Source organism: Gossypium hirsutum, chromosome D02, assembly GCF_007990345.1.
Source record: "Gossypium hirsutum isolate 1008001.06 chromosome D02, Gossypium_hirsutum_v2.1, whole genome shotgun sequence".
Classification (NCBI taxonomy): domain Eukaryota; kingdom Viridiplantae; phylum Streptophyta; class Magnoliopsida; order Malvales; family Malvaceae; genus Gossypium; species Gossypium hirsutum.
In genome coordinates, this window is record NC_053438.1 from 25,592,243 (window position 1) to 25,653,190 (window position 60,948).

General features: G+C 32.7%; 1 long non-coding RNA gene and 1 other non-coding gene across 2 annotated transcripts; both read right to left on the minus strand.

Annotated features, from left to right (window-relative positions):
• Window positions 1-37,725: 37,725 nt before the first annotated feature.
• LOC121214928 (small nucleolar RNA R71) lies at window positions 37,726-37,831 on the minus strand. Its single transcript, XR_005910665.1, has one exon. It is a non-coding gene; the product is annotated as a small nucleolar RNA R71 (small nucleolar RNA).
• A 6,795-nt stretch (window positions 37,832-44,626) lies between these two features.
• LOC107908380 (uncharacterized) lies at window positions 44,627-45,775 on the minus strand. Its single transcript, XR_001687002.2, has 3 exons — window positions 45,609-45,775; window positions 45,338-45,416; window positions 44,627-44,995 (listed from the first exon to the last, which is right to left on the minus strand). It is a non-coding gene; the product is annotated as an uncharacterized lncRNA (long non-coding RNA).
• Window positions 45,776-60,948: the final 15,173 nt, after the last annotated feature.

The following is a 60,948-nucleotide window of genomic DNA, read 5'->3' on the forward strand; positions in this document are numbered from 1 at the left end:
TTCGTTCTTGAGGTTGTTGAGTTTGTTTTTCTGGAACAACTACCTCGTCTTGAATAGGGAATTGTTCAACATTGTCTTATTGAGGTTCTGGATTCACTTCTTGATCAATGATAGGTATGAGGACCTGAACATCGTAAAAAGTGATAGCAGAAATTGAGTTAGAATCCAATTCCTCTTCAAAAGCAATGTCTCTAAACTTATTTCCGCATCCAAACTCAACATCATTAAAAAAAAGGTTGAAGTTCATGTCTCAAAAATATTCTTAATTGTGGGATCATAAAACTCATTGCCCCTAGATCGTTCAGAATAACCAATAAAGTAGTTGCTCATTATTTTGGAGTCCAATTTATTTTCATGTGGCCTATAGGGTCTTGCTTCAGCTAGACATCCTTAAATGTGAAAGTGGTTTAGGTTAGGATTTCGACCTGCCCAAAGCTCATAAGGTGTTTTTGCAACTGTTTTGGTGGGTATTCTATTCAGAATGTAACCTGTTGTCTTTAGAGGCATTGGCCAAATGAGCACTTTTAGATTTATTATTTTTCAACCTTTCTTCCTTTTGCACCCAATGAGAAATGAGCTCATTTAAAGTCTATTTCTTCTTTTGACAGTTGTAACTAATTTTAAATTGGTCAAACTGTGAAGGAAGCGATACCAAAACCATAAGACCAAACAATTCATTAGAAAGCTCGATCTTAAGTGCCTTAAGTCTTGAAGCAATATGAAACATCTCCATAATGTACTCCCTCATGTTTCCTTGACCCTTATATTTCATAAACATCAAATAAGTCAGAAGTGATGTCATCTCAACCTTATCATTTTTAGCAAAACGTTTCTCAATTTCATCAAGGAAACCCCTAGCTTGAGTAATCTCTTCAGATTCTATGCCCCTAAAGGCTTCTGGAATGCTGTACTTCAAGATCATTAGACTCATGCAATTTGAACGATCCCACCTCTCAAAATCTCTTTTAGCATCAGGGGTGCTTTCCGCAGTGAGAGGTGCATGTTGTTCTTCCCTTAGTGCAAGGTCTATGTCCATACAGCCAAGCACTATAAGTGCTTTTTCCATTCATTGAAATTAGTCTCATTAAGCATGGGTATATAATTTATATTGGCAGATATTGTGGTAGCAGAAGATGAACTAGCTAAATATATAACAAAATAGATACAAACAAGCTCACATGGATATTCATAAGTAAATAATAAATTTAAAATAGTGGTTCCCATCTCAAGATACGAAACACTACATTAATATCAAGTCTTTTGACAATAGTATTAACAATAAGCAATACTCTTGTTGTAGCAATCAAGCATTGATAATAAATTAAGTCAAATAATGAATTAATCTTTGGACTAACTTATTGCTTACATAAAGTACCTTATAATTGTCACACATTTATCACCACAGATGTCCTTGAAGTTCTACTAAATATTAACTTACCTTTGGGTCAATTAATAAATGCATGAATCACAAAAACATATAATTATCTTGATATTTTAAATAAACTAATCTACGTAAAAGAGGTCACTTTGGTAGCATTTTGTTTCAATTAATCTATTAAAATATTAGACATCTTTAATTAAATCCCAAAGCAAAATTTGAATTTATTTATTTCAAAATATTTCAAATTTAAACTAAAATAATTTGAATAAAGGTAAATCTCATATCAAGATATCAGACACTCCATTAATATTTCATTTTTGCACAAAAGATTAACTTGTAAGTGATATCTTAATGTAGTAACCAAACATTGACAATAAAAAATATGTCGAAAAATAAATATTCCTTTGGGCCGATTTATTACTCACATGTAAAACCGAATAATTTTCACATGTTTATTACCTCAGTTGCACATGTAGTATTATGAATCTTCCTTTGGGTTGATCAATATTAATGTAGCTTAAGTTACATGCATACAACCTTTTATATTTTAAAACAAAATAAATTCAATAACAAAAGTCACTTTGATAACTTATTATTTCAATTAAGTTATTTTAAAAAATATATAAATATACCAATATTCAAATTTAAAAATTTCCATAACAGTCAAAGGTCAAAACTAATTTTTTTATCACGCTATAGTTTCCCAAATAACCCAAAATAAAGTTGTCAAATTTAAAAATTCCTTAATCTTTGACTGATTTTTTTTCCAAAACCATATACGTCAAACCAAACATAAATAATGTAGTGATTCAAAACCAAAGCCAAATACAAGCACATGTACTCATAGTTTTGGCATAGACAAAAAACCAAAGCAATTCACACATATAAGTGTATTCAAAATCAAATATAAAACCTTACCCTGCATATACCATGTAAATAAAAAAATTATATTTATGATTAAATAGAGATTCACATGAATATTTGAAAAATATTTTCAAGCCAATAAATTTCTAAAATAAAATCGTAATAGTTTGCATATCCCACAATTCATACAATAAACAATATCATCACAATTTAACCAAATATCTGAAACCATAAGATGACAAAACCTAATATTATAGAACTAAACTTAAAACGAAATTCTTTAAATATATATTATAGTTCACATCAATTTGCATCAAAACAATATCCATCAAACCAATTCGATCAAAGTTGATAACCATACTGTTAAAACCAATCTTAATTCATGCAAAATAAAATTATGCATTATTCACTTAAATTCATTGATATGTATATGCATTTAATAAAAAATATTACGGACTTACTTTGGGTCTACATATAACTAAAAAACTTAGCATATGATCATACAATAACAAGATCAATTCCATTTCCATAATTAACTTAGCATAAAACTGGTCCCGTAACATACCCCAATATTTCAACTTTTATTCTTTTGGTGTAAAATTATGTGAAATTGTTTCCTTAAGCTTAAACGTGGGGGTTTATTCAAGGATTGTGAAGCAAGGAACAAGGCACTCAAAATTAATTAAGTCGAAAAATTGTTAACCTACCATGAATTCAAGGATAAGCCGATAGAAGTATTATAACAAATAGATGCTTAAAGAACCCCACCAAAAAAAAATTAATATTAAAAAAATCATCATAAAGTGCCAACAAAAAATAAACAAGCAAACAATTTTTTTGGGATTCTTTAAAATCAAAGTTGACTCCATCCATTCGAAAAACACCAAAATTAAAAATTGAAAAACCAAACTTTAAAAATTTAACATAAATACAAAAGATTTAATGTGTATGATCAAAAACACTGAATTCAAATATCAAATCCATAAAATCTAAAGAAAAAATCAATTCGAAAAATAAAAACAAGATCTATTATAAACTTAAAATTGTAAAACAAGACCTATCATGTCAAATCACTAAAAACAAATCAAGAACAAAACTAGATTCGAAAGCATACCTGAATTCATCGATTTCTTGAATTCTATAGACCTTTGGGTTTTGATATTCCAAATTAGAACACAAGAAATTCAGAGAATATTTGCTTTCTCTTTCCTAAAGATGGAATATTAGAAAAGTTATGTTGTGTGTAATTTGGGAACCATAACCCAAATATATAACTTTTGGACACTAACCTAATTTCCAATCAACCCATCATTAATTAAAAATTAGTTGCTAGAGTATCTACACATATATAAGCTATACTTCATTTAATAATTAGAGCTCAATAAACCTTAACTAAATTAGATCACTTTTAATTTGGACTAACCAATTATGATAGTAAATAATAACATGTAATTACCCTTATTATACATGTGATGTCCATATTTTCTAACACTCACGTCTAGGCTTTCGACTAATGATGCTATTCACCAAACCAAATTTTGAAAGGAAGAACAAGAAAGCAAAGGAAAAGAGTGGAAAGAAACTAGGAAAGAAAATTTTAAAACATTTTTTTTTTAGTTTTTGGCATTTTAAGGAAACAAGAGAATTAGGTTGCCTGATGGCTAAGAACTGTCGATCCAATGATGTTATTTCATTGGAGCCTCTATAACGCCCCAAATTTTTTGATAGAAAAAACGGTATTATTTTAGAAACTGTAATAATGAGTTTTCTAGAAAATTCGAAATTGAGTTCTATAAAGGGAATTTTAAAAGGAATTATAAGGATTTATTATTTGAAACAAATGAAGTAAATTTTAGAACTGAAAAAGTGATGAAATGATTAAATCACAAAATTTAAAAAGTTTGAGGACGAAAAGTGTAATTTGACTAAAATGTGAAAAGTGAGTTAGTATTGATTAATATGCATAATAATAACTTGAAAAATGTATTAGTATGATGAGAATTACAATCAGGCTTAATCCAAAAGATTTAGAAGTATAAGAACTAAATTAAAAAATTTTCATTTTTGTCAAAAAATGGGTAAAAGTGTAATTTTCACCATTTGTGGGTTTATATTAAATGATATATTTGAATTATGATTTTTGAATTGGAGAAGTGCTTATTGTTGTAGAGAAATTGTACAAAGAGATAAAATGGGGTAAAATGATAATTTTTTCATACAATAGTATTTTGATAATTTCTCAAGTATTTTATGATAAAAATATTATTTTGATAAGACAATTGATATTTGAGATTATTATGGACCTTTGGATGTGAACATGATAGTGAGATGTGTAATACCCAATTTTAGCCCGGGCTCACATATGGAAACATAATTTTTGAGGATATGCAATCTTAGATATGATATGCAATCCTAGATATGATATATGCAATCTTAGATATGATATACAATCTTAGATATGATATATAATCTTAGATATGATATGCAATCTTAGAATATATGATTTTGTAATCTTAGAGATTTAATTTGTAGATACCCTTTAATCTCAGCCGTTGATGTAACTGATCTGTACCGTTGGATTTGGGCAGGCTCAACTATAAATAGAGGCCTCTCCCTTCATTGAAAAAAAAGAGAAAATGGGAAGAGGAATAAAAAAGAGAACGATTGTCAGTTTTTTTAAAGGTGGCTTACTATTTTTTTTCTTTCGATTATTTTTTTTTACTTATTTATGATTTTAAAAAAGGGGAGAAGGTGATACCACTGCGAATTTTATTTATTTTATTTAGCCCCTCCGCCTTTTAATTTTTTTGTAATTAAGTTTTTTTTTATTTTTCTTAATTTACCCTTTTATTTATTTTTATTTCAATTGGGTCTAAGTTGAACGGCGTCGTTTTAGAGGAGAAGGGAAAATTTCCCTTCCAGCCCCTCTATGTAATTCGCGCGTTCAAATTAATCCTTTTACTTTTATTTATTTGCGGATTTACCCCAATTTTTTTTATTGCAATTCAATTTAGTTTTTCTTTTCTTTTTTTGTTCTTTTCATTTATTTTATTAATTAATAACGTAATCATTTTTTTATTTTTATTTTTTTAAAATCTATACATGTATATTTTATACACATATTTTTAACTTATATTTTTCTCACATTTATATATGTATATATATGTATATTTATTTTTTTAAAAATTAATTTTGATAATGTACTCACTATTTAATTTTTTTATCCATGTATATTCCTTTTATATGTACATGTATATATATTTTTTAAAACGAATATTTTCTTATATTTTTTTAATGAATATTTTCATATTTATATGTATATATTTACGTTTTTTTAATGATTAAATACTCACTTTTTATTTTTTAAAATATACCTATTTTTTATTATTTTATATATGTACGTATAATTATATTTTTTCTTTATTTGCATAAGTATATTATGTATTGTATTTATATATAAATTCTATAACCCAAAATTTTATTTGTAAATTATATGTATATTTTTAATCTTCATAATTTTCATGTGTATATTATACGTCTTTTGATCCTTATTTATTTGTTTGCTATCCCATCCATTGTATAATTGTGTTTACATTTAATATTTTGCATGTCATGGATTACCTTTTTTTTATTTCGTTTATTCATTTGCTTATATTATTTTTATGTCGATGATGTATTTATTATTGTTATTATTATTATAGCATTTGTATGTATAAAATCACGTTACATCATTTTTTACTCAAATTTAAAGATAGAAATTTTTTAAAATTGAGATAATGTTCGTATTTAGGATTTTCAAGGGAATTGAGCCATAACGTATTGGGTTCCGATTTTCTTCGTTAAATCCGACAATCGAGCATTTCTCTTCAATCAAAAAAAAAACTCATTATTGGGAATTCAACACGTTGTGTCCTAACGTATTGGATGTGACGCATTGATTTCTCGAAATGAAGATTTTTTTTTAAAAAATCATGAAGGAAATATTCCGAGTTTGAGATTCTAAAGGAATTGTGCCCTAACGTATTGGGTGTGATTTCTTAAATCTTGGATAAGTGGATGTTCTTTTAAAGTAAAGGAAATATTTCGAGTTTGGGATTCTAAAGGGATGTGCCCTAACGTATTGGGTGTGATTTCTTAAATCTTGGATGAGTGGATGTTCTTTTAAAGTTTTATTGTATAAATATTCTGACCTAATTCATTTTGGGGGAAATTAGAATGTTGTGCCCTAACGTATTGGGTGTTGCATTTTTGCTTCTCTGAATTGAAAAGGGTCTTAATATGCAACGTTTTAAGTTTTTAAAGATTATATTTTTAAAATTTTCGACCTTAATACATTAATTAATTAACTAGGTACCAATTTTTGGGCGTAATGAGGGTGCTAATCCTTTCTCATACGTAACCGACTTCCGAACCCATTTTTCTAAAATTCGTAGACCAAAGTCGTTTTAGGTGACCCAATCACACCTTAATAAAAGATTAGTGGCGACTCCCAATTTTCATTTTTTAAAGTCGGCAACCTAAAATTTTTTGTTTTCAAAAAAATGGTTTCGACAGCTTGGCGACTCCGTTGGTGAAATTTTTTTAAAAAAAGAAGAGAGTCGAGCCACAAAGTTGAGTAATTTTTGTCTTACGGTCGAGAAAAATATTTTTTTAAAAAAAATCATAACATCCTTTCGCATTCATTATCTTATTCCTTAAATATTGTTTGCATTATGCATTTCATGAGTTGAACATTTTTACCCTTTTAAGTGGGAGTGAGAAGCTATGCCTTCGTGAGGTTTTCACCTCCGTGTAGGGTAGTGGATTGCTTCCGGGAGACATCCGTACCTATGTTTTCGTGAGATTTTCATCTCCGTGCAGCCATAGGGAAATGTATTCCCCTGAACCGAACTCGATCCATATGAGCCTATAAGGGGTGAGGATGGAGGAATCTGCTGGTTCGGGTACCTTTACCCTAGAAGCCAAAACTTCATATAATGAACCTTAGGAATCCACCCTAGGTAGAACTATATTGAACCCTAGTAGACATCCGATTAGGTGTTTTACTGTTTCTTGATTATATTTTATATTATTATATGACACTGACCTTTTGTGTTTTACTTTGTTTGCATGACATGACATGGCATTTCATTTCATCATAAAAGGCGTCAGTTCAGATTCGGTTGCTAGATAGAAAGCTTGACATGGAAAAAGGGTTTCTTGATAAAGTGGAGGATAATGCGGCTGTCCGAACTTGGTCTGAAACAACACAGCAAGAAAAGGGTGATAGCCTGGCCGATGGGTATGTATCGGAATTATGGGATTTTACTCGCATCAGTGTAACTCAAAACAATTTGCAAGAGTTGAAAGAAATTTGGAATCAATGGAATAATGAGGCTAGGTAGTTATTTTACGACAATTATGGGGACTTGCCTTATTTGCTTGATGTGAAGGTAGACAAACATTTGTTTCGAGCCCTCGTCCAGTTTTGGAATCCTGCTTACAGTTGCTTCACGTTTGGGAATGTCGATTTGGTACCTACGATAGAAAAATATGTGGCTTTACTCCGATATTCAAAGTTTCAAGTGGATAGAGTTTACTCGAGAGCGGTAAATGTACCAACCTTTTCAAAGAAGCTGATAGGTATAACAGGGATGAGTGAGCAGTGGGTCGCTGCACGAGTTAAGCAAAAGGGGGATAGCAAGTGCATTCCTTGGAGAGGCTTGAAAGATGCAATCCTCACACACCTAGATGTCAGGAAAAGGTTAGATGTTTTTGCTTTAAGTATATATGGCTTGGTTGTTTTCCCTAAAGCCTTGGGGTATGTGGATGAAACGGTCACTGATTTATTCGACCGGCTCGATAAGAAAGTTACACCGATTCCAGCAATTTTGGCAGAAACTTTCAGGCCATTGAGTGCATGCCGGAGGACAGGTGAAGGTAGATTTATTGGATGTGCACAGCTTCTACTCACGTGGTTTCACAGTCACTTTTGGAAGGTGGATAAAGTGTCGTATCGGGTTTTCTCTGAAAATTATTCGCCACTAAAGGAGATAGTCGCTACACCGAGGAGAGACAACATTTCGAAGGAGAAGTGGATAGCAATTCTTCAAAATCTTCGAGAAGAGGACATTGAGTGGAGAGCTCCTTGGTTACTTCTAGATGAGATCCTGTATAGGTGTGGTGATTTTGATTGGGTTCCTTTGCTAGGGGTTTGGGGAGCTACTGGATACACCCTATTATTGGTACTAAGGCAATATAGGTCAAGGCAATTTATACCTGCGACCTAAGGGATAGCTGATTGTGAATTTTCGTACATGGATGATGGTTATAGAAAGAAGATTCAAGAGATGGCTAGTGCGTGGAAACAAACTCGCCGAATGAAGAGGCTAGCTGTGGGTCCAATGACAACTCCTGAGTATCATCAATGGTGGTCTAGAAGGATTAATGATAATAGACCTAAGTTAAATGAGGAAGAAGGCCAGTCAATAGAAGAGCATTTGCGAGTCATTCCTTCTGAGTTGGAAATTATAAAACAAGATTTTGAAAGGAGAAATGCAGAGTTGGAGAAAAAGATAGAGCAAATGGAGGCGGAAAAGATGAACTTAAGATTGGATATAGATGTTTAGAAGCTTGAAAATGAAAAGTTAAAGAAAAAGAAAAGCAAGGCTGAGGATGAGCTGGGTAGTCTGAAGACGAATTATAAAAAAATACATTTGTCAATGAGAACTGCTGGGCTGGGAAAGATGTCAGAACAGTGGCGAGTAGAAATCCAAGAAGAAAAGGACAAAGCTGATAAGTGGGAACAGAGATTTCAAGAGATACAAAGGCGAAATGAGGCTTTAGAAAGGAGTTTGTCAGAAAGCCAGAAGGAAAAGGGTGAGTTAAAGGATAGGATGATTGTATTGGAAAGATCTCTTCATCAGTATCGAAGCCGAAATTCTATGATAGAGTTAAAAGCTAGCTTGAGCAAGATTGAAGAAATGGAGAAAAGAATTGAAGAGTTACAGATGGAGCTGCAAAATGGTGAGATCCAGATTAAGTACTTGAAAGCAAACGAGAGTCATAGTAATGAACAGCTTCACCATTTTCAGAATCAAGTTAGAAGCAGAGATCATCTTATCGAGAAAGCTGTAGTCCAGATTCGAGAAGTAGCTGACCATATACAGACTTTAGCAGTACAAGCTGACATGCTGAGTGTGAAATATGAATTAGAGTCAGATCGGGGGCAAGAATTAGCTCTGTTACTTAGAAAGATTAGAGTTCTAGGTACTAGGGCAAAGTTGTACTTGTAATTCATTTTATGTAAAGGAATTTAATTTCTAGTAAAGTTTTCTTATATGGAATTGAATTCAAATTTACTCCTTTTCTGCATTCATTTCATGCATTGCATTGTTTCATATGCATTAATAAATACATTAAGGGATTCTAATTAATCTAAATCACTGCTAAGCTAATCTGGATACCAACCAACCTACCAAGCACCACTATGGTACTCGATCAAAAATCAAGGATATGGATCAAAGAATGGAAAGATTAGAACAAACCCAAAAGGAAATGCATGAGTTGCTTCAAAAGCAAGTGAATGAGCAGCAAAAGATGATAGACAAAATGATGGAGTCTCAAGGGAGTATGATGGCTCAGTTAACTCAGTGGTTCAATAAAGGGACTGATAAAGGAAAAGGCTCTATGCTCAATATTGAAGAAGGAGACAATGAGGGACTTGTCTATCCTCCGGACTTTACACCCCAACAAGTTGAGATATACCCGCGTAGGTCATCTGTTACCATTAATCCTCCGGGTGACGCTGCAACGCAAATGAATTTCCAGGCAGGATCAAGCTCTAACCCCGAAGCCAACTTTGTTAATCCTGCTATCCCTGATTTCAATGAGACGGCTGGAAAAGAGAAAATGAATGATGAATTGCCAAAACAGCTAGAGGAAAAGTACAAATGGCTGGAGGAAAAACTTAGAGCAATGGAAAGTACTGAGAGCTACCATGGAATTGATGCTAAAGAATTGAGCTTGATTCCGGATTTAGTGCTCCCTTACAAATTCAAAATGCCAGAGTTTGAGAAATATAATGGAACCAGTAGCCCCGAAGCTCATATTACCATGTTCTGCAGACGAATGACCGGTTATGTCAATAATGACCAACTCTTGATTCATTACTTCCAGGATAGCCTTGCAGGGGCAGCATCCAAGTGGTACAATCGATTGAACCGTACCCAGATTAATTCATGGAGATATCTGGCACAGGCGTTTATAAAGCAGTACAGCCATGTGACTGACATGGTACTTGATAGAATTACTCTTCAAAATATGGAGAAGAAGCCTGGTGAAAGTTTTAGGCAATACGCACAGAGATGGAGGGAGATTGCTGTCCAAGTTCAGCCATCTCTTTTAGAAAGAGAGATGATGATGCTTTTCGTTAATACATTGAAGGCCCCATTCATCACACATATTTTAGGGAGTGCAACAAAAAGATTTTTTGACATAATCATGAATGGTGAAATGATTGAAAGTGCCATAAGGAGCGGAAAGATTGATGTTGGAGGAAATAACAGAAGGCAAGCCTCAAAAGAAAAGGGAAATGAGGTGAACAGCGTGAATACGTACGGCAAATCGATTGCTAATCAACAGGGTTCATCAAGATAAGAATTAGGTGTGAAGCCAGGCACTAAAAAGCTCCAGTTCACGCCAATTCCAATGTCATACAAGGAGCTGTATCAAAGCTTATTCGATGCGCATGTTGTTTCTCCTTTGCATGTGAAGCCTCCACAGCCCCCGTATCCCAAATGGTATGATGCAAGTGCACAATGTGATTATTATGCAGGAATTATGGGGCATTCTATAGAAAATTGCATTACCTTCAAAAAGCTAGTTGAAAAATTCATCAACATGGGTATTGTCAAAATAGATGGCTCATCTAGTACCCAGTCACGATTGAATGCAATATATGAAGGGGTGTCGAGAAGTGTTCACGATGAAACAATTGAAGAAGAGACCTTGTAAGATTTTCGCCTTTATAGACTTGGGAGTGTTTTAAATAATTAAACTGGAGAAGAAACCCCTGTAGTGTTTAGAGATTACTCAGAGTAATGTTCAAAACACACTTGTTACCTTCAGCCTAGAGGCAATAAGAATTCCTTTATGAAATAGGCTCATGTCTGAACGTCGTTATTCTAATAAAATACATCTTTGCATTCATTTTTTTAAGTAATATTCTTTTCGAATAATTATACTTTCATTCTTTCGGATCTTCTTCCATATTATTCTTTTATTCATCCATAATTGTACAAATGATTATTCATACATTCTTTTGTATATTCTTTGGTATTTACTGTGGGTCCCTAGATATCAATGACATGAGTGATGCTGTTACGGACTCAGAAGTTCCTTTTGAGTGGGATTTGTGTTTAGAGGGATCTCATGACTTTAAAGATGACACAGATTGTAGCCTATTTTCAGACTTGCTGAGGATGGTAGAACAGGAATGAAATCTTACTTCATGAGGGGACAATAGAGATTGTGACTTTAAGATATCGTGCAAAACCGAAGAAATGAAGCATGACCTTGTTGAGTTACTTCAAAGAGTTCAAAGATGTCTTCATATGGTCATATCAGGATATGCTTGAGTAAGCACCGACATTGTAATCGGAACAACAATACGATATCAAGAATTTACAGTATGTTCAAGATTAACATCATGAACGATGCATTTAGAATTCTTTGTTGGGGCAATGCCTTCTCCTTTGGCTCATCACGGTTTAGCCTGTCGAAGTCAAGTTGCCATTTCTCCGTTGTTGGATTTCATCCTAATTGAAGAGGAAGATCCAAAGTTTTCATCATAGTTAAATTTTGCCCCAAAAGGCTCTATGAAAGAAATCTGATTACAAAGAAGATCTTACATTGGTTCTGATCGAAAGGGATAACGAGGACTTGTCTAATCCTATGAGTTCAGATTAAAAAAAACAAAAAATAAAACAAAAAATAAAAGTGAAAGAAAAAAGAAAAGAAAATGGAGAGGCCAAAGTGAAAACCCGCAAAGGGCACTTTGAGACCAAAGGGGATTTGAGTTGAAAACCCGAAAAGGGTGGCTCAAATATTGATCAGAATGGGGCACGAGGTGATTAGAGCAACTCAAAGTTTAACCAGATTGGGGCATGTGGTGATCTTGTTATACCTGAATTATCAGGAAAAGGTAGGAAACATCTTGGGGCATTGGCAGAGTACTGTGGATCCCCTAAACACATGTCAAACTCAGAAGGATCTTTAAAAAGTTTGTACAGAGAAGTTCAAGCTGCGATATCTGGGGCACCCAATATTCATACTGAATTTTTTATTCTTGGAATATTTCATTCTTTTCCAAGATACACATTCCCAATCAATTTCTTTGCTATCCTTGTTTACTATTTTTGATAATCTATTCCTTTCGAGCTATGCTCAGAACCAATTGTATTCTCATCCATTGTTATACCCTTTTTGCAAGAATAATGATTAATGGACTAATAAAACTTTCACGAAGGAAGTTTTGCATATTACTCTAGAAGTTTCTAAATAATACAGAAGCCTGAAACAGGACTATTGTTTAGAACGCACCAAGTTTAAAGGTTGGAAATCTGAGAAGGAAGAGTCTAAATGAAGACTATCTCTTTGGATTTTGTTGTCAAAAACATTGATCAAACAAAATGACAGGATGTCAGATGGGTGACAAAGTTTAAATCACCAAACAATAAGAAGGGGTTTCCTTGGAGAAGAGAATCCTTCATTTGTGCGTGATCATTTGATATGACACCCTAGGAATGGTGTAGGAAACCAAAGAGTTTCGTGTTCTGTATCTTCGAATTGTGATAGCAGAGGATTGAGAAAAGGCCAGATATTTTTACCCTTGGGTCACAATAGAAGAAATAGGGTACAAATTTTGCATCCCAATGGATTAAACTTGGAGGTTCACAGTGGGGGGCAGCCTGGCTAAATGTTTCTTCAGAAAAGCCAGTGAAGCAAGAAGGCGTTGTAGCACGTCAGTCACAAAGCCTTAATAAACTTCGAGTAATGACAACCTAAGAGGGATCATTCTCAGAAAAATAAATTTCACATTCATGCAAAATTTACACATGTCTAGTTAGGAGCATTTGGTGCATTTTGATCATGCCATCCTAATCATTAGGCATAGTTAGGTTCATTATACAGGTCATGTGCCACCGAGAACAGATCAGTGAAAGAGCAGATCTTGCCTTCTTGCATTGACAGTGGATCAGATCGAAGACGACGAATCTTATCTTTCCAAGATAGTGGGAAGCAGATTTAAGCCACCAAGCCTTTTCTCCCTCAGCAGCAGCGGAAAAGGTTGAAGATTGTAGATCTTATCTCCCTAAGCAGTAGTGGAGCAGATCGAAGATGGCGGATCTTATCTTTCCAAGATAGTGGGAAGCAGATTTAAGCCACCAAGCCTTGTCTCCCTCAGGAGTAGCGGAGAAGGTTGAAGATTGTAGATCTTATCTCCCTAAGCAGTAGTGGAGCAGATCGAAGACGGCGAATCTTATCTTTCCAAGATAGTGGGAAGCAGATTTAAGCCACCAAGCCTTGTCTCCCTCAGCAGCAGTGGAGAAGGTTGAAGATTGTAGATCCTATCTCCCTGAAGTTGCAGTGGAGTGGATTAAAACCTTAGATCTTATCTCTCTAAAGTTGCAGAGAGCAGATCGCATCTAGTCTTATCTCCTTGAAGTTGCAGTGGAGCAGACTAAGTAAGCAAGTCTTATCCTCCTCAAGTTGCAGTGGGGCAGACTGAAGATGGCAAGTCTTATCTCCCTGAAGTTGCAGTGGAGCAGATTAAAGCCAATAATCCTATCTCCCTGAAATTGCAGTGGAGCGGATTAAAACCTTAGATCTTATCTCTCTGAAGTTACAGAGAGCAGATCGCATCAAATCTTATCTCCCTGAAGTTGCAGTGGAGCAGACTAAGTAAGTAAGTCTTATCCTCCTCAAGTTGCAGTGGGGCAGAATGAAGATGGCAAGTCTTATCTCCCTGAAGTTGCAGTGGAGCAGATTAAAGCCAATAATCCTATCTCCCTGAAGTTGCAGTGGAGCGGATTAAAACCTTAGATCTTATCTCTCTGAAGTTGTAGAGAGCAGATCGCATCAAATCTTATCTCCCTGAAGTTGCAGTGGAGCAGACTAAGTAAGCAAGTCTTATCCTCCTAAAGTTACAGTGGGGCAGACTGAAGATCGCAAGTCTTATCTCCCTGAAGTTGTAGTGGAATAGATTAAAGCCGATAATCCTATCTCCCTGAAGTTGCAGTGGAGCGGATTAAAACCTTAGATCTTATCTCTCTGAAGTTGCAGAGAGCAGATCGCATCTAGTCTTATCTCTCTGAAGTTGCAGTGAAGCAGACTAAATAAGCAAGTCTTATTGTCCTGAAGTTGCAGTGAGGCAGACTAAAGATGACACTAATTCCTATACTTTTGAAGATGTTTCATGTTCCAGCAAGACCGAGCAAAATTGGGCATTTTTAAAGTCTTTGCTCCGTTCCTGTTACACGACAACGAGCAAAGAGGGGCAGCTGTAATACCCAATTTTAGCCCGGGCTCACATATGGAAACATAATTTTTGAGGATATGCAATCTTAGATATGATATGCAATCCTAGATATGATATGCAATCTTAGATATGATATATGCAATCTTAGATATGATATGCAATCTTAGATATGATATATAATCTTAGATATGATATGCAATCTTAGAATATATGATTTTGTAATCTTAGAGATTTAATTTGTAGATACCCTTTAATCTCAGCTGTTGATGTAACTGATCTGTACCATTGGATTTGGGGAGGCTCAACTATAAATAGAGGCCTCTCCCTTCATTGAAAAAAAGGAGAAAATGGGAAGAGGAATAAAAAAGAGAACGATTGGCAGTTTTTTTAAAGGTGGCTTACTATTTTTTTCTTTCGATTATTTTTTTTACTTATTTATGATTTTAAAAAAGGGGAAAAGGTGATACCACTGCGAATTTTATTTATTTTATTTAGCCCCTCCGCCTTTTAATGTTTTTGTAATTAAGTTTTTTTATTTTTCTTAATTTACCCTTTTATTTATTTTTATTTCAATTGGGTCTAAGTTGAACGGCGTCGTTTTAGAGGATAAGGGAAAATTTCCCTTCCAGCCCCTCTATGTAATTCGCGCGTTCAAATTAATCCTTTTACTTTTATTTATTTGCAGATTTACCCCAGTTTTTTTATTGCAATTCAATTTAGTTTTTCTTTTCTTTTTTGTTCTTTTCATTTATTTTATTAATTAATAACGTAATCATTTTTTTATTTTTATTTTTTTAAAATCTATACATGTATATTTTATGCACATATTTTTAACTTATATTTTTCTCACATTTATATATGTATATATATGTATATTTATTTTTTTTAAAAATTAATTTTGATAATGTACTCATTATTTAATTTTTTTATCCATGTATATTCCTTTTATATGTACATGTATATATATTTTTTAAAACGAATATTTTCTTATATTTTTTTAATGAATATTTTCATATTTATATGTATATATTTACATTTTTTTAATGATTAAATACTCACTTTTTCTTTTTTAAAATATACCTATTTTTTATTATTTTATATATGTACGTATAATTATATTTTTTCTTTATTTGCATAAGTATATTATGTATTGTATTTTTATATAAATTCTATAACCCAAAATTTTATTTGTAAATTATATGTATATTTTTAATCTTCATAATTTTCATGTGTATATTATACGTCTTTTGATCCTTATTTATTTGTTTGCTATCCCATCCATTGTATAATTGTGTTTACATTTAATATTTTGCATGTCATGGATTACCTTTTTTTATTTCGTTTATTCATTTGCTTATATTATTTTTATGTCAATGATGTATTTATTATTGTTATTATTATTATAGCATTTGTATGTATAAAATCACGTTACATCATTTTTTACTCAATTTAAAGATAGAAATTTTTTAAAATTGAGATAATGTTCGTATTTAGGATTTTCAAGGGAATTGAGCCATAACGTATTGGGTTCCGATTTTCTTCGTTAAATCCGACAATCGAGCATTTCTCTTCAATCAAAAAAATAAAAACTCATTATTGGGAATTCAACACGTTGTGTCCTAACGTATTGGATGTGACACATTGATTTCTCGAAATGAAGATTTTTTAAAAAAATCATGAAGGAAATATTCCGAGTTTGAGATTCTAAAGGAATTGTGCCCTAACGTATTGGGTGTGATTTCTTAAATCTTGGATAAGTGGATGTTCTTTTAAAGTAAAGGAAATATTCCGAGTTTGGGATTCTAAAGGGATCGTGCCGTAACGTATTGGGTGTGATTTCTTAAATCTTGGATGAGTGGATGTTCTTTTAAAGTTTTATTGTATAAATATTCTGACCTAATTCATTTTGGGGGAAATTAGAATGTTGTGCCCTAACGTATTGTGTGTGGCATTTTTGCTTCTCTGAATTGAAAAGGGTCTTAATATGCAACGTTTTAAGTTTTTAAAGATTATATTTTTAAAATTTTCGACCTTAAGACATTAATTAATTAACTAGGTACCAATTTTTTGGCGTAATGAGGGTGCTAATCCTTCCTCATACGTAACCGATTTCCGAACCCGTTTTTCTAAAATTCGTAGACCAAAGTCGTTTTAGGTGACCCAATCACACCTTAATAAAAGATTGGTGGCGACTCCTAATTTTCATTTTTTAAAGTCGGCAACCTAAAATTTTTTGTTTTCAAAAAAATGGTTTCGACAAGATGAATTGTAGATCATTCAAAATTTTATTTGGGTTTAACTAACTTTGACCTTAGATATTTGGGTGTTTTTAGTTGAAAAGAAAATATGAAAGCTCAACCTTTGTTTCCCTTGTGTAGCTAGCCAGCCGTGGAGGAAGAGAGAAAAACTTTCTTTTCCTTCCTTCATCTTTTTTCTTCAAATTTCATCAAAACTCATTACCCAAACCTTGATTTCTTGTTGAAATCAACTAGAATATCCTTTCAAAAGCTCGAATCCTCTTTAAAATCATCATTTTCAACTAGGGTTTATAGTATTCTTGAAAGAGAAAGTTAAAGCTAGAGAAAGAAAGCTCAAAAAGGGTAAGAAATGTAATTTTCTAGCACCTCAAACATGATATTTGAGTTTAGATATTATGAGAAAATTTGGAAAGATTTTGTGTTAGTATTTTGGTATGTTTTTGGTGTATGGAACATGATGGTATATTGAGAATGGAATCATCAAGCTAAGTTGTTGATGGATTCAAGTTAGGGAGGCATGGTTTTGCATTTTTGAACATCCAAAGGTAAGTATCCTGAATAACTTTACTTTTTCCTAAACTAATATGTATAGGAAAATGGTTAGAAATATATAATAAATGTGAAATTTGATAATAATGATTATTTATAATTCCATCACCTAAATATGTTAGGATAATTGGTTCTGAAGCATCTTAGTTATAAAGGTAAGTGTTGATTGTTATTAAGTTGTGAATTGCCATGGGATGGATAATGGAAATTATTTGGTTTGTATGATTATATATCAGAAATTTGTTAATTAATGAGGGTAAAATGTTAATATGTTGCCATGGCTAAATATGTAAAAATATTGCAAAGTTGTCGATAGAATAGACGTATTATTAAAAAGTGTACTAAAGGTTCGAAAAAATGCAGAGTTACGAAATTTGGAAGTTTGGTTAAATTGAGGTCATAACGACCTTTCTCGGATATTGCTTGGAAAACATTGTTAATAAATGAATTTGTTACTCTTGGTCCATTGATTTGCCATAAATTTTGATATGTCAAATTGAGCTCTTTAGACACTTAAAGAGCTTGTTCTCAAGTATTTAATGACTCTCTTTAGTACTTTTGTTAAGTATTAGATTTTATATTAGAAGTTAGTTTTATTGCATTTTTCATACTTTTTATAACCAAAATGGCAAAATCATGCCATTTAAAGTTTAAAGGTTGAATTGAGCCTGTGTAGGGAAGTGGTTGAGGGAAAAATGTGAAAAAGGACTGCCATTGTGGCCAAGGTTGCAACACCATAGTCTCTATGTCACGACACCAATTCCTCTATCACCACTTGAAGAGTTAGATTTCGACAAATCGCAATCCAAGTGGCATGTTGATCTGCCATAATATGATATGACGAATTAAGTTTTTTTTAACACTTAAAGAGCTTGTGATTAAACATTTTTATGTTTTATTTTATGATTTTCAATAGTTGTTAGATTTTTAGCTTAGTAGTTAGTTTGTGTACTTTTAGTGTGTTTTGTGACCAAAATGATAAAATCTCGCATTTTGGGGTCTAATAACTAATTCTAGATTGTGTAGGAGGTGACTGACCGTTTCTCATCGTCTTTGCAAACCACGAGAGAAATAAACACTAAAAACAACAATAAATCAAATACTAAGTGTGATGTCTGCAAGTGTGACATGTCAATTGTAATATAATTATATAACGGGGTATGAGTACTTCAAGGATCGAACCCACAAGAGTCAGTGATTGAACCAATTCTAGCTACAAGAATGTGCAATAAAGAGTCTACCCAACTAATCGCTCAATACTATAGTACGGCAAACCATAAAGTCAAGAGTAATTATACTAATTTACAAGCTAGCTACAAAGGACTAAATCATAAAGTGTGTAAAGTTACAGAATTAACAAGTAAATAATAAATGGTGGTTGATTGATTTCAATGTGGTTCACCAATCCTCGAATTAGGGATCTAATTGATTAAACTACTAACATGATTCCATTTTACGTCTCGATCTTAATTTTACCAAATTAGACAAGTTAATTCAGTTTATCTTTCGATCTCACTAGCTAACCTGGGACTAACGAATAGATCTGCAACAAGATTACCTGTCGGTCTCATTTGCCTAGATTTTCCATTAGGGGCATCAATCCTAAGTTTTTAGGTTTATTTAATTTAGTCAAATTTATTGCAATTTAGTCCCTTACTTAAGAATTAACTTGCCCACATCTCTATTAACCAACCCCATTTAGGGTTTAGTTACCCATACTAAAAACTAAGTTAACGAACATGAAAGAAGAAAATGTAACACCCTCTACCCAACTCGATCTACATGTCTAAGTATTGGGTGTTACACAAAGCTAAACGACTTAACATAATTTCTGTTTCTAGTTTAATTACATACTTAAACAACTTGTATTATGAAAAATCTAACTGAAATTTCAACTCGTATTAAACTAGTAATAAAACTTTAAGATTTTGATTCCATCGATCGTTTATAGATTTTTGGACAGAGACTCGATAATGTATATAGACAACTTAAACCATGATGTTGAGGATCTACGGGTGCCCCTCTATACACATGCACAGTTGCCGTGTTTCACTAGCTCTTAGCGAAGTTTGGCTTGGTCCTTCTTGATTTCCGAATATTTAACTAACCTGCATTCAAGTAGAAATTTTATACGTTCAGGGGAATTTAATGAGATCCGCATATAGAATTTAAGAAAAATGTGAGACATCTAGCTCAGAATTAATCTCCCTGATGATCGCTTTCATTATTTTTGGCGAGTGACGCTTGGCGACTACCCAAGTAATTGCTACATCTGCAGTATTTACCAGATTTTAATGTCCTCATTGTTTTAGAGTACTAGAGCTTACTAAACAACACCATAGCCCTTGCTTTATCAGTCTATTTCCCAAGGATGCTTCTTAGGATATGCAGTACCTACCTTTGGTAGATCAACAAGATCTCTGCCATTCTTCATGGCTATGTCTGGCCTCCACTTTCCATTATCCTCTAACGTGTAACATACCAAACTCGACCTGATAAATTGAACCTGGATATTAGGCATTATCGGTCTCATACAATTTAAAACTTAGTTTTACTTATACAAATTTCAATCGAATGCAACAGATTAACTTTAAAATATCTCTAATAAAATGCGTAAGTATAAACCATGAAGAAATGTTACTAAGAAACATTGAGAAGTTAGTTACAGCTACGACCAATTTTAGGCCTTAGCCTAGTATAGCTATCCTGCGAAAAATATCAACTCAGACTTGGTCTCGCCATCAAGCTCTCTCTGTATGCATAATAGCCCAATACATTATTTTTTCGGCATAGCCCTGGTGTTGTCCTGCTAGGAGAAGACCCTTAAAACCCACTTGAAAAGTAACACACAGAGATAAGTTCAAAGGAACTTAGTGAGACAAACACCATTTACTTGAATCAAACTTGCTCGCTGCATTTAATGTTTTACGAACCATCTTGCTGCTCTTATTCTTTTCTGAGTCTCTAACTAAAGTTACCTCTATTTTCGTTTCTTTATTCACAATCGTTACCATGCCTTACTCTGAGACCATTTCCTTCTCTTCAGTGCCTTTGTGACCTTACTTATTCTCCGTTCAGCAAGCCATAACATCCTCAAACTTCAAGAAGAGACCCATACACAAGTGATCGATGTTTCCTTTCGAGCGTATCATGTTAATGTTTATTTTTAGAATACATTCTCATTACCTAGATATATTTCTTAAAATTTTCATATCGGTACGAATCTTAATCATATCGAGTACCTTACCATAATACCCATAGATACGATTCGTACTTACTGATGTCACTGTTTGCATTAGGAATAGTAAGAAATTCGCCTATCGCTCAGTATAGAGTCCGCCACAAAGAGCATTCTTCATGGTTTATTCTGGCAAGCCTTTCTAGAACACTCCATAGGAGTAACCCATTCTGTGTATGCTTTGAAAACTCTCTATAGGATTTGCCATAGAGGTTATTCCTTAGTAGCCCGCTATAAGGGCATATCCTTTATTCTTTCCGGTGAAGGCTCTAAGTTCAAAATCCGCCTTTCATATTGTTCCTTCATTATTCGTTAAAAATTTCATTCCTTAAGAATATGTCATGGAAAACATTTCTTTCTTTTAAGGTTCACCATAGGGGCGTTTCCTTCAAGAGGTTGCTACAAGGGCCATTCTTTAGAGTGCGCCGCAAAGAAGTTCTTTACAATATTGCCACGAAGGCTTCCATCTCTTAGATTGCCACAAAGGCTTCCATTTTTCTAGCGTGTTTACAGTAGGGATTCACTTAGACTCATATTCGGTGAGGTTTGCCCTTCGTCGTTTTGGGTTGCACAGAAAAACCTATTAGGTAATGAGCTTCCTTTGGTTCTTCTCATATAATGCCATAGCCCACCAGCTATGGTCTTACACGACATGGTGCCATGACCACTGAATTTTCTTTCAGAGATTGTGATTAGAGTCTCCACGGACCTTGTTTAGACTCCATCGTGGTGAACAAACATAGACTCACATAACAAACCTTTCATACACTTGTATCAAACTTAACGTACATCGCAGACATTCTCTTACAGTCATACTTTCGACTTCAGATTTCTCATCAAATACTCTATACTTGTTAGATTTATACAAACTATACATGTAGCATGCAAATATTGTCCAACATTTATATATCACCATATTCATCATACCATCTCTTTTAGTTTTCAGATCACAATTTACACGATCTTTCGTAGAAGTATATAGAATAAACTATTGGGAAATATGCCCATATTGTAGTAAACATGTAACTATTTTCTATTTATTTAAATGATGAATAAATAAATAAAGTTAATTTCACATTTCATTATTATGTCTTTTGTATTTATATCTTTTATATTTTGCATGTATAGCGAAATTGTGACAAACAAATATTAGCTCATTGATTGTCTAAAGTTCAAACTGAAGATAAGTGGAATTGTGAAGAATGTTTACATGGCGAGAAAGACAACTTACTTTAGTAGATAATCTAAATGAGTCCGTAATTCCGTAAAAGAATCAAAGTGAGCATTTGATTCAAATGCTGAGAATGATTATTATGTCATCTATAATTGTAATTGGGGAGATGACTAGTCTTGGCTATTGGATCAATTGACTCCACGAGTAGAGACATAAATGTATTCATTGGTAGAATGATATATTGGACTGGACCCAAGATAAATTAATTCTGAATCTTTTTGTGAATTAATTCACTCGTGACATTTATGGTGTGATTCACCTAAATCCTGAGTTAGTCACTGACCATGCGTATGCAACTTATGTACTTTGATATAAGTGGAGTCTTATGCTCTACAGAGATGGAGCCCATAGTCGGCATGTTGGGTACACCACTTGTGTATGGCATGATTGTACTAGCAAAAGTGGAATTCATAGCTCAATTAAAGAGTTAATGATATTCTCTTATTGGCATTGTGTGGATTGATAAATATGGAATGTGGCCATGGGTTACTTGTTTTTGAACGAGCAATTTATCATAGCTATTTGTTGACAGTGATCTTATTAATCATTAAAAAGACACAATGGTGAAAATGAGATAAAATAAGATTGTATTAAGTGAACGGATTTAACTTAAAGGAATCAATGATATCATATGAGGGTAACACACACATGACGAGGTCATTGGACAAAGAAGTTGGATGAATTGCTTTTGTAAAGAGTATATAATAAAGAGTTTTCAATCATGGTACTTCTTGTGGTCCGACTCTATGATTAAGTAATTGCGAATTATCAGAACGATACTTTTGGACATAATTACAATCCCTAGAGCCTAATTGTATATGTCTGATTGGTCCTTCTGCTAGCTCAACAAAAGCTCGATCAGACTGCATTTGAATCGAAAGAAAATTCTATGACTTTGGGAATAATTTAATTAAGTCATTTTATTCAATGTGAAATTAAATTAGATGGTCGTGAGAATTTTTCAACTAGAGAATTTGATTAAAGAATTTTCTTGAAAAATAAATTTGAAAAATCGATGTGATTTTTGGAAAAATTAATTTTGACCAAGTAAAATTAAATTAATCAAATCAATTAAAATTAATATGATATTTTTGGTAGTTAATTTTCAAGTCAGACAATTGGCCTATGAGTAATTGAACTTGAAAATTGGACTTGAGATTGTAAATTGGGTCCAAGAACCCAAAACCAAGATCAAGACCCAAAAACTGGTTAAACTGGGTCCAGTATGTGAAATCGGGTTGACGGTCCAACCGATGGTTAGACCAGATCGGTCGGGTCGTCATTTACCTGGACCGAACTGGCAACAGCTGAACCAAGTCGAAGTGCCATAAAGGTGTCGCACTTGCATCACTAGACATGGTAGTGCCGATGGCTGCGATGGTGGCATTCTGGAGGCCGATAGCTGTTTGTCGTCGGTGGTTGAGCAATGGAAAAGTTAAACTTCTACTAGGATTTTACCAGAGAATTTGATTTTAGATTAATTATTCCAAAAATAATATTATTTTAATAGTTCAATATTAAATTAAATTTAGTACTTATCTTTATAGTATTTTATTAATTTAATATGAAAGTGATTATGTTAATATTAAATTTAATTTAATGTTTATCTTATAGATAAATGTTTTATTATTTTAGTAATATTTAATATTAAAGTGATTAAGTTTAATCACAGTTGAACTTTCCCTATATAAAGAGAGCCTTGGGTCATTATTTACACACACTTGAATTGAAGAGAAAGTTGTAGAGAGAAAATTCTCTGAAGAGATTATTCAAGAAAATTTCTAGAGATATTTTTTTGATTTACAACTTGACCTAAAAGTTTAGAGAAATTGCAAAATTACCAAATTACACCACTGGTAATTTTTGTGAAAAATTTTCTGATTCGAAGCGATCCCACACTCAACAGACGTGAGCTTGAGGATAGTAGAGAAGATTAGTCAGTCAAAGTGCTCATTCTAGATGAATCGAAAAGGTACATTTTTGATTAAGTGTTTATTACTTTAGATATCACAACCAATATCTTGTTTTGAAATTTTTTTAAAAACTCTGGGCTGTCCCTAAATTTATTTTCTGCTGGATTTTAGAAACCTGTTTTTCCAACATAAACAACACACAACACATAGGAGTCAGCTTAGGGACTCACTTGATTCTCACCCACAACAGTTCCAAACTCTAGATCCAAACTTCCCCTATATTATTAGCAACTATTACTGCTACAGAAAATGGTAATTCATCAGGTGCCAATCAAATATCCCTCACTTTTTATCATCATTTTAAGCACCAGAAATCCTCAAAATAGAGCCTTATATCATCTTTCTTACGGATATACCAAGCTAACAAATTTACTCTTTCACAACATAATATGGAGGGTAAAAAATCTTACCTTGATATTGAGCATTCACAGGTAAAGATCTAGATCTACAACTTTGCTTAAGTGAAAGAAGGAAATAATCTAGGTTCATTTAGATCTAGACAAAAATACTTCTTAAAGAAGGAAGAAGAGAAACTTTTTTTTCCAATTCTGATTATCTAGATATACAACCTTTGTCCCTATGGGAACTTGACACGCGTCATAATCTTGTCCAGTCAGCTGTACAAGTGGTTTAAAGCTGTAGAGAAATGTGTATGAAAGCCCAAGATATATATAGTAATTTTATCGTTTGTTTCTAACTACCTTGTTAGAACGTAATCAACACATTCACTAACCAAACTTGGTGTACCATACTCTTCAGCAATAACTCGATTACCTGAAATTCCATAATACATTACCAAGCTCATTTCCTTGACAATTTATCCTTTCTAAGACAATCCGTCGCAATAATCTAATGCCTACTGCACACCCACTTTTACACGCTAAGAGTATCTATTAGACGGATAGCACTACGCCACTCAGAGTACTACTCGGTTTGCCTACCAATTTCAAAACTTGCCAAAATCGAGTGTTACAACTCTCTTTCCCTTAAAAAAATTATGTCCTCGAATTTTATAACTTGAAAAATTACACTTGCATACCTGACGATTGATCTTCCTGCCAAGCGTGTACCAAGAGTTGGGTTCTTTCGAATTTTAACCGTCAGTACAAATTTTATAAATGTTACTTTTACTCTACTATGACAAATGTCAATTTTACATTGGAGAATTTGAACGATTACAATGAATTAAACTTCTTGAACACGTTTGTTTCTCTATAAAACAAATACTCAACACCCCTTTGAAACACTTTATTGAATCAATTGGAACCCTAATTTTTTTCTATTTAATACTTTTGTAATTTTCATCTTTCGTTCATGATTTTCCTCAAAGGTAACTCTTTTCTTCTTTATTCTTTCATATTGTAACCTTTAAACCCCAAAAATGAGAAGAACCATTATGAGGGAATCTTTAAACCTTAAATATAAGAACCACCATGAGGGAGGGGTCGTGACCAGACCACTGAACCGTTGCTCTTAAAACTTCATGTAACAACCCGTTTTGAGTGAAATCAGAATAGTGGTTTTGGGACCACAAATACAACATCATAAAATCTATTTTATTATTTTATGGTTTGCAGCATGATAGTAGCATCATCAAAAAATTTCGTGAAGAAAATTTATCGTTTGTATGCTTAATTTGATAAAAGGAACTAAATCGCGTAAGGTGCAAAAAACATAGTTTCTATTAGAAAAAGGTGTCAATTTGTTATGAAATTAAAATGTGAGTGGACTTAAATGGTAATTAGACCATAATTACTTTTATTGGACAAAGATGGACATTAATTAAGCATTATAAAGGATTATAAGTAAGCTTATTTTTGTAATTAGTGAAATAAACTAAAATTAAATTAAGAAACAAGAAAGACATCATCTTTCTCCGTCATTTTTGTCAACCAAAAATTAGCTTGGGAAGCCATTAAAGACCTTCCAAGCATTCGACCATCATTAGTTCCCATGCATGTGAGTATTTTTCATCCCGTTTTTAATGATTTCTATGTTTTTGGAGTAGTTGTAGCTTAATTTAGCTAGCCTGGGGACTAATTTGCAAAACTGTTAAGAGTTTAGGGTTTTACCATAAACGTATGTTAGTTGTTTTTTTTTGTTTGATGGATGAAAATGAATGCTTGATGATAGTTGAACAAATTTAGTAAAAAAAATTTTGATGAATTTGTCAATTATGGGTTAAATTGAAAAATGGAAAAATAGAAAAATATTTATGGTTAAATTGTGAAATAAAAGAAATTTAGGGCTTGCTAAGGACATTAGTGATATTCAGCTACAGTGGGATTGTATTAAATTGCATGAATTTGCATTTTTATGAACTAGGGACTAAATTGTATTGAATTCAAAATTTAAGAGGCAAACATGTAATTTTTCCAAAACATGATTTTTGGATTAAATTGAATAGAATGGATTTTGAATGAGTTAAATTTGATTATATTGATCAAGAAAAGCAACGTTCGTATTTAGATCGGGGAAAAGAAAAAGTATTGTATTAATAGATCATTTTTCTCTGTACGTGTTTGAGGTAGGTTCTCATATTTAATTAGCATTAAAGTATGTTTGATTTAAATGCTTTTATATTATATTCGTAATATTTTGACTCTACGGAAATATCCAACAAAGTTTTGGTGACTTTCGGATCCCGTTTGAAACTTAGTAATATATAGGATACAAATGACATGTCATTAGAGGTTACCGTGTTTTGGGTGGTGGTCTCGTACATTCTACCGGTGGCTGAGTTTCTGGCATGTGTTGTGGTTACTTGGCAGCTTGTGTGAGCAACACCTTGTAGCTACGTCTTGACTGACAGCTTGTGTGAGCAAACCTATTTATGGCTCTAGAGAGAACATTGATATGAGATATGAGTTAGTAGTGGTTCGACCTCATGTGGGTACTTAGTGTGCGAGATTCCCGCGTATCCGATATTATTCTAGTGGTTCAAGGGGTATACAAAAAGTGAAGGATTGGTATAAGCATTTACTTATAATGTTATAAAAGTATGCGAAAGGTACGATAAGATATTGATTAAAGATTTTTAGTATGTTTATAATAGATTGAATGTTTACATGGAAAGCTTAATGAAGCTCTTTGTTGTATAATAAGGTTGGTTAATTAATATGCTAATGATACTTGAGAATTGTTGTTGGTGCTTAGGCTTGTGCGAAGCAATGTTAGATATGTTCACTAGGTGTTTTTAAAACTTTTATAATGAAATGGTGAGTAGTGTTAATGATTTACGAACTTACTAAGCTTTTGATGCTTACTTGTTTGGTTTCCTCTTATGGTTCTAGTTAATCGGAGGTTTGTGTGGTTTGGAAGCTTGTCAGAGATTCATCACACTATCCATCGGTTATAACGGTATATTTTGAAGATTCTGAGTCATGGTTATAATGGCATGTGTAGGTGTTTTGCTTAATGAATTTAGCCATTATGCGTGGCTTGTATATATGTTATTTTTGTTGATGAATTAGTTTGTATGGTATTAAGATTGTATGGTATTTTGTGTGGTTGTAAAATTAATGTTGTGTTGGTTAAGATGATGGCTAGGAAATGTTAATGGAAATGATATAGTAGAAATTAAAGGTTGGTATGGATTGAATGTGGCATAATGTTGAAAATGTCTAGTTTTGATAATTTGGAAGTGATTATCTTTTAGTCAAATTAGTATGGTACATTTTAGTTGTGAAAATGGTCAATTGGTATTGGGTGTGTATGCATTTTTGGTATAGGAACATATGATTAAATATGGCTTGCAAATTGTTCAGTTGGTGATTTTAGTGAATGAAATGGTTAAGTGATAGGTAAGTTTGATTGTTGAAATTAAGGTGCCATTTTGGCATATTGGTTGAATGGTTAGATTCTAGGTTGATTAAGCTTGGATATGCATATGAAAAGTGAGTTTTGAATGCTTGATTTTAAGTGCGATTGGCTTGTGCATAAGTTGTGATTTTTGGAGAGAAAAATGGCTTGGAAATGGCCTATTTTTCATCCACACGGGTAGAGACACGGACGTGTGTCTCAGCCTTGTGTAACACACGACCAGGTGACATGATCTCGTGTACCCTGCAGCTTTCAAAGGCTTGAAAGTCAGATTGTTACATGACCTAGCACACGGGTGTGTAAGGTTATTTCGAAGGGTACACGGTTTGGCACACAGGTATGTGGCTTGGTTGTGTGGCTCAAGTTAGAAAGTTACACGGGTGCGGACATAGATTGGTACACGATCGTATGTCCCTATTTCGGTTTCCCACACGGCCTAAGACACAAGTGTGTCTCTTAGCCATGTGAGTCACACGGCCTGGCCATCACCCTACAGTTTGAAAAATTTTAACTCTTTCTGAAAAATTTCATATGTTTCCGATTTAGTCCCGAATAGTTTCCAATGTCTAATTTGGTTTTGAAAGGCTCAAATAAGGGACCGTATGTATGTTTTTGATTGGTGTTGTTATGTTTTACCTTGTAATTTAATTATGAATTAAATTGTTTGATGTATAACGTTATGCTTCGGTAATGCTCTGTAGTCCTAATCCAGCAATGGATATAGGCTAGGGGTGTTACACTTCACCTCGCATGGAGACTGAGATCTGTAACTACACCTTAACTCGAGAGGAAATGAATCATTACCTGAGAACCCAGTGTCCCCGAAACCTAAACTTTGCGTATGATTTCTAGCTTTCCAATCGGTGTTGCCTAGTGGCAATTCCCTGGGCTTCATCTTACCACTGATTCTGTTAGAACGTGGGTTCCATTTTCCTCTCTACCCATTCTTTTGTGTTGTACTCCACAGTTACGGGATTGCACTGGGTCGGTTATTGGTCATATCTTGGTGGACATTAGTGGTGATTTTTATCGATTGTTGCATACATAATGAGCGTCCATTATTAGGCGTCTTCTAAAGATTTTACCAACTCAAGATATAGAAGACCAGAGCTTCTATTTGCGGAGCTCACTTTAGCGTACGGTCTAGTTATAAGCCCCTCATCAAGAACAAGATCTCCAATATTCCTCTAAGAAATGACAAATACATCAGTGTTGTGAGCAAACTCAGTTTTGGTTTTGGTTTTCCAACCAAATGGCCCTTTCCCCGAGAAAGTGTCTGTAACTTACGCCAACCAAAGGATGCCTACATGGTTGAAAAGCAATACCAAAGGTTGAAAAGCATTCGTGTACTTGATTTGGTGGAGTTGGTTTTGGTAAGAAATTTATTCCAACACTATTTGAAAAACTTGAGCCAAAATGGTTATGGTCTAACATTTTCCACTACTCAAAGAATTGATCCTTCCGTGTCTTCTACCCTCAAAGCTTGGCCATATGGCTCAGACAGTTAACTAGCGCACATATTTTTGGGGCATATCAGTGAGCCTCCATCATATTTTTATTGCATCTGTAATCTACACCCAAGAAATTGGATGATTATTTCTTCAGATCAAACTAATTCACCTGTTGTTGGTGTAGGATCCAGGTCATAATCCCATCATCAAGACATGGATATTTCCTCAATTTTCTCAAGGGAACTTGTGGCAAAGAAAAGACTACTGCTACATTGCCATGTAAAACAGCAACAAAGGACACCAAGAGAAGGGACAAACAAAATAAGGGTACTTATAAATCTGGAAGCAGTGAATGCTCACCCTTAGTAAGGCATTAACAAAATAAGGAACCAGTTACAACCATCACTCACTCTTCCTTAGTACCAGTCCCTACTGAAATTCCTTCAGTGCTTGAAGGTTTTGCCTCTCATACAAGCTCTCCTAGACATATTTCGGATCCCTCATCATCACAGAATCCCTCGAAGACAAACCCTCCAATTCAATCACCTGTCATACATTCTCTTGCACATGAAGCAACCCTTACAGATTCAGGTAGTGTTCTCGATCCCATGCCTCTCATTTCTATTTTTCAGTAAAAACTAAGCTTGTTACCTCAATTTAAGAGAAGCCTTCTCTTCTTACCTTGCATCTCACCCCTTAGAAGACCTTCTATCTCTTGTAACTCAAGTCTCAGAGATTTCGTCTTTTGAACATGGTCTTTGGGGTAGGGCTCTCAGAGGTGCTAGTAGGCGTTAAAAAAGTAGAATATCAGATTTGGAAAAATCTGTGGAATCCAATGAGGATGCTTTGGTTGAACTCCGCCAAAAATACTAGAACTTAAGTAGTTTGATTGCAAGGCTATCTACCCAACTCAGGACTCTAAAGAGCAAGTATGGGTATGTTCAAACCGAGAATAATTAACTGAAAAACGAGATCAACCACTTGAGGGATGAAAAATCTATCTTTGAGGAGTTGTCCAACGCTCAAGAGTAGAGGTGGAAACACAAAAATATATAAAATTTTTAGCACCTTTTGAGCTTTATTTCATGCAGTTTCGTAGTAAATTTTGTCGAAATTCACAATTTAATTATAAAATAGTTAATTTCTAGTTAAATTTTTAACATATTGAATTTTAATTATTTTTATAATATTTTTTACAAATTTTCTTTATTTTTGACAATTTTGAACAAAAGGTGAAAATTGGCTCTGCAAACACCTCGAAAGGGTTGAATCGTTGGGGAATTTTTGGATCAAGTGAACCAAGAGCAAGGATGGATATTTTTCCAGCCAAGGACTTCTAGAATGATGATCTTTATGTACTTTATATTTAGTTTTTATGAAAATTAATTTGGGTTAAAAATTAATATAAAGCCTGAAGGAGAAAGTGGCCTAGTGTGCTAAGAATTGAAGACTGATCCAACAAGCAAATTGGCAACCCAAAACTGCCCAATAAGTTGATCCGTTTAGCTTATTTAGCTGATTTAATTACTTGCAAATTAGCCTTGATATTTTCCTTAAGCTCCATTCAAACCCCTTCAATTTTATGCCTTTGAATATTTGCCCCAAGGTAAATTTAGCAAAGTTTGAATTACTCAAACTTGCTCCTTTTGTGGCCGACCAAGGAGAGTTCATGGCTGCTAATTATTTTCTATTTTTAATAGCCACTCCCACCTATAAATACACCCTTTGCTACTTCATTCAACACACCATTCGTTTCCCACATATCTCTCTCTTTCACTTGATTTTCTCGCTTCCATTCCCTTCATTGTTTTCCCATTTCCCTTGCCAATTTCCGTCTTGAAAAAGAGGCTTCTTCAACCTTGGAATAGCAGCATTCAATTATTTGTAGAGGCCTCGGTTCAACAGAACGAGTGGAGAAAAAGAGGAGCGCACTAGTCTAGCTTTAGAGAAACACTGGATATTCTTCCTAGTTCCATTGTCTTTAATTTTCTTGTTTATGTTGTGATTATGAATATGAATAATTGTTTCATTGTTCTATTTGTTCTAATCAAAATGAATTAAATTTATTTGTGTTAGATTGATTTCATTCTATCCACTTAAATTGTTAGAATCATGTTTGTGTTGTTTTAGGCCTTGGTAAGTTGTTCAATTAAATAAAATCGTGCTTATGTTATACTTGCATTATAAAATGTAAGGTAATGAATGAATTTATTATTAAACATATTGAAATTGTAATTAATTGGAAAATTATTTAATTGGTGAATGTTTAATCTTTTAAGGTAGCTGAGGGTTAAATTAGCGACTGTATTAAACGATACATTAGCCTTGCATAACTTGCAAGATTATTGTGATTAAACTATTTCCATATAGAAATATATTATTACCTCACTTAATATTATATGTGCTTATGAAGATTGATTAATTGTTTGAATTGACATTGAGAAATGTTCAAGAGATTGGTTAATTGAGTAAGTATGTATGTGCAGTAGTTAACAAATTACCAAGTTACAGTGAAAATATTCGTTACAACATGATCGTGGGTTTAGTAATTCTAAGTTAATGAATGTAACTGATCTAACACAATTATGTCATACTGATTAGAACTCATCATTTTGAAATTGTGCATTGGAATTTTTACTTTTTATTTTTTACTTAGTTAATTTTTAGTTTTTAGATCACTTCTTCAAAAAAAATATTTTTCCCATCACCAAAGTGGTTGGTTTACATTTCATAAATATTTTTCTTTCACAGTCCCTGTGGGTACGATAACTCGGCATTTACTTATCACATTATTACTTGATAACGATTATGTACACTTGCACATTTTCGTCGTTCCAAGAGGCGTAAAGTAAAGTTGGAGAGGCTGCACCAGTCTCATAGGGAAACCTTCAAGAACTATCAAGAAGATCTTGAAAAGAACCTTGTCTGGGCTCTACCAATGTGGAAATCAAACTTGATCCTGCACGCCCAAGTGGTCTCTGGTACTATTGACCTTAGCAATGTAGACTTCGATTATCTGAAGGTATCTCTGCAAAGTCGCTTAGGTTGGACGTTTACAATCCTGTGGGTGAATATTGGGAGACTTTCAAAAGAGAGTGGAAACAATCAGTTGTCTTTTCCACCCCCATATGCCCATAGCTAAGGATAATGAAGTGGACTTAGAAGGCATGGAGCAAAACCCTAAAGGTCATCCCTAACCAGATGAGGTCTCTATTGAACCCACTAACCAGCCCACAAAAGGAGGAAACTAAAATTTTCTTTTCTCTTACCTTGTATTTTTCTTTTATCTTACCTTGTATTTTTCTTTTATTGTCTTCCATTTTGGTACAACATTCTTATTATTAATGGAGTGATCTTTTGCCTTTCCTTTGTTCATTCTCTTTTTCATCAAGTCATTACAGATGTATTAATCTCATGGTAAGAAAAGTCTATCATACCTAAGGAATGATAATAAATGAAGAAGTAAGGCTTTGCATAAAAGTTAGCGTGGCTTCTGATGATAATAAAAGTTATATGAATGAGTTGTAATGGTATCTCTATGTCTTACAAGCAGTGATTACTAAGTTTTCGTGCTGGATGTTTGCGATCTGGAGACTAAGCTGTCGTTTGTGGATGTGAGGTGAGTCCCTAACTTGACTCTCATATGTAAGGTAGTATTTCCAATGTTTTTATAGATAATGGTCAGACCATGAACGCTAAATGAGTTGTACATGTATAGTTTGTGAGGAATCTGATAGTTTAAGTATGATATGATATGAAATAAAATGTATCTTAATTTCTGTATGGTGTCAAAGCATGAAAGATCTATTAAGTGCGTCTGTATTTGTCTCTGCGGAGTCGTCTAAAGGAGTCTGTCAGGACTTTAAACACGATTCTCCAAAAGGAAAAGTTCATGGCACTATATGGTGTAAGACCATAGCTAGTGGGCTATGACGTCATATGGAAAGACCATATTGTATAAGACCATAACTGGTGGACTATGGAATCATATGGAATGAACTAAAGGAAGATTATTACCTAATGGAGTTCTCTGCGTGACCCAAGATAATGAAGGGCAAACCTTACGTAATATGAGTCTAGGTGAATCCCTATCGTGAACATGCAATAAAATGGAAGCCTTTGTAGAAATCTATGAAATGAAAGCCTTTATGGCAATATATTAAATTAAAGCCCTTGTGGAAATTTATGAAATGGAAGCTTTCGTGGCGATCTATGGAAAGGAACGCCTTCGTGGTGCATTCTACAAGAAGGCCTTTGTAGTAATCATTTGAAAGAAATGTTTTTGTGGAAATCCCTAAAAGAGAGGAATGGTAAGTATGATAAACCCTGAAGAATGATATGTATGGCTGACTTTAAAGAATGATAACTATGACAAACTCTGAAGGACTAGTAGGTATGGTAAACTCTGAAAGAATAGTACGTATGGCGAACTTTGAAGGAATAAGTATGTATGGCGAGGTCTGAGAGAAACAGTTTCATAGGAAATGTCATGGCGTATCCTGCATAGTTTTAAGATATGTACAGAGAAGATGGAATGCGCCAGGGAATGTAGTGAATTCATAATATGAACCAAGTAGACTAGAAGAACAACTTGATCAACAGTATTTTGTTGGTATGGGTTCCAGAATGGGAACAGTTAATGAATCACGAAAAGGCTGTGTGAAGAATGTAAGTAATGTACTAAAGATGCTAAGGGTTAGGAATAATCACAAATCAAGGTATGGCGTCTATGGTGTGAAGAAGATAGGTACTCGCAAAAGTCAAGTTGAAGAATGAAGAACAATGAGATGATAATGAAATTACCAAATGCATTGTAGTGAGATGATATAGGTAAATGGAGTTCATCTCACTAAGTTCTCATGAACTTACTTAACTGTTTAATGTCGCAGGTAAGTTGATTAGGGCCGGTGCCAGGAGGGACGATGCTAGGACTATGCAAAAAGAGCGGCAAAGTGGGCTATTATGCATACTGAGAGGACTTGGGCAGGCGTGGTTGAGTCTGTTGTAATAAATAGAAATAATGTACTTGTGTTAAGAGATTCGTTCGTAAGTCATGATAACTGAAACCCTTCGTATAAAAATTATAGTTGCCTATTGTATACTCATTTGTAATTTTTATTTAAAAACTATCTAAACTAAGTTGTAAACTTTGAAGATTTGTATGAATAGTTTGAGTGTGAGTTTGTAATAGAGATGTAACACTTGAGATCCGGATCAGATGACTCAGATCAGGTTGAGAGTGTTACAAAATTTTTATAACAAAGCAGGTCTCGCGAACTACTTCCTAGTGAATAGATACTCTGAAAACAATTCACAGAGTTCTTCATATATCCAAAAGTTATGAAGGGTTTGCAGATACCAATTTGCTAAATGTTAAGGTTCACTCTTTGTACAATCCACACCCTATTACTTCGTAGTAATTTGGCGAACTTTTCATAGTTTGTCAGGTTTGAATATTCCATGTTAGTGCTAATGGTGAATAAAATGTTTAGAGTTTAGTTGCTCAATTATGAACTTGAAAATTAGGGAAACAGTAATCAAACTTGGACCAAATTTATATACTTAAAATTTCAGATGTATTTATAAAGCATTATTGGTTCGTAAATAAATACATAATGTAAAGCATAGAAAAACATAAAAATAAATAAGTCTTAAAACAATCGATGTAGTTAACAAAATTTTTTCTCTAAGCCCAAAAAGAATTTCCACATTGTCTTTAATGCAGAGTTCGCTTGTACTATTTTTACTGCATGTATACTTTGCTTGGATCACTCACCTCACTGTTGCACACCTTGCAATCTAGCTATCTGGAGTGAATGGAAATAAGTGAGTGAGTTCTTGCAAACACAGTGAATATATAGGAAATAATAACCACATAGCATACATAAAACATAAGTTAAGCAAAAGCTTTACCAAAGTTACAAAACTTGCGAACATAGTTCGCCATACTTACGTGAAGTCTGGTTTTCAAATACCTACTATCAGATACCTTAAAAATAGTAAAACACGTTATTTTAGAAAACATAAACTTATTTGCCTGTTGATAAGCAAATATCCTTATAATGCCTCAAAATGAATCAATGAGTCTAACATGTCCCATAAATGTAGCATAAAGCTAAACACTGTCCAACACGCCAACATGTCCCAGTAAATGGAGCTTAGCTCGACATTCCCTTCTCTCTCCAACTTATCCTAGTGTCTCTTGCCTGAATCACAAAACATAAAGGTGAGTGATCACAATCCTATGGTAAGCCATATATCCAACGGCTTTAGAAAAACATATTTGTCAAAACATGTACTTAAATATAGAGCTCGTATACCACTGTTCATAAAAACACTTATACAATCTCAAACAGAGTTTAGAAAATACTTACTCTCAAAACTTAGGTTAAAACCCTAAGCTCCCGGTTAACCTTATGGTTCACACACACGAATGGTGATCCTTGAACACTCACCAATTTACTGAAAACCTTTAGACAAGTTTTGCTTTTCCCTTGTCTTTACTTGTAGACGATTCTGTCAAGTTCGCAATTTAACAAATATACACAAGTCACTAACAGAAAAAACACATAGAAACTTGTACATAAACACAAGTGATCTTAGGTTCACACATGTTGGTCTTTTGGCAAACCTGATCCCCTTTGTTGCGAATTCTTCTAAACACAATATAGGAACAAAGTCTTACTTTAGATCCTATAAGCTAAGTTCTGGGTTCTTAGAACTTGATAAAAGAACAATCAAGGAAGAATTTGAGAGAGTTTTGTTGTTTAATAGAATATGAAATTTCTAATGGAAAGGGCTTAATTTACCGGCACTTAGTTTTTTGGTGTTCTTAGGATACCCTAGTCGTAGTAGAAGTAGGAAATAGTTACATGCATGAATAGTGTTGTGAAGAAAAAAGTAAGTTGACTTCCTAATTTTGGTATCGTTACCCTTTGACTACTCCTACTTTTGACTGTTGGCCCAAAACAAAGGTAATAGCTTGCTAGGCCATTTGGCGATCCTTGTTTTGCCAAACCCGCTGGCGATCCTTGCTTCGACAAACCCGTTGCCGATTATATTTCACTGAATCCACTGGCAAACACCAACTCGCCAGACCTATTGACGATCACAATTCACTGAGCTCAAACTTCTAGGCCCTATTTTGAGATGTTACAAGGGGTGTTACAAACCTCACAATTGTGCATTCACAACATACTGTAGTTCAAATAAAAAATGAAATGAAATTGGACCTCACAACAACGCCTTCACAACAAAATGTGACATAAATGAAGAATGAAATTGGACATCATAATTAGCCTTCTAAAACAAAATGTAACATGAATAAAAATGAAACCAAACCTCACAACCAAGCTACTTAAATAGAATGCAACATAAATGAAAATGAAATGAAATTGGACCTTAAAACTAGGCCTCTAAAACAAAATGCAACATAAATGAAAATGAAATTGGACTTCATAACCAGGCCTCTAAAATAGGATGCAACATAAATGAAAATGAAATGAAACTAGACCTCACAACTAGGCCCCTGGAAACACGAAAATATACACACACTTTTTCTTTCCCTTTTTAACTCAAATTCATGCAGTTTCGGTAAAATTCTTGTCAAAAAATATATAATTATTATAAAATATTTAAATTGAACTCAAATTATGAATATTTTGAATTCTAATTAATTTTATATCAAATTTTTAATAATTTTGATTATTTTCGAAAAATTTGCACAAATGGCGAAAAATGGCTCGACAGACACTACTAGAAGCGCAAAATCGAGAAGCAATTTTTAAACATCAAGGCGAATTAATTTTTCAGCCTAAGACGGTCTAAATTATGTGTATTAATTCATCATATAATTAATTTTAATTTTAATCCAATTTAATTTGGATTGAATAAATTATTATTAATTAATTATTAAAAGTGTCTCAGTTGAGCTGAACTGAGAAAACTGATCCAACCGAGCACTGTGCAGCCTAAAACTGTCCCACATTCTGGTCCAATTAGCTTGTTTGGCTGATTATTTGGCTTGGAAAATGACCCTTGAAGAGTCCTTCAATTTGCATTCAAACCTCTCCACTATTCATGCCTTTCAAGATTTGCCCTTACCTAAAAATAGCATGTTTGAAATCTTCAAACATGCCACATGTGTGGCTGGCCATGAGAGGAGTCTTTGGCTGCTGATTTTAGATATTTTTAGCAGTCTTCTCAACCTATAAATCCCTCCCTTGGCTGCTCACTCCAAACACATCTCAAAACCATTCATTCTTCACTTCTTTCTCACTTTTCTCTCTTCATTCCCTTCCATTGTTCTTCATTTTCTTCCCTATTCCTTTGCCGATTTCACCTCTTGAAATCCCTACCGTCTGAATCCATAAGTACATGGCAAGATTTGGTTGAACGTTTCTTATTGAAATATTTCCCTCCATCTTTAACCACCAAGATTCGAAATGAAATCACTTCATTTCAGCAACTTGATGAATAATATTTATATTAGGCATGGGAGCGGTTCAAGGAGTTATTATGCAAGTGCTCTTATCATGACATTCCTTGCTATGTTCAAATGGATATTTTCTATATTTGTCTCAATAGTCATACTAGAATGATGGTGGATGCTTCGACAAATGGAGCCCTTATTTCTAAGTCTTATAACGATGCTTACGAGATTATTGAAAGAATTGCCAGCAATAACTATCAGTGGCCAACCAACCGAGTAGCCCCAGAAAGACGAGTAGCAGGAGTACATGAAGTGAACACACTTGCTTATTTGGCAACCCAGGTATTCTCTATGTCTTCTATGATTAAGAACATAACTATTAATGTTTTCAATGGTAATTTGACAAGTCAGCAACCAAACCAGTTTGGGAATATTTCTTGTGAATACGGTGGATATGGCCATTTCGTTGAAAATTGCCTTTCGATCCAGAGTCAAAATATGACATGGGAAATCAGAGATGAAATGGTCCGCAATCAAATTCTTACAACCCTTCATGGCAATATCTTCCAAATTTTCCATGGAGTAATCAATGGAAGTACCTTAACAACTCTTATATGCCATCTCGACCAAATTATCCACCGGAATATTCTTAACAAGTGCAACAACCCCCACCAACTGCATCTCCTCAAGTAATCTTAAGAATTTGCTGAAGGCGTACATAACAAAGAATGATGAACTAATCCAAAGCCAAGAAGCAACATTGAAGACTTTAGGAAACCAAGTGGGACAGCTAGCCAATAAGCTCAAAAGTAAGCCCCAAGGTGTTTGGCCGAGCGGCACAGAAAATCTAAGAATTTTGGGCAAAGAACATTGCAAAGCAGTCACTTTGCCAAGTGGAAAGACATTGGAGCCCAAGGTGGTTGAGGTTCAAGATGAGCCTATTGTAGCTCAAGGCAAAGAGGAATTTCAACCGAGTGTTGTAACCCCTATTTCACAAAAGTTATATTCAGTGATCCTTGATGAGGTAAACTATAAACCAATTAGTTCTAATTATCTAACACCCTTTTTGGATGCGGAAATATTTCTACAGAAGAGTTGTCCAGTTAAAGCTAAGATTTCACCAATGCTATATGCTCAACAATTCCAGAAGCAGCAAAAAGAGACTTAGTTGAAATAAATCTTTGATGATGATATGACTTTTAATGACTTCGATGCTACTAAATCCCTAGATATAGTTGAGGACTGCTCTATTATTTCCAAGATAAAATAGCTAGATTTTACAAAATTGGAGCTCAATTCTTTAGACAATCCGTTAGAACATATTCTACTAGAGGATTCACCAAATGATGACGATGATAAGAAATGTTTGGCTTGGTTAGAAGCCAATTAGAAGGAATTCACTCAAGAAGTTCCACTCGAATCATTAGAGTTATTATCTCGAGAGTACACATAACCAAAACTGTTGATTGAAGAGCCAATCGAATTAGAACTGAAGACTTTGCCTCTTCATTTGAAATATGATTATTTGGGTTTATCTTTATTTTTACCTATCATGATTTCAATTGAGTTTACCAAGAATCAAGAAGAAGAGTCATTTGTTGTTTCAGAAAAGCACAAGAAGGGTGTCAGATGGATTATTGTAGATATTCGAGTCAAGGGTTGGAGGATTTGTAGGAATTACATGAAGTTAAACAAGGCCACCAGGAAAGATCATTCTAATTTTTCTTTCCCTAATAAGATGTTGGATAGATTTGATGGGAAAGAATATGATTTCTTCCTATTGGTTATGGTTGGTATGACAAATGACCATTTGACACCACCATGGTCAATGACGATCCTGAATAAAATGAAGGGAGTTCTCTTCACTTTCTTTATCGTTATTTTATATTTTTAGTTTTTTTTTCTTCTCATTTGAATAAAATGGTAGGCTTAGATAAAATTTTCTTTGGTTCATTATATTAATTAAAACTTTGTCTAGGAGATTGGGACTTAAGCGAGACCATCCGTGACCCTTCTAGTCTTTCCTAGGAGTTTAATTTAATGTAATTTTTCAAAAAAATATATTTTTCTAAGTAGCCCAAAGAATTTAAGTATTTATTTTGTTAAATAAAGGGTCAACTTTTAACCCAAGCACTAATTTTTTTGAGTTTTTTTTTGTTTATTTTTAGTATAGGAGCTTAGGATCCAAAAAAGAGTTGCCGTTGGGCTTAAGACACTACTAAGAAGGGAAATATTCAACCCTTTTCCACACAAACCTATAGCCCTTACCTTGCTCCATTGCCACTCCCAAGTAGCCCAATAGTGCATCTCACTTAACCCCTTAATGTTGCAGCCCTTAACTCCCTGAATCACCACCCCAAACACCTTCATTCAAAGTCACCAACTACTGCACCTAAGCTATCCTTAAAACCGCCACCCTCTTCAACTCTAAACCTTACGCTTAGCTACTCACCCACGTGCCCAAAACTGAAACCACCCTTAACAGATTTCCTAAGTTTGACACTGAGAGTCCCTTTATCTAGCACCATTCCACGAAGTGAACAATTTGGTATAATGGCTATGCTGCAACACATGTAGTTGCAGTAACAAGATTACTGGAGATACCTAAAAATACAAGATGACTCGATTAGAGATGCATTTAAATATATATTTCATAACTCGTTTATTTTTGTGCCTGAATTTCCAGACTTATACTCGAACCATGGACTCCAATATCGAGAAAGGAAAAAGATGAGTCAGATTCTGAGGGATCTACAAATAAATAAAAAGGGGGGATTCTTACTTTATTTCATTTTCTTTCCTAGGTTATTTAATATTTTAAGATTAGGCTCTATTAGGATTTTTATTTTTTGCATAATAAAACAAGAGGTGGAAATCATAAATAAAAATGAACAAGATACAAAGTGTGGCAATAGATATATACATGTCTAGGATTGGATCTAGAGAGAGCTTGGTACTTAAGCAGTCAAATTGACTCACCTTATCTTTTCCAGAATCTTACTTGGTGTATAGTATCTATTCAATTCTAACAATGATGACATTGTTCATCTTAAGTGGGGGACTGAAAAATTGAAATTATTTCCTCTTAGAATAAAATTTTGTTTTAATTATGATTATGATATATTTTGTTCAACAATTTGAAATTTTGTTAAGTATGCTAAACTTCAGTATGAATAAAATTCTATTATTTCAATAATTGCTATGTTGGCTGAATTATGATATAAATGTAATTTTAATAAAGCATGCAAATCATACCATTAAATTTTTAGTTCCTTAGGAAAGTTAGGTATACATGAAAGTTTAAGTCTCTAGAATTGACTTAGTAATTTCTTAAGGCGAAATATTAGGAAGCATGGAATGCTGAAAATGATTTAGGCAACTTTTTTTTAGATCGTTTGAGTCTTTCAAGCCAACCATGATGAATTTTTATCCCTTAAAACCTAACTTTGAGACTATATGGCCTAATTTTATTTGAACCCTTGCAATATTTAGCCATCACTTTTCTCTTAATTATCTTTAAACTGTCCTAAACACTAGACTCAGCACTCTTCAGAATGTTCATTGAAAATAAGTCTGGGGGAGTAGAAAAGAAGTATCAAATGCTCAAAAAATTGTAGTACATACAGTAAAATGCTCGTGATAAAAAAAAAGAGAAAAGAAAAGAAAAGAAATATAATAAAAAAAAGAGAGAGCATATGTATTTGAAAGAAAATAGATGTACAAAAGAGCATGTGAAAGAAAAGTAAGTTGGTGTATTGAAGGTAATTATTCCGAAGGTTCGATTGAAGCTGAGTCTAGGGTTTTTAGCCTAAATTTATCTATCTTTTACCTACCCCTAGCCTAGCCATGTTACAACCTATTTAAAAGACCTATTGATTCAAGTTTCTGTGCTATCTACATTAGTGGAGAGAAATTGCTATGTTCAACATATGAAGGCATAAATTAAACTTGATGATTGCAGCTTAATCTTAAATAAGGGAATAAAATCAAATTGGTAGGGATTTACATGTTTTTATTGAGAAAGCATTTAGTCTATTTTTGCTATCATAATAATTATTGAGATTAATTTGAATGGTATGTATACTTAAGTAGCATAATTATCAAAATTCTTGTACTTGAGCATAAGTATACTAAAATCATAATTTTGGGAAGAATATTGTTCTGGAAGAAATTTTCAAAGGTGTTTTCGAGAAATTCTTTTCAAATGTTTGCGTGACTCGGGACGAGCAATGAATTAAGTTTGGGGGTGTGGAAACACGAAAATATATACACTTTTTCATGCCCTTTTTTACTCAAATTCATGCAGTTTCGGTAAAATTCTTGTCAAAAAATATATAATTATTATAAAATAATTAAGTTGAACTCAAATTATAAACATGTTGAATTTTAATTAATTTTATATCAATTTTTTTATTAATTTTGATTATTTTTGACAGATTTGCACAAAAGGCGAAAAATGACTCGGCAAACACTACTAGAAGCGCAAAACCGGGAAGCAATTTTGAAGCATCAAGACGAATTAATTTTTCAGCCTAATATGGTACAAATTATGTGTATTAATTCATAGTATAACTAATTTTAATTTTAGCTTAATTTAATTTGGGTTAAATAAATTATTATTAATTAATTACGAAAAGTGACCCAGTTGAGTTGAACCGAGAAAACTGGTATAACTGAGCACTGGGCAGCCCAAAACAGTCTCACATGCTGACCCAATCAGCTTGTTTTTTTGATTATTTAGCTTGCAAAATGGTCCTTGAAGACTCCTTCAATTTGCATTCAAACCCCTCCGCTATTCATGCCTTTCAAGATTTGCCCCTACCTAAAAATAACATGTTTGAAATCTTCAAACATGCCACATGTGTGGCCGATCATGGGGGGAGTCTTTGGCTGCTGATTTTGGCTATTTTTAGCAGCCTTCTCAACCTACAAATACCCCCCTTGGCTGCTCACTTCAAACACATCTCAAAACCATTCATTTTTCACTTCTCTCTCACTTTTCTCTCTTCATTCCCTTCCATTGTTCTTCATTTTCTTCCCCATTCCTTTGCCGATTTCACCTCTTGAAAAAGATTCCTTCAACCATCATTTGGAGCAGCATTAAAGTGTTCGTGGAATCCTCGATTCAACAAGAACAGGGCGGAGAAGGAGGAGCGAAGCAAACTAGTCAAGCCTCGGAGAAACACCGGATTTGATTCTTGTTCATTATCCTTTTTAATTTTATTGTTGTTGTTATGAACATGTCCATGAATAATTGTGATGTTGATATGTTTAATTTAATTAATATGGCTTAAATTCAATTCGTGTTAGGTTGATTGCATTTCGTCTACTTGAGTTATTAAAATTGTTCTTGTGTTGTTATAGGCCTCGGTAAGATGTTTGATTAAGTAAAACCATGACTAAGTTATTCTTACATTACAATTGTAAGGTAACTAATGAATTAATTATTTAAACGGATTGAAATTGTAATTAATTGATACGATACTTAATCAGTGCATGTTTAATCATCTAAGGTAGCTGAGGGTTAAATTAGCAACGGTGTCTAACGATACATTAGCCTTGCATAACTTGCAAGATTATTGTGATTAAACTGTTTCAAGGTAGAAATACATTGTTACCTCGCGTAATCTTTTATGTGCTTATGAGATTGATTTAATTATTTGAATTGGCATAGGGATATGTACAAGAGATTATTTTAATTTCATAAGTATGTATGTGCATTAACACATTTGCTTATTAAAATTTGTTTAATTGGTTGAATTGACATAGAGATATAGTTAAGAGATAAATGGATTTTGGTAGGTAAATATGTTCATAAGTTAGCAAATTACTGAGTTGCCGTGAATTTATTCGTAACAACATAAACATGAGTTTAATAATTCTAAGTTAAAAGAAATGTAGATAATCTAGCACAATTATGTCATCTTGATTAAAATCATCTTTTAAAATCGTGCATTGGAACTTTTATTTTATTTTTATTTATTTTACTTAGTTAAAATCCTAGTTTTTAATCACCTCCTCAAATCAAAATATTTTTTTCACCAAAGTGGTTTTAATTACATTCATAAATAATTCTTTTCACAGTCCCTATGGCACTACACCAAAATAGGTTTTTAGCGGCATTTTTTAGGCCTTTAGCGGCGCTTTTTAGCGCCACTAAAGGCATTTGCAAGCGCCGCAAAAAATGCCGCTAACGACAACGTCATTAACGTTTGCAGCGTTTACAGAAATAAACGCCGCTAAAGGTCATGTTCTTTAGCGGTGCTTAAAAACAAAACGCCGCTAAAGAACATGATCTTTAGCAGCACTTTTATCACAAATGCCACTAAAAAACATGATCTTTAACGGCGCTTTTATCACAAACGCCGCTAAAGAACATGATCTTTAGCGGCGCTTTTATCACAAACGCCGCTAAAGAACATGATCTTTAGCGGCACTTTTATCACAAACGCCGCTAAAAGTACGATTCTTTAGCAGCGTTTATGGAAAAACGCCACTAATTTTGGCAAATTTGTATCATCCGATTTTTCATCCATATACAATCCTTCTTGTAACATAAAATCCAACCAAAAACGACAAATTTAAACGATACTTCAAATTCAATGAAAAATATATGATATAAATTGATAATTGAATTATATAATTCAAAATATTCTTACAATGATATTAAAATTAACAATGTTAAAAATATTCTTACAATAACTAAAGCACACTAAAATGTTTACACAATCATCTCCCACAAACAGGTGCAGCAGTAACCACAAGAAAAAAAGAAGAAAAATACACAAATCCAGAAACAACAGTTTTTGACAATCACTTTTTCAGGAGTAATACCAAAAAAAAAACCCCCCAGGTTTCAACAAAAATGACACATTACTTAGAAGTCTCCTTTACTTTGTCTGCAGTTTCAAATCTTAACTGCAAATAGAAGAATAGAAATGCATTTCAGATTCATCATATTTGTTCACATGACAAATCAAAACCCAATGTTCACAACTTAAACTACACAAAATACCAGCAAATGCTGCAAGCAACAGACTAGATCAGCCTGAATGTCCTTCTCTTGCAATAGGGTTTCCAAATTATCCTGTCAAATGAATGTGCTGTCAAGGGCAGGAGAAGAGAAAAGCATTGAATAGATTCAACCTTTTTAAAAGTTAAAGGCTAAACTGCCACTTTTACCAGAATATTTTTCTCTCTTTTCATAAAATAAATAAATAACTTAGAGAACATTTTTCTGCATCAGCTCCGCCGCAGCAATACAAGTCGCAGACCTTCAATATTTACAAAAAGGAGTTAAAATATGAAAAATAAAATATATCCATTTGCAAATAGGAAGTAAGGAAGTGAGAGAACCAAATCTTTCAATCCTTCCTAGAATTCAAATCTTTCAATAACATGACAACAGAAGGAGACAACCAAATCTAATTCAAAAGAGAACTCCACATAAGCCAACCTAATCTTTCAATCCTTCCCAGAATTCCTCATCTTTAGAGTAAATATTTCGGGAAAAGTTTACATACTTGAGAAATAGAAAAACAAAATTATGCACCCAAAAAAATTGAAAAAAACATTATAAGAAAACAGCAATAAAGTGGATACAATTAGGGATTCACCAAGAGATTTCACATCAGATTGCTCAGATAAATGTAAATCTACTAATTTGGCAATCAGTTCCCTCCGGCCTTCTACCACCTGCAATGTACAATAATTTTCTTTTCCATTTCAAATTTCTCAGGAACCAAAAAAACCATTACCATTTCCATAACTGCAAACCCTCAACTATTACCATAGATAACTTCTTGAATCGCTAAAGAATATCCAAAAAGATGGAAATGTAATGAAATGGAAAGTAAATTTTCAACAATAATAATAATAAAAGCTTACCTCTGAAATTTTTATGGCTTCTATGAGCTTCTGCAACTCGCTGCTGGAACTTGAGTTCTCCATCGCTAGTCTTTTCTTCTCTTTTCTTTTTCAAACCACATTCACAAAAGAAATCATTCAATGTTAAAAATTAACTCAATTTATGTCATTAATCCCTGTAATATGCATAAATTGCAAATTTAATTTAGCTACTTTTAAAATTTTGAATTCCAAAAAACATATGTTAAATTATAGGAACTAAAATAAAACTAAAAATATAAAACTAAAATTAATCAAACTGAAGCACTAAAAAATTACAATACCAAATTATAATACAAAAACAAAACCTGATAAGTTAGTCCAATTGGATAACATTAGTAAACCTTACTGTTAAATTACTAGCTTGAATATCAACACTTCAATATTTAATATGTAAGGAATTATCAAAAATCAACATTTCAATAATTTATATGCAAGAAATTAACAAAAATCAATCTTACAACAGTTTATGTGAAACAAATTAGTAAAAATAAACTATTCATAGTTCATAGTTCATATATTAGCAAAAATAAACAAATTAGCAAAAATTTTGAACAATAAATATAACTTCTCAAAACAAAAAGCAATAAATAAATAAATATCACAAAGTGTTGTCGAGATCTTTGTGATTAGACAAAGAAGCAAGAGCTGGATGGTCAATTTCTTTACGAGATGCTTCCCTAAGCTGTTGTTCTATTCCTAACTTCCGCAGCTCATATAAACTCGATAACCTGCCACACAACACATCATGCAAACCTTCGTTTAAAATCATATATAACTTGGAAATCGGACTATGCCACATTCATGCTTTACGAATTATTTACTGGCACTTTTAACATTCATCAGTCACTCCCCCCCTTTATGTAATGGTTTCATCATATATGTATCTTTACTGCCCAAGATTGAAAGATGCTTGGATATTCATTTCAGGCTTTAAAAAGGTTCAGATATGGCTCAAAATATGTGCTCGGTTTTCACTTTTTCTGAAGTTGTCCCCAGATGCAATTGCATTCATCAACAAGATCAAGCAAAGAGGATAGTCATCTTACCATCCACAGCATCATGAGAAGTAGGGGTCTGTCCACTATGGCTAATCCAAAACCCAAGTTGCTCTTCTACAATATCATCTTCCACGCCATACACTTTGGCTCTTCTCCAGAAATACGTTAACCAAGCCTATAACAGTTACAATTTATAAGCACAAGAGGAGGAGAATAACTCAACACAAATTGTAGAAATCAAGTTAGGTCCTATAAATAATGGTAATAAAGAGCATTTACATGAGGGTCTGAATTGACTTGCAGGAAAGTAGCTTTCCATTGTCAGACAACCAATGACAAATGCAGAATGCACCAGTTTTGCAGGATAATCCAATCTATAAGAGAAGCAAAGAATTGTTAAGAACACTTACAGCTGTTTCTGACACCACGTCTGCAGAATGCTCCAGTTTTGCAGGATAATTCAAGTCTTCGTTAATCGGGATATAATTTTCAATCTGAGTATTCAAGAAGACAAAATGTTCAGTGTTGGGATGTGTGGTATTAACTCAGACAGGCACATTCAGAAAGCACAATACAGTTTCTCCCAACATGGTAAACATGAAGTGCAACTGTATGCAATTTTATTTTTAAATCTCAAAAGATTGACAACTAAAATAATTTGTTCTTTCAAAAACAGAGAATAAAGTCACAAACATATACATGAAAGCACACATAAGCAATAACAAACCTCATCACGGATATATGTTCGAGCACGAAAAGTCAAGCGTTCATGAATGTCTGCCAAAATTCTTTCTAATGATGGGCGTAACCCTGCCAATGACTCACTCTTTCTACTAAGCTGTTCTCCCAAGACTTCAACTTTGAGAATATCAACCATTTCACAAAGAAAATCAACATTTGCTTGTACAACGTTAACCAAGTCGCCTATGCCTGCCTAATGCCTGTACAACAGCATCCTCAACCTGAAAGCAGTATTGAGCGTGAAATTAAAAAAGAAAAAAGAAAAACGAAGTGGTACTCCAAAAAGTGCAGATGAAACACATAAGTAATAATAAAATAGAAATTCATATAAATACAGAATGGAGGGAAAGAAGTATTACTGCTACTAAAATTTTTAGAAGTTAATGCGCAAGGCATAAACCATCATAGAGGTGGCACACAAATTTATAAAAAGGGATGGAGAACATCCAGGAAAAGTATACCAAATTAATATTTAATTTTGCTTAAAAAAATCAACCTTCAAAGATGCTAATTCCCTAAGGCCCATTTCAACTGAAAGCATACTCTCAATATTTCCTTCTCCAGTCAGATCATTCAGATCCCGGACAATTTTACTCCGGTCTGAATGTCCACCACCTGTAACAGTTCTAAAATTTAATAGGTCAAAATAATATATATTAAAAAGAAAGAGGGATTAAACGGGATGTAGTCAGAAAATGAACTAGCCTTTATCCCAGGCCCCATCTTTAGCCTTTTGTCCAGCTGAGACAACAACTTCAAATGGAAGAGGAGCCAATGCCGACCAGTATTCATGCTTTAACACTGCTATATCTGCACATATGCCTGGAAAATCCAGTAGCAATTGCAGAAAAAGCAAATCCTATCAGGTTAATAAACAATAAAATGCAAACTCCATCACCAAGGGAACAAAATAAAAAGGCTAAGCATTACTGGGGAATCGGTTTCTGGGGAATCGATTTAGGGAGATTTCTGGGGATGGGGGGAATCGAAAAAAGAAGGGGGGAAAAAGAATATTTCATTTGAAATATTGGGATAAAAAAATATGAGAAACAGTTAAACTATGAGCTCTTCTGAGATGTATGCAAAAAGAGGGAGAGAGGGGAAGATGGTGATGAAGACGGTGGTGGAAGAGAGAAACACTCAGGTGTTTTGAGGATACCAATTTTAGGGGGGAAAATTTAGGGGTTTCAGGGGGAATTTTGGGATAAAAACGCTTAAAACTTTTGGTAAATTTTTTATAAATTGATTTATTTTTTGCGGTGTTTTTATAGAAAACGGAGCTATTACTTAAAAAAAATTTTATTTTGAACAAAAGGATGTCGTTTTACTATTCTAAAAATTATTTTTTTTATAAATTGATTTATTTTTTGCGGCGTTTTCTATTGCTTACCTTTAGCGGCGCTTCTTATAAAGCGCTGCAAAATTTTTTTATTTTGAACAAAACGACGCCGTTTTGCTATTCTAAAATTTTTTTATTTTTTTTATAAACTGATTTATTTTTTGCGGCGTTTTTATAGAAAACGCCGCTATTGCTTACCTTTAGCGGCGCTTCTTATAAAGCGCCGCAAATTTTTTTCATTTTGAACAAAACGACGCCGTTTTGCTATTCTAAAATTTTTTTATTTTTTTTATAAATTGATTTATTTTTTGCGGCGTTTTTATAGAAAACGCAGCTATTGCTTACCTTTAGCGGCGCTTCTTATAAAGCGCCGCAAATTTTTTTCATTTTGAACAAAACGACGCCGTTTTGCTATTCTAAAAATTTTTAATTTTTTTATAAATTGATTTATTTTTTGCGGCGTTTTTATAGAAAACGCCGCTATTGCTTACCTTTAGCGGCGTTTCTTATAAAGCGTCGCAAAATTTTTTCATTTTGAACAAAACGACGCCGTTTTGCTATTATAATTTTTTTTAATTTTTTTATAAGTTGATTTATTTTTTGTGGCGTTTTTGTAAAAAACGCCGCTATTTCATTTTGAACAAAATGACACCGTTTTGCTATGCTAAAAATTTTTTATTTTATTTTTTATAAATTGATTTTTTATAAAATAAAATAAAAAGTACTCTCAAAATAAATATTGTATGTTTTAATAAGAAAACAAATGATAAAATGGTTGTAATTAATTATTAAGTTAGAATTATCTAAATTAAATAATTACCTATATATCCATATCATTTTTATTTCATTTTTATTTTTGTATTTTTTTCTTATAATTTGGTCCTCTCCAAAATAAATAATTATACATAAATATCCATATGAATCTATTACTTTTTTTAACTTATTTACTAATTCTATTTAAACTAATTTAAATATATCAAATGGTTTAGATTACATTTTTTTAAATATAAAAGCATTAATTAATTGTATAAAATTTTATCATTTAACAAATCTCAAGTAAACCTTAACCTTAAACCCTCTAAATTAACCATTCAATACATATAAAATCTATCTATTATATATCTCTTAAATAATTTAAACTATACTCATAATTTCAATATATTTGATTTATTATTATTATCTATTTTACAATTATATGAGAACATATTTAAAATATAAATTAAAAAAATAATTAATCTAAACTCAAAACCTTAACTCGACCCCTGAATTCCTAAACCTTAAATCCCTAACTCTTAACCCCTAACATCTAACCCCTAAACCTTAAATCTCAACCCTTAAACCATAATCCTTAATTCATAACCCCTAAATCCATACTCCCTAAACCTTAAAATATGAACTCCTAAATCGGCTTTAAATCTTAAATTAATCATATACCTTAAACTAAAAACCCTAAACAAATTTATTATTATCTCTTTTACAATTATATAAGAACATATTTAAAATATAAATTAAAAAATAATTAATCTAAACCCAAAACTCTAACTCGACCCCTGAATCTCTAACTTTTATTCCCTAAACCCCTAACCCTCTAACCCCTAAACCTTAAATCCCAACCCCTAATCCATAATCCCTAAACACATACTCCCTAAACCTTAAAATATGAACTCCTAAACCGGCCTTAAATCTTAAATAAATCATATACCCTAAACCAAAAACCCTAAACAATTTTATTATTATCTCTTTTACAATTATTTTAAATAATAATATTTTAAATTTTCCATGTGTTTTATTTCAAATTATTTCTACGTATCGTAATTTTTTCTGAAGATTTTAAATATTCAATTAGAAATAAATTGAATTTTATTTAATATGAATAAACCAATTAAGATAAAATATTTTTAGCGGCACTTTTCAAAAAACGCCGCTAAATCCTCGAAAGCTCAAAAAACAGCGTCGTTGGGCTTAGGTTTTTTTGCGGCGCTTTTCCAAAAACGCCGTTAAAGCCCTGGGCATTAGCGGCACTTTACCAAAAACGCCGCTAAATCCCTGAAAGCTCAGAAAACAGCGTCGTTGGGCTTAGGTTTTTTTGCGGCGCTTTATCAAAAACGCCGCTAAAGCCCTAGGCATTAGCGGCGCTTCCTTAAAAACGTCGCTAAATCCCCGAAAGCTTAAAAACGACGTCGTTAGGCTTAGGTTTTTTTGCGGTGCTTTCCCAAAAATGCCGCTAAAGCCCTGAGCATTAGCGGCGCTTTCTTATAAACGCCTCTAAATCCCCGAAAGCTTGAGAAACGACGTCGTTGGGCTTAGGTTTTTTGCGGCGCTTTCTCAAAAATGTCGCTAATGCTTATTTTTAGTGGCGTTTTCCGTAATGTGCCGCTAATGATCGATCATTAGCGGCGTTTTTTATCCAAACGCCGCTAAAAACGCCGCTAAAAGCCTATTTTGGTGTAGTGTGGGTACGATAACTCAACATTTACTTGTCACTTTATTACTTCTTGCAATTGTGTACATTTGCACATTTCCATCGTTCCAGCCTCCAAAACAGAATGCGAGTAAAATAAAAAAGAAATAAAATTGGACATCTAAACTAAGCCTTCAATCATCAAAAGGAATAATGATACATGTACGCATGGGGTGAAATTTATTAAATTCCAATCACCAAAACTGCCAATTTTCAGGATTGGGAAATTAGTAGAGTAGTAATGACTTTTTGGATGGGATCCTGACATTTCTGGGTTGAGATGTCTCATGACGTTTGAATATCTATCTCTTAGCTTCGAAACTCATTTTGAATCACTCGATTTTGAGTTTAAAAGCTCAAGTTATGACCGTTTTAGTGAAGACTGCGCAAACAGAATTTCTGAATAGGATTATGACAGGAATTACGAGTTTCGGGCTTTTAATTCGAGTGTAAATCATATTGGTTTGAGTTTTAGGCTTAAATTTTATTATATATGAGTCCAATAATGTATTTATCATCTCTTGTTATTTTATTATTATTTTATTCTAATTTTTTTATAATTATTAATTATTTTAAGTTATTTAGGATTTTATGTTAACAAGAAAGTTTAGTTTAAACTACTTGTTTAGATTAAATTAGAGTTCTAGTATACTTAAGAGTTTTATTTAGATTTATTTAGCTAGCCTATATATAGGCCTTTGCATTGTACACAATTCAGACAATTCAGTATTATTCTATTTCTCTTTTGAGTTAATAAATTCTCTCTGAGTTTTTCTTTTCAAGAATTTCTCTTGAGTTTCTTTTAGAAGAGTTATAACAATCTTTTTAGATTGTGGGGATCATCTTCAAACTTTTTCTTGTCAATGTTTCTATCTTGGAGGGGAAATTAGAGCCGCTTAAGGGGGGTTATAGATTCTTCGTGTTTCCAAGGCTTTTTAGGACTTCTACACGCCATGTTCTATCTTTCCATTTATCTTCTTTATTCGTTCTTTAATATTTGATTTATTATTTTATTTTAGTTATTTATTTTAATTGTTTTATCTTACTTGGATTCAATTTCGTTTCAGGATGTGTGAAAATCCAAGTTTCTTTCCGAATGTTTAGAGCTCTAAGTCAAATCCGTGACTTTGACAAACTTTACAATCCGCTTTCACGTTCATCCTTCTCATCCTTTATCATTTGGTATTAGATTTGGGCGTTTTAGGTGTTCTTTTTATTTTTATACGCTGATTTCTAGGAAACAACCTCAAAAAGTTTTCAGAAAAAAATATTTTTTAGTGGGTAAACGATTTTCAAACGATATGAAATTTTACATACTATTTCTTGACACTATTTCAGAGTATAAAAAAATATTTCTCACAAAAAAAGTGATCGAAAAAAGTACAAAAAAATAAAATATGAAAAAAATAAAAAATATAATGTGGGTTGAATTTTGTATTACGGATCAGATCTACATTATTTGAGGAGGATCGAGTTTAAATTTCGTGATTTTTGGAAATTGGGAACACCTCGATGAAGTTTGTCAAGTTTCTTCGCAATTTTTCGGGTTTTTGGGTTTCGGCAATTTTCATTGACTCTTAGCTTTAAGTTTTCATTTGTTTTTACTTTTTATTTGTTCCTTTAAGCATTCTAACACTTTCTTGCTTCTTATGTTAGTAGGTTAAAACATGTTGCATATTCCTTTATCCGTACAACAGAATTATTTGATGTCTAAGCCAATTTTGGACTCATAGTGCTATTAGGTTTGCTTTGATGGTTTGATTCTAATACGTTCTGATTGATTGATATAGACACTTTTGAAACGACTTGCAAGGTTAATTCTTACCTTATTGAGAATTTAATTTTTATTTCTGAGTGCATAACACTAAGGTTTGCTTAATTTTCCTTTTATTGAGTATTGTGTTCTTTTCAAGCTTTCATTATGATTCGCAACACTATGATTGGGAAGTTGAGAAGGGATCAAGAGGTTCGAAATGTTCGAGATCAGCAACGTGACACTATTCTAGACATGACCAACAAAAATTTGGAATGTTAAGTACCAAATTTGAGTGTTGGAATCGTAATTGGGAAAGCGAAAGCGGATCGTAAAGTTTGTCAAAGTCGCAGATTTGACTTAGGGCTTTAAATGTCGGAAAGAAACTTGGATTTTGACACAACCTGAAACGAAATTGAATCCAAGTAAGATAAAATAATTAAAATAAATAACTAAAATAAAATAATAAATCAAAGATTAAGGAATCGAATAAAGAAGATAAATGGAAAGATAGAACGTGGCATGTAGAAGTCCTAAGAAGCCTTGGAAACACGAAGAATCCACAACCCCCTTCAAGCGACTCTAATTTCCCCTTCAAGATAGAAACTTTGGCAAGAAAAAAATTTGAAGATGATCCCCACAATCTAGAAAGATTGTTAAAACTCTTTTAAAAGAAACTCAAGATAAATTCTTGAAAAGAAAAACCTAGAGAGAACTTATTAACTCAAAAGAGAAATAGAATAATAATGAATTGTCTAAATAAAACTCTTAAGTATATTAGAACTCTAATTTAATCTAAACAAGAAGTAGCTTTAAACTAAACTTTTTTATTAACATAAAACTCCTAAATAACTTAAAATACTTAATAATTATAAAAAATTCAGAATAAAATAATAATAAAATAATAAGAGATGATAAATACAATATTGGGCTCATATATAATAAAAATTAAGTCTAAAACCCAAACCAATATGATTTAAACTCGAATTAAAATCCTGAAACTCGTAATTCTTGTTATAATCACGTTCAGAAATTCTGCTTGCGTAGTATTCATTAAAAGAATCATAACTTGAGCTCCCAAACTCAAAATTGAGTTATTCAAAATGAGTTTTGAAGCTAAGAGATAGATCTTCAAACGCCATGAGACATCTCAACCCAGAAATGCCAAGATCCCATCCAAAAATTCATCGCAAGTTTGCTAATTTCCCATGTAACACCCCTTACCCATATTCGACACCGGAATAGGGTACGAGGTATTACCAGAACACGTACACTTGTAAACGTATTGAACCGAGTTATAAAATTCTATTAATTATTAAAAATTTCAAATTTTTAACATGCTTTTATAATTCTTCACAATATAAATAATACAACATTTCCTGCCAACCACAATCGAGCTTCCGATAATCATTTCACTGCATCTAATAATTGTACATATTACCAATAATAATAATTCAATTCCAATAATAAAACACATATCTATATAATATTCATCACCAAATAACATTCACTTTAATTAAAATTATATAGAATATAGTTCATACGAACTTACCAGGCTAAATTGTAGAAATACCAAAATTTAGGGACATTTTGGTAATTTTCTATTTTCTCGAATTTCCACCCAATCTTGATCTAAATTAATATTTCATTAAATTTACTAATTTAAATAATAAAACAATTCATTTCATGCAATTTGGTCACTTTTTGACATTTTTACAAATTTACCCTTAAAGTTTCACATTTGTTCAATTTAGTCTCTGAACCTAAAACATGTAAATTGGTCATTTTTAATGAAAACTCATGCTAGTTGAATAATCATATATTTTCCTCCTCCTCCTCTCCATTCCACATCCTTAATATATATAACATGCTTATATGTAACATTATCTATAATTTCACATTTATTTATATTCATTCAAAGCTGTCCACTTGAGTCATAGTCACTAAATTGTTTATATATTGAGCTACATAACTCAAAATTGATATCCGTTAATTTTATATGAAACTAGACTCACATATATTCTTACCATAAAATTTTCAAAATTTTCGGTTTAGCAAATAAGTACAGTTTATTCTTTAAAGTCATCCATGTTCTTCTGCCTGACAGTTCCGACCCTTCTTTACTAAAAATTAATTATCTCCTCGTACAGAATTTGAATGATGTTACCATTTGTTTCTATTGAAAATAACCTAATTAAGGATTTAAACATATAAATTTAAGACTCTAATTATTTTTATACAATTTTTTATGATTTTCCAAAGTCAGAACAGGGGAACCCAAAATCATTCTGACCTTATCTCACAAAACTTATTATATCTCATAATTTAAAACTCCATTGCTTACACTGTTTCTTCTATGGGAAACTAGACTCAATAAGGTTTAATTTCATATTTTTTCATCTTTTAATTCAATTTATACGATTTTTGGTAAATTTTCAAAGTCAGACTACTGCTGCTGTCTCAAAACTATTTTAGTGTAAAATGTTGATAACTAAATTTATAACACTTTCCTTTCCTTTCTCTTCAATATTTTCCATCACTTTCTCTTATTTCCCTTTACTAACATATCAAGAACATATAACCTTATATACTAAAACCCTACATTAACATCATTCTCATACTTTTTCAATAATATCAAACTCAAAAATATATTGAAATCTTGATGTTCTTACCTTGCTCAATTGATTTCAATCTTTAACTTCATTTTCTCTCTCCTCCAGCCTCTATTTCTTGAATCTAACTTGATATTCTAGCTCCCCATAGTCTCCTTGTTATCTTTCTCCCTTGATGGCTATAGAAATTCTTTTGATTTCTAGGTGGAAATGGTAGATTTTTTGTGGAATGACCAAATTGTAAAGAAAGCAAAACTTTCTTTCCTCTCTTCTCTTCAACGTGAGATGCATGAGAAAGATGATTTCTCATCATCTTTCCTCCCTTTTATATTAATCATTTAATAATAAAATAATACTAAAAATTTTAATAAAATATTAATTAAATAACATTTATCTAATTAATTAATTAAAAATATCACAAACACATCATTACCTTCTAGAATTCTCTCTCTTTCTAATTGACCATTTTACCCTTTATAATCTTTTGAAATTCAATCCTTGAGTCATCACTTAATTTGGTAAAATTGTAATTTAGTCCCTTAAAATTCTTTATTTTTTCAATTTGGTCCTAATTTATCCATTTTCCTTAGTTTCTAGATTATTCCACCCTTAAAATATTTACACTATTGGTCCTTTAAATTTTTCATATTTACACTTTAACCCCTCAAATTTTGAGTATTTACTCTTGGGTAACAAAACTTTTCTCACTTTTGCAATTTAATCATTTCTTGAATTAATATGTCATAATATACTTTCCAATGTTGACATAACTCAATTACCCTTTTTATCACTTTATTTCCTTATTTTACCATATTAGGGATATTATCTTACTTTCTTACTGTAGTAATTTTCGGGGTATTACAATTTCATAGCTAGTTAACTCTTCTAGCTTCTAGAATTCAAATTCTACATTTTATACAAATAGGTCATTTCCTTAATTAATCACTAAATCGATAAAATTTCATTTCAGTATTTTCATGCAACCTTCCTATCATAATGCAACCAATGTCAAAATTTTAAAATAAATTTTTCCTTGTCAGATTTGTGGTCACAAAACCATTGTTCCATCTAGACCCAAAATCGGGCTGTTACATCCCAAGCCTGAAAATTGGCAGTTTTGGTAATTGGAATTTAATAAATTTCACCCCATCCATGCATGTATCATTATCCAGTTCCTTAAAAAGATTCGTCCTCGAATCTTGATTTGATTTGCTTAACCTTTGACATTGTTGTTGGGCCTTGAGGTAGTGTGAACCCATCACATTCATGGGTTTGAAATTGTGCCTTGAGACTCACATCAAATACAATCACACGAAATATGAATCATCACAATCATGCAAAACTTTGTGAACTTTATGCATATTCATATCATGCAAATGTTTCATGTTTTTCATTTTTTTTAATTTTTCAAGAAATATTCAAACTATGATTTTCATATTTTTCCTATTAAAAATGAAGGATCACATTTTCACCCTTGTGTGAGAACCTTGAAGGGAATATAAATAGCAAGACATAATAGGAAACAGGGTGTAACATCCCAAATTTTTTGAAACAGTAAGTGGCACTGTTCTAGGAAGCGTTATAGTGAATTTTTGAGAAAATTCGATAATGAGACAATAAATAGAATTTATTTAAAAAAAAGAGGTTATGAGGATCTATTTCTGTAAATCAATAAAGTAAATTTTGAATGAGAGAATGTGGAAAGAGGACTAAATTACAAATTAAAAAAATTAACAATGATAATGTAATTTGATCAAATTGAGGAAAATGAAAAATTAAGAAAGATTGTGGAACATAAGGATGTTTTAGATTGAATATTAAGTTGATGGAAGTCACTTTAGGGACTAAATTAGAAATTTTGAAAAGTATAGGGGCCTAAAGTGTAAATTTCCCAACTAATGAATAAATGAGCTAAAAAGAATTAATTATAACTACCTGATTTTCATCATTGTTAGAAAACCCGGTTCAAGGCTAAATGCTTTAAACCTGGTTCGAGAAATTAGTGAGTTGAATATAGGAATAGTAATTAAATAGATTAAGTTGTTTTACTAACAATATAAGAACTAAATTATAAAGTGAGTATAATGAGATTTTTTTATTGAAGCTTTGTGCATGTCCTTGATTAGCAATTTTCTTTGTCCTTAAAAAAATTAATTCATAATTAATAGTGGGCAAGCATGATCAAGGCCATTGATTTCCATTATCTTTTGTATGAAGGCTTAATTAGCCATTGATTTTATTGTTTATTATTAAATAAATAATGTTAATTATATGAGAATGGTTTAGTGGAAAGCGAAAATTCATTTTCTCATATTCCACATTCGGCTATTGTAATACGCCAATTTTTTTTTGCTATACACATGACACTATTCCTGTATATAATGAATTAATGAGAAAATTTGAAAAATGAGTTGGATAAGAGAATTTTATGGAATTAAATTTGATAATTGAGAAAAGAATTTAGAAGTGGAAATGTGACAAAAGGATCAAATTGTAAATTTTGAAATATTTAGTTACTAAATTATAATTTTTCCATTTTTTTTAAAAAAGAAAAAAAATAATTCCCACCACTCAAGGACTTATATTAAAGATTTATTATGAATTATGATATTGAATTGATTTATGTATCGAGTTTTGAGAAGAAACTGCTAAAATGAGAAAATATGATAATTTTACCATAAAAAGGTAATATGAACATTATATTTAAATATGATATTTAACATTCAAAATTATTTTAGACCGTGGAAACCCGTATTAAGGAAATGAGCTTCAAATGAACAATTTTAAACTTACAACATGTTTGGTTGGGTGAAATGGCTATGCCATTACACCCCTATTCCGTGGGCCCACCTAATCACCCGTTTGGTTGAATGGAATGCCTTATTACGGGCTTATTCCATTATAGGTGTATGCCAAAAATTGGCTATTCAACCCTGTTTAGCTATTCCCTCCCTAAACCACCGTTTAGCTATTCAACCTTATTTTACCCTCCCAACCCAAAAGCCTTAAAACACATTAAACAGAAGCTGCCAGCAAAGTCGCCTCCACCCGCTCCCGTTTCACTTTCATCTTGGCATCTTTCGCCGACTCCACCGTCTCAGATCTTCGACCCAACTGTTTCGGCAAGTGCTTCTTCACTTTGTCGGTGGCTATTTTCAGGTTATATGCTCTATCTATTTTTTTTTATTTTCTTTGATTTTTCTCTTCATCTTTGATCTGAATTCAATGGAAAAATGGCTTCTTTTTGTATTTTCTTTGATCTAAACATTTAAGCAGCGATTTGAATGTGATTTTCAAAAACAAAAGTTATTTTCTTGATTTTTGGTGGGAGACGTTTCTGGATTTGGTTTCCAGAAATGAGAAAGCCTATGACTTTAACATGCTTCTTGTATAGAGTGAAGCTCATTTTTTTTGGTTTGAATTTTGATAAAAGATTGTTTTGCTTTTGAATATTTTACATTTTCATTTGCTTGAAGTTCAAATGTTGTTATTTCTCTTATACGAAGACTAGGTTCTCTATTGTGTTTTCTTTCTCATTTACTTATGGTTCTCACTTCTTTGGTTTTATTTAGTTTACTGCTAATCTTAATCTTCATTTTGTTTTGCAAATGTTGAGAAATGATTGTGTTTGGATAATGTTTAGTTGCCATCTCTCTGGCACACATGCACAGTCAATCAGTCTTTTTGTCCATGTCCATGTTTATATTTTTCTATATCTTTATCTCTAGATTGTAAATATTATATAAAAAAACGTGCAATTTATCAGTCTCTTGTTTGAGTATTGGAGTTTAAAGAGTGATTCCCGCATTTCGTTCTGGGAATTTTTAGGTTTATAGTGTTGAAAGTTAACAGCATGAAGCTAATTTATAAAGTCTATGGTGCTTTCAATGTATTTGCATTCTTTCTGAGTTACATGTCCAACAGTCCTTTCCAAGTGATAATAGTAAAAGCAAGGAAGTTTGCTGTCTTTTCAAGTGGAAAGTGTTTTCAAAGTAGGAGAAGTGATGCTCACATTTGTGATGGTTGTAGTTAGCATCTTGTTTGTTCTTTTAGGTTGACTATTGGATTTCTTCAAAACCTTATCCTTTTTCCTGGATATGGAGGCTTTAGAATTGAGTTGAGTGGGACCTGACTTTTTGCACATCGTTTCTTCTTTTCCCTTCTTTTTTTATTTTTCACTTTTGTATTCTGCAGATAGAGCCAATCCCAAGTGGAAATCTGCCTCCTGGTTTTGATCCAAGTGCTTGCCGCAGTGTGTGAGTGTTTGCCTAGATTTTTTTTACTTCTTTTTCCCCTTTCTCCATTTTGTTTTGTTTGTATATTGTGAGTCGCTTATTTCCCCTTCTTGCTTAAGTACCTACCCTAGTCACTTTTGTGCTTATAACTGCATGAATTAGAGACACTTTCCTTCATGAGTCTACTGATTGGATATGTTGCTATAGCCCTCTGTCCAAAATTCTAAGCTAATGGCTCTTTTAATTGATAGTTAAATGGTTTTTGGAATGTGATAGATGCTTGCATGTTCTTGCATCTTTTTAACAACTTAGAAAGTTACTTATATAGTTTTTATTTTTTATTTTTGAGAAACTGCAGGTATGTGGGAAACATCCATTCACAAGTGACTGAACCACTAGTCCAATAGGTTTTTGCAAGTACTGGTCCTGTTGAAGGTTGCAAGCTTATCAAAAAGGAAAAGGTATTATTTTCAAGATTTTCCCTCTTCTTTTTTTCCCTTTATGAAGCTGTGAGGGTGCACTAATTGAGCAATGGTTTTTTTGACTTTATCTCCCTTTTCCATTCACATACTTGACTAAAAATAAACTGTTGAAGGTTTCATTTCTTGTTTGATTATTTGTTTAGTTGACTAAGGTGGTTGCAATAGTTAGTGCAAATCAGTTTATTTTGACTATTGTAATAGTTAGTGCAAAACACTTTATTTTTATTATTTTTAATTTTAACTATTATTTTTCAATTATTATTCAAGTTTTAATTTTATTATTATGGATTGGTTTTATGCATTTGTTTTTCAATTTACTAAATAATGCGTTTGTTTATTTTTGTAACTCAAGTAAAGTTTGGATATTTTTTATTTTTAATATTCCAATTTATTAAATAATGCATTTGTTAAAATAAAAATAATTAAATGCATAAAACTAATTAAATTATATTTTTTTTATTTTTAATATTTTTATTTATCTTATTAAATTTTATTAAAATAAAAATAATTAAATTATATATTTAATTATTAAATACCATTTAATAATTACAAAGTCTTTAATTGTTTTAATTAAAGCAAATATTGTTTTAATGAACTGTAATGAATATTAATAATAAATATGGAAACAACAAAATTTCAAATAAATCTTAAAATTACATTAAATTTTAATTTGATGTAGAATGTGATTTAAAAATTTT